Source organism: Amphiprion ocellaris, chromosome 5 (genome assembly GCF_022539595.1).
Source record: "Amphiprion ocellaris isolate individual 3 ecotype Okinawa chromosome 5, ASM2253959v1, whole genome shotgun sequence".
NCBI classification, from domain to species: Eukaryota; Metazoa; Chordata; class Actinopteri; family Pomacentridae; genus Amphiprion; species Amphiprion ocellaris.
In genome coordinates, this window is record NC_072770.1 from 11,971,341 (window position 1) to 12,032,288 (window position 60,948).

Sequence of the window (60,948 nt, forward strand, 5' to 3'; positions counted from 1 at the left end):
TGTAAATGACACTATTCTGTAGGCGTAACACCTGAATGTGCTTTGTTTTTTTATTTTCTTTCATACCTCCATTTTTTTTAGCAAATGGACACCTGATTTCTTGTAAAAAAAAAAAAAAAAACATTCCGTTTACTATTTAGTCATGTATTAAAAAACAGGATTTGCAAACTAGACCTCACAGTAGGCCTATTCTAAACCTTAATTTAGAATTCAGAGTCCTATTGTCTGTATTTGCTTTAAAATTTTCTTCTTTTTGACAGTCCAGTAGTTGTTATAATAGATAAAAGCTTATTCTTTTCCCTTTATAAAGTAGCAGATTTATGTCTGCTTTGAAAATGATGCTTTTATGTGGACCCATACTTTGTAATATCTATGTCCTGTCTGAATTTGATTTATGCATTTCTCATTTGTCTGCCATTCTCCTTCGAAGGCAGAATGGTTCATATTACTTAGTTAGTGGCCAATGGCTGTACATTACTTTTAATGGTGCTTTATGGGATACTTTGACTGCACTACATAGGGTGTAACAAGTGTAACTTTACCTTCAGACAGCACTACAGAATGGCGAACACTATGCAGCGCACTATAGTGTGTAATGACTGATTTCGATTTCAAACTTTAAAGGCCTTAATACAATTTAGGCTTAAAGGTAAGCATAAGTAAGGACACTTAATACCCCCACCCCTCTTACAGTGGTCATGAACAAGGCAATTAGCTTTAGAAACCAACAAAGGTTTATGTGCCAGGCTATAAACATGTTATTTCTGCTGTAAGGTTTGACACTTCAACATGGAGATGGACTTGCTCTTGGAGGCAGCCTCAAGTAGAAATGAAGGAAATGCTTTTTTTTTTTTTTTTTTTTTTTTGCACTACCACATTTGTTTCATTTTTTCCCCCAGGAGTTACTGCTTGCTAGACAAAGTCCAAATCAATGACAATAAAATGTCAGGATGAAAACCAACTCAGAATGTAGGTTTCGCTGTTAATTAGGTGACAAAAATGATTTTTACTTGATTGAATTCCAACATTTTCACGCTAGAAAAAGCTGCAACTGTATCCAGCTTCCAGAGCATTTGCTCATGTTTCACTGTTCACCTTCTGTTTTGCCTTACTTGTGATTCATTGCTTCCTGTGGGCAGATGAGAGACCTGAAATTTGAATTGGACAACCAGGGTGAATTTATAGCATCTCATTCTGTTGTGATGGGATGCTCTTCTCTGCTGGAGCACCTCTTTGGGATGCAGGCGGATATTTTTACATAAGAATCTAGTCATGCCCAGCATTAGTGGAGACTGTTGCTACAGTGGATGTTAAATTGGACGATGTGCTGAAACAATGAGGTGAAGACTATAGATTAACGCTGTCAGATGTGAGGAAACAGGAGGCCAGTACACAACAAAGAGATGCTGACCAATCAACAACACTACATCAAGCTGTGAGACTACTTAGGAATGGCTTCAGGGCTGATTAGGATGTGTGATGAGGCATCTTGGTTATTTCACAGTGACCCTGATTCTTTTTCCGTGCTGTGAACATGCACTTGATGGGCTGCTTCTGATTGACACTGGTGTACACACCCACTGAGATCAAAGTTACACGTGACCAGTTGCAGGGATAATATCCTCCAGCTAGGCAACAGAAAAAAACGAGGCTTTCTCTTTAGCAGTGGACACTGATGCACCGTGAAGATCATCTGTAATTGTAAACTGATTTTAATGGAGGCAAGTACACAGCAAAGAACTGAGAGGCAGTGCTGCATGTAACGCAGTTCTTTTCCATGTAAAAAGATTCTTCCCTGAACTTTTGTGTTTCAACAATCTGCAAATACTTTAGGATTCAACAAAAGTACAAATCAAAACCTAACTAAGGTCATCAATTGAAGTGCTCCAACCCAGCCAAGCTGCAAACTTCACTTCACCAAAACTAAATGGATTGTTTGAGCAGCAAGATCAGATGATGTAGAAGATATGGCCCTGATGTAATCAAGCTCTTAAAGTCACATTATATGTATTGCAAGCCACCAATTTTAAAAAAGGCTATAGTTTATTATGTATGCTGCCATGAAAGATCTGTAGATGTTTCAGCTTTAAGTCGTACCGTCTAAACATTAGGCATCTTAAGAGCCACTGCATTTTATTTGCGCATCGTGTACTAAAATGGTTGAATTTTCCTTTATCTACTCCATCCTACAGAAGTCAGAGCCCATGTAAGTTTCTTCTACTCTATTAAAGCTATTTTTGTTTAAGCTGTTTTCACTCCACACATTGTTAAATTTGATGAATAATTTAACTTGATGTCGAGTATAATGCATTTTATTCTGTCAAATGCTAAGGCTATCATTGCTGTAATGTCTGGGGTTAGTTTGAAAGCATTAACTATCACCTGACAGTACACTGTCAGTTATTGTTAAACAGTTACAATTATAATGTTCATTCAGAGACAGTAGTGCTTATGTTACTTTTCTGGATGTTTTGATGTCAAAGACTATTAAAACTATTTATTTGTGCAGCAAACAACCTTCTGGAATCATCCTCCAAGCTTGAAAAATGAAGCCGACACCTAAGAACAAAAAACTGCAGTTCCTTTAACTTGAGGGAGGCTGCAAAAGTGAGTCAATCCCTTTAGAGCATCATGTTGAAATGGCCAACTTTGAAGAAGAAATATAAATCTTTACAGCCTGTCACAAAAAAAAAGTTTTGGTCTCCACAGCTAATTTCCTTGTTTGTGACAACGGTACAGGAGGTGAATTTTTATGTAACTCACCCATTTGAATTGAATTTAGGTTTAAAGTTATGCATGTTCAAGTAAATGGACATTTTGAGTGACAACTGGGTACCATCACAGGACAGTCCATGACCCAGAGATATTTGCATGGCCCACTGCAACTCCATTGAAAGCTTTACCTCTGCCTATTTTTGGATTAGCCAGGAGTTGGGAATAGTCAGAGCCTGCCAAGATGACAACACCTGGAACCAACACATTAAGTTTCAATGTCACTGTTTAGGAAACCTCTGAGTGACATCATGGAAATATCATCCATCTTTATGTACAGTACTGTTAATGTCTCCTTTTTACTAAGTAAAGACGCTGGACATCATTTGGTGACTCTGTGCTCTCTGATCGGAGCTCTAAAGCAATCAATTATTATCCAGCAAATCTTGTCGGGTGGAAACTCAACAAGCATCAAAGCAGCAGAGATACAAATGACAACTTATGACCAGAACCTTCATGATAAAATCAAAGCGGAAACCCGATGCTGAGATTTGTAAATTGGTCTTTCAGCCTTAAGTGGAATAGACAGGCTTCTTATTCAGGCAACCGCATGCACAACTAATCATGTGGTCATGAGTTCAGCTAAATCTGTGGCAAGAATTGTGATTCAGAACGTTGCTTCCACTGATTCTTCTCCCAAAGATCATCGTACGAGGCTAAAGACACCATATAAATACAGCACATTACTGAAAAATCTAATATTCTAATTTTCTAATCTAGTATTCTATGACAATTATTATGGCTTCACAGTGCTTTGTAACAGCAGCCTAAACCCCTATATCTGGAATAAGCGTAGACATGAAGGCAGCTAATGGAGGACATCAGATCCCAGCATGCTGTGGATGTCGGTCCTCACAGGGAGAAGCAAAGTCTCAGCTGTCATATTAATTCCTCTAGTCAGAGTGGTACAAAGCTGCTCAAACTTGAAGGTCATAACTAAGGAATTTATGCATTGTTTGATCTCTGCCTGGGCCAGGACAATTAATCCTGTATATTCTAATCTCGCCGTGCATCCAAACTATCCAGACTAACTAACTATCCCTCTGTTCCCTCTCTGTAGGCTATGTGACAAACTTCAAAGTGTCTCTTTGAACCCCCCCCCAGCCCAGCCACCACAACACTCCACCCAGCCACCACTACCACCACCACCACCACCGCCCCCTAGATCCATAACAAATTACCATACAAAAGTCTCCCAGCACTCGATGCTACACTACACAGAACCTCTTCAGACGGAGCTCCGCTGGATGATTGAAGTCAAGCTCTCCTGAATTTCCTCAGCTCGCTTCTGTGATCAAAGTGGATGAAGGCAGGCGGTTTGCAAGGCAGCCCCCAGAAGTGAAGCTCTGCCTGAGGCTCACTCTGGTCGTTGCATGGAAAAAGACTTTACTGCCTCGTAACCTCTAAACTCTGCAGAACATGTACAGTATTGTCTAGAGCTCACGCCAGCTATAGCTTCCTCCTCTTACAAGTGCAGTTGAAATTTTATTAGCATTCTATTGCTATAGAGAGTCTGTTTCTGTGAAGATGATAAATGTCTGAAGTGAATGCATTATTAGAAGTGTTTACAATGCAGAAAGTGGTAGTAAGATGATCACTCCTGTCTCATGATATGAATTAAATGTGTGTTGAATTCTTCTATCTACAAAGCATGGTTCTAGCTTCTTGTGGATAGTGATGTATGACTTTTACATACTTCCACAAGTTACAGTACTTGGTTACACTTCAATATCACACCCACAGTTAAGCCCACAAGTATTCATACCCATGCAAAATTTAGATTTAGAGTGATTTTTTATTTAACCTATGGGTTTCTTCTGGGAAAACTGACAAAAGACAGCGTAAAAAACAAACCAAAAAAAACCCTTGTCTTATTGTATTTCACCACTTAGGTATTGGTCAAATAAAAAATTCCCAATAAAGCAAAATTAGGCTATGGATATTTTAACTGTACATGTGATTGTATTGCATCACATTCCAACACTATTGGCTATAATCTGCTGCTGTAACAGGCTTCACGTCAGATTTTGGCTGCAGGGATTTCCTTCTGTTTAAACAAAAGCATTAGTGAAAGCAGAGTGAGTGTCTAAAATTCAGGTACACCCAGCAACAACCGAAATGTTGCCATTTGTTTAAACTACATACAATCAGAAACGTAAAACTGGCTTGTTTCGGTTTAAAGAAGTTTTTGGGTTACTAATGGAACTATTTCTTCCTAGTCTTGTTGCAGGATGAGGCTGACAGGTGAGACTCCAGGAAGAGTTTCTAAAGAAGAAAAAAGTAAAAAAAATATGACCTGGCCAAGCATGTCTCCTGACTTGAATCCAATTAAGCACCTTGGGTGATTCTAAAAAGAGAAAGGTAGAGCAACACAACCCCTCCAGCAAAGAGCAGCTAAAAAAATGTCTGAGGAGTGACATAATATCTCTCCAGAAATGTGTGGTATTTTCCATGCTGAGGGAGACTGAGTCTTTCAATCTAACTGCTGATCTACTGGGATTTTCACACACAACCATCTCTAGGGTTTACAGAGAATGGTCCGAAAAAGAGAAAAAACAGTGAGCAGCAGTTCTCTGGGTGAAAATGCCTCCTTGATGGCTTCTAATGTCTACTTCCAGCAGGATAATGCTCCATGTCACAAAGCTCAAATCATCTCAAACTACTTTCTTGAACGTAATGAGTCCACTGTATTCCAATGGCCTCCACAATCACCAGATCTCGATGCAGTAGAGAACCTTTAGGATGTTGTGGAACAGGAGATTTGCATCATGGATGTGCAACTGACACATCTGCAGCAACTGTGTGAAGTTATCGTCACAATATGGACCAAAATCTCTGAGGAATGTTTTTAGCCCCTTGTTGAATCTATGTCACAAAGAAATAAGGTAGTTCTGAAGGAAAAAGGGGATCCAACCCAGTACTAGTGACATGTACCTAGTAAAGTGGACGGTGAATATATGTGACATATGCTACATTTTCTCTTCCCATTTGTAACTGCAATCAACTAGTGAATCATTCAAACACTGCAGTTGTATCATGGACATAGGTTTGGCCTGCTAAGGATGGAAATGGAAGCTCTGCTGTGAACAGTCAGTCAGTACAAGGTTTGCTACTGATCTGTCAGCAACACATGAATCGATTTGTTGCTTGAGTTCTCATTTTTTAGCAGGTAAGTTGATGTGTGAGTGAGAGTTTTCTTACATGAGTGAGGTTTAACAGTTGTTTTGCACCATCTGGGAGGGAAAAAAACAACAACTTGCACCTCCAATTACTGCTGCTGTTGACCTGGTATGAGATGAACCCTGCAGCTACAGTTCCTGGTAAACCTCATACATGTGCCAAGTACAACAAGCTGCAAGTTTTGCCAAGTAAAAACTGCTTGCTGCAGACAGTTTGAGTCTCAGTTGAATTATAGATGCAGCAGCGGATTCCTATCCCCAAGACCAGTGTTCTGCTCCAATGGAAACATCAGTGATAGGGAGTGACATGTCGACAAGCCAATTATGTGACTGGCCAGCTGTCATCGGCAACAATATCTCCACAGTCATCTCTGTCTCACTCGGAGGCTTCAGAGAGCCTAAAAAATGCAGTGACAGGGGACCACACGAATCCAAGGCGCTTTGAAAATAATCTTGCAGTCGAAAAGGCATATTCAATGAGCTGCAAAGCACACATGTGCATCTAGAGAGCAGTGCCACAACTGTGTGTGTGTGTGTGTGTGTGTGTGTGTGTGTGTGTGTGTGTGTGTGTGTGTGTGTGTGTGTGTGTGTGTGTGTGTGTGTGTCCAAAGCTGAAAGAAAGAAAATGATGGTGCTGTAATCAGGCTAGGTCCCTGGAGGGTGGACAGCAGTGCTGACGGTGAATTGGTAGCCATCCTCAGCGCTGGATTTCTGGGCCACAGTCATTCTGTCTGGCTTTTAAAAAATAGCAGGGGGGCAGAGGATGTGGAGGCACAGATGGGAGGAAGGAAAAAACAAGGCAGAAAAAATAAGGCAGACTTGATTTTCTAGAGACCCTGACAGTAACACAAAGGCTGGACTGTCTGTCTCAGTAGATCACACAGTTTAAGTGACACCATGTAGATGCTGGACTGATGAATGGTGGCCATTACTGCTGAGAGAGCAGGAACTACAAAAACACAGAGAAAAACAAGGGTTGGAAGTATAACATATATGGACTATAAAACCTTAACTTTAAGCCTTTAACAATAGTTTTAATGCTTTGGCCATTTTTCTGATACTATTAGATCTGGATATTTATATAAGGCAGAATATATTCAAATCTTATTTCTTGCAACATTTACAGTATATTGTATTCCCAAAACATATGCGTATAGGTATGAAATATTTCATTTTTTATGTTGCACACAGCATGCTGTATGTCATAGACTAACAGAGTGACATCGACCAAAACCACAATCAGCTCAGTAATCACAAACCACAGATGCTCATGTAAGTCCTTTGAGTGTAGATTGACAGATTAGGCATCTCCACTGTTTTGACATTTTTTAAAAAACATTATTTTAAAGTAAGACATTTTAAAGACTTTTCGTGCATCTACACTGTTGGCATGTCTATACCTCTATAGGATTCTTGAACTGGACGTGCTTACTGCCCATAGATTGGATAACTGAATGAAATTCTGTACATATGTATTATATTACCAATTCATGGTATAAAGTGTTTTCTTTGTTATTCTACCTGTGGCCATTATTTTATTAGTTAGATTACATGTTATGTTCGATACATAGTTCTGAGAAATGCATACAATAATGCAGGCTTTGAATTTTGTGCAGAAAAATGGAAAAAATAATAAACTTGACCATAAAAATGTCAGATTAGTACTAACAGTAGACCTAAAATAGCTTGAAAACAGCCTTGATGGAGCTCAGGACTCAACCTGCCGCTGTGTAACAAATGATTTAACTGCAGCTGATAAACTGTGACTTTGTGTGACAGCTCACCTGTCTGAGGTGTAAGCACAGATTGTGATTTACAATTAGGTCGTGATCGATCTTGTCTCTGTGTATCCAAGGGTGCAAAAAAAGAGACGGTTAAAAGAAGAGCTACGGCATTCAAGAAAAAAAACTAGCTTCACTTTGTGCATGTGCTATTCTATCGCAACACTTTCTGAAGTTATAGCCATCTGTCTACTGCGAGGGAAAGACTGGTCCAGCAGTATGAGAATGTGTCAAGATAGCATCAGGCAAGCACACAGTGCAATGTTTTCTTTTGTCAAATGCCTTAGCTGTCCCTTCAACCATCTCAACTTAAAATCTCTAATGCCAAGGGGGTGCACACCGTTCATATATCATTCAGCTCTAGAATTATTTTGAAGAAGCAGTCCTTATTTCTGCTGTCCGTCTGTTGCCCTTGACCTCACATCCCATATTAGCCCTGCAGCATCTGAAGACAGAATGTCTCATCATCAATCCGTATGAAAATCCTTTACTGATCCCACAGCAGGGACAGTGCAAAAATGTAGGAAACATCAGTAAAAAATATATAACAAAGAAGAAATACAGAAGTATTGTTAATATTGTGCAATGTTTTGCTTGTAGAACATCTGAGTATTGCTTAGATTCCTCTGAATGTGGAAAATAATAATATTGCATAGCTTTTTTGGTTGTTCTATAAGTAGAAAAACAATATAGTGCAGATTCTTACATGAGTAGAAAACAATGATATTGCAGGTGATGTGAAGTACCTCAAGGCGAAATTCCTCCACTGCTTTATTCGCAGCAGTGAAGCACAGTGATGAGTGAAACTTTCATTACTGTTGGTCCATAAACAGTCAGAATATGTTCTACATACCCTATATAATCAGTTGGAGCCTATGGTGGACCACTGCATGCTGATCGACGTGCAAAGATAATCAGCAGGAATCAGCAGACTTGTCAAACTCATTCATCTGTCATTCCTGACATAATGAGATTTAGATAAGACAAAATTATTATTTTTGTCTGTAATTGATCTTATCTTGACCTTTAAATGGGAGTCTTTGTGCGAGTGAATTTGAACATCCAAATTTAACTTTGTGTATTCAAAAACAATAACCAAGTAGATTATGCCACCTTATATCCAAAACCTGCTGAGGTGACTGGCCTTTACACAGCACAATCACGCCTTTCATATACATATAAATATACATATAAATATACATACACATTACAAAATGGTGATCAATTGTCCACCCCACATGTGTATATATATATATATATATATATATATATATATATAGAGAGAGAGAGAGAGAGAGAGAGAGAGAGAGATAGATATAGATATATATATATATGTGTGTGTGTGTGAGTGTGTCAGTTTACACCAGTAACATATGCAAAACAACAGAGAACATATAAAAAACTATATGTATCACCACTATAACCAAATTTCTCATGGCCCAGGAATACATATTCCTGAATGTGATCAAAATCATTGTATTCCTGAAGATGTTGTGGCATTTTAAGATTGAACAAATGATAAAATCAGAGAAACAGGATGTGTGAAACAAATTTAAGAGCAAACAATTATAAGATTGGGAGATCTAACGTATCAACTGAAGTTATGAGTACACTAAATAATCCCGTGGAAACCCAACGGAAGCCTGTGGAGCCCATATATAAGACAGGAAGTGCATACCCTCTCTTCATCTGCACTCATAAGTTGAAACCTACGTCATGCTGAACTAAGCAGAAATGATACCAACCTAGCAGAAATAAATAGAGAGGAGGTAGTCTAATTTTTGATAAGATTACATCACATATATCCTGATTGGGTCTTAATACGATGGGTTGTGGCTGTCCAGATCAGAAGCAGAGTGTTTAGAAGAAGTTTGTATGAGTATCAAAGACAATGCAACGCTTTGTGTAGTCAGTTAAAATCTCAAGATTCTGCTCATGTTTGTTCTTACAGCCTCTGTATTGAATAAACATTATTCGCCTCAGACTCTGGAGACTTCTTGAAGACTCTTTCTTGAGAACTTTTGGAGGATTCCAAATTTTGATCCAGAACTGATTTTTGACTATATGTTTGACAAAGCTACTTGATCATCACTTGCCCTTAGCAAGCAGACTGAGTCACAACCAAGACAATTACACTAGTGTGCACTAAGATGCGCTAATTTCAAGATACAACAGATATGAATATCCCATTAAAAAAAACAAAACATCCCCCAATTTTGTGGCGTACAGTGTCATGTTGCCAGATTAATGTCAGTTAAATAGGTTTTTAGAGTTAAATGATGTTACATTTAAGTACTATTTTAACTCTGGGGAGTAGAAAAGTTATTGTATCAGGGCAATTTGATTGCTCTGAAAATCACATTTTATCCCACGGTTTCTATTCACAAATGCTGTATTTAAATTAGCAGAGTGGAGCTGTGCAGGAAGGTGACAGAGGTTGTGAATGTGACAAAGAATGTTGTTCAGGGCTTCTGATGGCTGTCTGGTTAAGATGCAACCACATTATCGCAACATCTTCAATTTCAGCTGGGGTGACCTTGCATGTCGTTACCACCTTTGTCTGTCCCTGCAATTCCTGTCTGCGTCTATACTGTCACTGTCAAATAAGGCAGAATGCCAACAAATAAACTCAAAAAAAAGAAAAGGGAGCCGTCTTCAAGGGGCCGCCGGGTGATTGAGCACCAAAGAGGAAGATGGGATGCTGCTTTTGGAGGTGAGTTTTGAGGCATCCTTCCAACTTACACACATTTTTAACATGGATGTACATTTTGAAAATCCACAGCTCATGCTAGACTTCACATGATCGAGGTCCGGCCCTCATTGACATACAAATGGAACTTCTAATGAACCTGGGTTTTGATTTCTGGTTTATTTTTTTTGCTATTCACTCCTGTGTGTTTTCTTTTTCTGTGTTTCCTGTGATTTTGTTTTTATGTCCCTTTTCAGTTCATTCCTGTTTTATTTTAAAATTGCCTTTCCTTGTGGGTTTTTACTTTACTTTTTTTTTTTTTTTTTTTGCGTCTGTTTATGCCATGCTTTTGTTACCTTCTTGGATTTTTTGTTAATTTTTGACCGCCCTCCTGTTTTTGATTTATCTGGACTGAGGTTTGGTTTTTTTTGTATCGCCTTTTTGATTAAAGTTTGCTTTTTGTTTCTTTATTACCTGTTGTTGGCATCTACATTTGGGTCCAACAACAGAAACCGTTGGCAAGACAGCTATTTCTTTAATCCTTCAGTTCATTTGATCACAAAAATCATACAAGGATACGAGTAACCAGGTTTGTTTAAAGGTAAAGAGACACAAAGAAAGAAAGGATAAATCTTAACAGGGACATAACTGTGCATGAAAAAGTAGAAAGATACATTTGTCATTCTAGACATTCAGACTCATCACAGCAGGAAACAGATTTAGCACCACAAGAAGCCATTCCAGAGAGCCAACATATACGATACTATAGATATACGTGTTGATACTCCATTGGCTGGTGAGTCATGGTTGTCATATTGTTCCAGTAAAACAGCTCTAAATGCATCAGGACATGAAGTATACTCATAAAAAGATGATAAGAATTTGCTGGAGGCACAAGGAGAACATGCAAACCTCACAAAGAAAGGTTCTTTTAGCTGTAAGATGACAGTGCTGGCCCAGAAGCACCATCCACAGGGTTTACTTATTTTCAAGTTTTTTGTTTTTTTTTCAGAGATGAAAATATAATCTTATGACATAAAAAAAAAACAACTGGTTGCTTGGTTCTGGTATTTCCTTCATTAGAGCCTAAGAAAGCAGCACAATGTCTGGACTTTTCTACTGATATGGAGCTGCCATGTGGTATCTATGGACTACTGGCTCACCTTAATGAACTCCAGCCATCATTAATGATACTAATCACATCCATCTCCTGCTCTGACACATCTAAATGTCTGCAGTAAGAAAAAGGTCTTTGGACAGCTAAGGTGTGTCGACAGAACTGAGAAGAAAATTCTCACAGTAGTCATAAAAATTCTACAATAAATAGATAGGCAGATGAAAAATAAGGAAATGTGCAAAATAGCAGCCAATTTATAGTCTTATTTTATTCTAAAATATCTATCTATCTATCTATCTATCTATCTATCTATCTATCTATCTATCTATCTATCTATCTATCTATCTATCTATCTATCTATCTATCTATCTATCTATCTATCTATCTATCTATCTATCTATCTATCTATCTACAACAACAATAATAACAATACTAATAATAAGAAGAGGAAGAAGAAGAACAAGTAGAATAAGAAGAAGCATATAAAAGGGGCTCTTATGTTAAACAGTAGATGTCAGAAGTTGTTCAGAGCCATTTGATTTATCTAAAATGTTTATGATGTAACCTCAAATCAGCAGATCTCCAAAAGAACAATATTAAAAGCTCTCAATATAGTTTAACAACAATAATGAGAAAAAATAAACACATGAAAGGGGTGATTGTGGTGAACAGTAGATGTCAGAAGTTGATCAGCGCATTTGAATTCACCTATGAAATATTTATGATGCAACCTCAGATCAGCAGATCTTCATAAAAAAGAGTATAAAAAGTCTAAATACAGTTTAACAATAAAAATAACTAACAATAAACATATAGAAGGGATGTTTGTGTTGAACAGTCGATGTCAGAAGGTGATCAGTGCCTTTGGAAATAATTACAATGCAGCCTCAGATCAGCAGGTCTAAAGGTCTGAGTACATTACAAAAACAACAACAATAATAAAAATAAATATATAGGAGCAGAGCTTGTATTAATATTGTTTAACAGTAGATGTCAGAGGGTGACCAGTGTTTTGGATTTATCTATGAAATTAGCACTTCTTCATCAAAAACAGCATTAAAAAGTCTAAATACAGTACCATAATATAAATAATAATAATAAGAAGCATATAGAGGGGATGCTTGTGTTGAACAGTAGATGTCAGAAGGTTATCAGTGCGTTGGGATTGATCTATGAAATATGCATAATGTAACCTCAAATCAGCAGAATTTTTTTTATGAGTTTAAAAAGGCTTATTGCATTACAACAACAAAAAACAACAATAATAAGAGAATAGAAATTGTGCTTGTATTAATATTGTAGATGTCAGAAGTTGATCAATACCTTTGGATTTATTTGTGAAATATTCATAATGTGACCTCAAATCAGCAGAATTTAATTTTTAAAAAAATAATATAAAAAGGCTTAATGCATTATAGCAACAAAAAATGACAATAATAAGAGTACAGGAGGGTACTCAAAATAATATTGTTCAGTGTATTGAACAGTACATGTCAGAAGCCTTTGGATTCATCTATAAAATATTAATGATGTAGCCTCAGATCAGCAAACCCTCATAAAAAAAACATTAAAAAGTCAAAGTATAGTATCACAATAAATACATTATTTTAAAAAGCTGATAAGGGCTGCTTGTATTGAATATGTAGATGTCAGAAGTTTATCAGTGCCTTTGTATTTACGATTAAATATGTATAAAGTAACTTAAAATCAGCAGATCTTCACCAAAAAAATTATTTAAAAGTCTAAATACAATGTAACAATTAAAAAATAGTAATAATAAGCATATAGAAGGAGTTTTTGTATTATTATTGTTTAGTATATTCAGTAGTAGATGTCAGAAGGTGATCAGTGCCTATGAATTTATCTAAAATATTTATCATGAAGCCTCAGATCAGCAGATCTTTATCAAAAAACCAACACATTAAAAAGTTCAAATATAGTATAACAGTTTTTTAAAAAGCTTACAAGGGTTGCTTGTGTTGAACAGTAGATGTCAGAAGTTGATCAGTGCCTTTGGATTTACTATGAAATATGTATAATGTACCCTCTAATCAGCAGATCTTCACAAAAAAAAAGATTATTAAAAAAGTCTAAATACAATATAACAATAAATAATCATAATAATAAGCATACAGGAGTGTTTGTATTATTATTGCTTACTATATTGAACAGTAGGTGTCAGGAGCCTTATTTATGATATAACCTCAGATCATGTTAAACACTAGTAAACACTTAAATTCAGTGTACAACATCTGTTCCAGCAGACACCTGAAACAGTGTCAGTGGGCTCCTCTGTACCAAATATAGGTTACCACAACACCACACTGTCTCCCTCTCTCTGCGGATCGCACCATCACACGGAGCCAACGTGAACTTGTGCGATCAAAGCTAACAGATGAATACTTCATCCCTGACCCACATATTGGCGATATATGAGGCTCGCTGAGCGGAGCTCCGCCGTAGCTTCCAGCCCGATCTCCTCCTGCCACGGAGAGCCTCGTCTCCCGGTCCTCCTCCTCCTCCTCCTGCCGGATCACCTCCTCTTCCCGCTCCCTCGTCTCGCTTCCAGAAGGAGGGAGAAGCAGGAGCGACACGAGCCGAGGGAAGAGGCAACAGAGACGGGGAAAGTAAGTAGCTCGACTCGGGGTGGGGGGAAATAACTGGGGGATGTCATGGATGAAAACAATGAGTCCCGTTGTGAAGTAACGTTAGCAGTATTTCGTTACTCGTTACAGTGTTTAGAGTACACGTTAGAAACCGAGAAAGTTAACTGTCATTTATGCTAAACTTCGGCTGGTTCACGAGACGAACAAACAGTTAAGCTAATGTGGCTAATTTGAAAACTATTTTGGAGAAGGTGACAATAGGTTTTTGCTTTGTTTTTAGCTGTTTTTAAAAACCATTTGTAGTGAACATTATGCAGTTTGTAGGTTATGTAGCCACCAAACAGCCTCCATTACAAGCTAAACAACATCTTGCACAAACTTGTTTATCCAAAACACATACTTGAGAGGTGGCTATATGTTGTTAGTATCATATCAATGTGACACACATCGTCAAGTACTAAATTATGTAAGAGGTAATGTAGTAAAAAACATTTGTTGAAAAGTCTATATACAGTACAACATTATTATTATTATTATTATTATTATTATTATTATTATTATTATTATTACAGTAGTAACAATTATAAGCACATAGAAGAGGTGCTGTATTAATATTGTTTGTGTATTGTTTTTTATATTGAACTGTTTATTTTTGCTTTGTTTTAACAATTTTTCTAATACTGTAACACCATTTCCAGGAGATATTATACAATTTAAGGGTACATAGCAGCCTCCATTACAAGCTACACAACATCTTGCACAAACTTGTTTATCCAAAACTCATACTTTAGAGTTAGCTAAATGTTATTAGCATCATATCAAAGTGACACACATCAAGTACCACACTATATAAGGAATAATGTAGTAAAAACTTTTTTTAAAGTCTGAATACAACACAACAACAACAACAACAACAATAACAATAATAATAATAATAATAATAATAATAATAATAATAACAATAATAAACATATAGAAGGGGTGCTAGGATTAATATTGTTTAGTGTATTGAATAGTTTATTTGTGTTTTTTTTATACTGTAACACCACTTCTAAGAGATATGTAATTTTAAGGTACTGAACAGCCTGCATGACAAGCCAAACAACAGCTCGCACTAGTCTCAAACTTGTTTATTTAAAACACATACTTAAGAGTTAGCTAAATGTTGTTAGCATCATATCAAAATGACACACATCAGGTACCATATTATGTAAGTAGTATAGTAGTAAAAACATTTTTAAAATGTCTAAATACAGTATAGTCATAAAAACAATAATAGTAATAATAAAACTACTAATAATAAGTATATAGAAGGGGTTGTATTAATATTGTTTAGTGTATTAAACTGTTTATTTTTGCTTTATTTATTGCATTTTCTTCAACTGTCACACCTTTTCTAAGATATACAGTGTAAAGATTGTGAATAATACGAAACTACCTCACCAACAGCTTGTCATAAACTTGTTTATTCAAAGCACATATTCGAGAGATGGCTAAATGTTATTCGTATTATATCAAAGAATACCACATGTGATCAAGTACCATATTATGTAAGCAGTATTGTAGAGAAAACATATGGGGAGAAATGGGGGGAAAAAAAGGTCACATTCATAATTCAATAAACACTTGGTTGTCAAGTTTATTGGCTGCACTGGGCTAAAACTAATGCAGTCTAACACAGCGTCTGTGTGAAAAACAGTGCCTTCATGAAGGTTACGAAGGTTTACTGAGGTGTTTCCAGTTTGGTTCTGCTGGAGGCTTCCCCAAGTGCTTGCTCAAAGGGGATCCAAAATAAACTTTGGATTTGTTGGGTTTCTCTGTCTAACTTTGTACATTTTGCACCTTATTATGTGAAACTCTGTTGAATCGAACCTCTCAGTATAACAGCATAGTAGTACCAGAAATGTCAAAAATATAATTTAGTCTCATCTTCAAACTAGTACATTACGATGGCCATGAAGTGGATTTTATTTTTACAAAAAAGACTGCATTAATTTTTAAGTCCTCATAGAGCAGCAACTGAGTTTCTAAAGTCTTTGAATACTTTTGGATTGTTTACATCATTTGTCATAGTTGACTAGTTTTTTGAAACTCCTTCTCCAGCCCATGAAATGATGATGGATGATGATGGATCTATTCTTACAGTCTGCATGACAGCGATGACAGTGAATATAAAGACCTTCCAGGCCTTGTCTGAAAGGTCACTTACTCTATATTCACCACGCTTGTCTGTCTTCAGTCTGTCTAGGTTCAGGCTCAGCACAGATGTAAAAGAAGAAGAATGACATTTCTTCCTCCTCCCTTCTCCCTCAGGGAGATCGTGTCTCTCTTCTGCTTTCACACTTTGCTCTAAAGTCGAAAATTCTCAACTCAACTAAGGGCTCCAGACTAACTTTTTACATCAGTTGCACTGGTGTGCTTAACTTCTGGTGCTGAATAATACATTTTAAGTTTCACCTTTTGGTAATTTCAAATTACAAATTGTTAAAATTTTAAACAGGACTGAAGGTGCAGATAGATGTTTTCACCCGTTCTTTCTAATGAAGATGACCTGGGTCTTAAAGTTAGTAAAGGTACCGTAGTTCTTTGGCTATAGTATGAGCAGTGGTGAATTTTATTGCAATTTCTGACTCATCACTGCTTTGGTTCATTGTTGTCTGGTCCTGAAACACTGCAGCATGCTGTACACCTGTCACAGCACTCAACAAGCTTTTGAATATTAATATGACATCGATGCTCCGACAACAAACGCTGTGTTCCCAGCCATGCTTTGGCCACACTCTGTGCAATAAATGCAGTGTATAATAATGGCTGTTTTATCATATCTCAGTGATTCCCACAGGTTGAAAATGCACTTGTGATGGGAGGTGGTGTGGTGTGACTGATGTGCATGCAGAGACTAGAGGGGGATAGAGTAACTAAGGTTATTTTCTCAAGCTATAATTTACAAGTATCCCTCGCATGCAGACTACACCACAATTTACTGACATTACCAGAAAATCTGAGATGCACTGAAAAGCGCTACAATTCACAAAGGTTCCCTAAATACCTCGATGTTACAATTTTCTTATGTTCCATAAATGCCTCACATGTACTGCTACGAGACAGCTGTGCACAGAGAAGCATCGATTCTCCCTATTCGCTTCCTGCAGTGCAGCAGCTCAGACAGGTCTACGACCAAAAATTACTTGCAAAATAAGGCATTTTTATGTCAAATTTACTTAATTGGAAAACACATTTGTCTACCTAGATGTACTGGAAAGAAAATACAGGGGGTCTCGACTTACATTGAAATTCCGTTCCTACAGCGTGGCGTAACATGATTTTCGCCGTAAGTTGGAACTCACATACATATTACATAAGTGCCTATGTCACTCAGCTACACTAACACAGTGGTAAAATCATAACCTGACAAGACAAAAGTCTGACTTACACTTGGGAGCCATACCGAAGGGCAAAAAGTTTCCAGCAAAACAACACAAACGAAAGAAAGCAAATGTAGCACAATCCAATGTGGCGTACAACCGGCCATGTAAACAAAGCCATCGTCCTAAGTGGCTATTACATCAATGATAATGAGAATGCAACCTAAGTATGTAGAATAGAATTTAAGAGACCAAGTGCAGTTTCATATAGACACAAAACTAGTTTTTATTTCTTTATCGCTGCCATGTTAGCAAATAATTGCATGCTTACACATGCAGTAGAGAAGCAGCAACATTCACTTGAAGTCACATTTCTGGTCAGCTGGGTAATAGAAGTCCAATCGTCACTCTGCTTTGATCTCCACCAACTCCTCAGAAAATATTTCCCCCTTTTCCCTCTGTTTGTTAATAAAGGGAGGACCTACCAAACGCATACCGTTGTTCGAGTCAGTGTTAGTGTTCAAATAATGCACCTATGAAAAAATAGGTATAAATGAAGTGTAAGGCTTCTAAACCCATAAAAGATAATGTGGTGCCAAGTTTATAGTGCCATCTTCTTCACTTCACAGGTAAGGCTGAGGAATTCTCCATGGTTTCCTGCGTGATTTCCATTTGAAGGTACAGTATTGTCATTATTTTTCTTCTGGTTGAAGAGTCTCATATCCGACATCTCCACTTTCCTCTTCACTCTGCCCCGTTCACTTCTACTTCATGCTCCCATCCTTTCTTGTTTCAGCATGCATTGTTTACCTCCTTCCACACACACTCCCTAATATAATTTCAGTCTGTTTCTGTACATAGTGTGCAGTGTTATGTTGTGTAAAATGAGTGCAAACCTCACTGCAACATTTGCCTGATCATTTTTATGTAAGACAAACCGAGAATGGACCTTCTTCCTCTCAAAGATAGGGGAAAATTTTAAATTAATGCACTGTGTTTGTGCCAATTAGTAATACTGGGATGATGAGTCATGGCTTGCTATCTAAGGTTAGTGACATTTAAAATTTTCAAGCTGGTAGCAATGCTCTGTTTTTTTGTTCGACAGCTGGTGGCACATGCTTTGGATCATTTCATCTTATCACAAAACAGAAAATGACATTTCTTGGATACTAACTAAATTCCACTCTTTGCAGTGTTTATTCTTTTTATAGCAGTGGCAGGCTCTGGTCCAACAGGCCCTTCAACACACATCTAAGGCACCCTGATGAAAGCTCAGGCTCTCGCTTTCATAATCTACATGAAAACTTAAGCGCAAGTTTCCAAAGTGTGTTGTTGTCAACAATATAAATACAAAACTTAAGTAAGCCCAGATAAATGTTACTGTTTGAAATAATACTCTCCATGTTATAAAGATTGGCAGAAGATTGGATAAGTGTTCACCATTGGCTGGAATGAAACCTAATAGACTTAAGAGATGAACAGAATGAAGAAAAAGAATGTAATGTATGGTGAGACAATATCACTTAATATTGCCATCACAATTAATTGTCAGATTTTTATCTGTAATTGACTTAATGAATACACTGGTATACAAAATCTATATTCAAAGTAATCCTTTTTTGTTAATTTGCACTGCACAGTTCAAATCCTGTTCATTTTTCTTTGAATTAGAAGATGAAACTACAGAATTGTTTCACATTTCTTCAAGAAATCAAAACATAAATAGCTTAAGCACTGTAGGCCTTTGCACTTTCTAACAAAATTCAATAATCTTAGCCTATGGAGCAGCGTTCACGAACACTTCTAGTACGTGCACATTGCTGTGTAAAATAATGAAACAAAAATTGTCTGTGCCTGCCTTGGGAGTGTCAGTGGTTTTCTTGCAGCATTTGTATGTAACCTCATTCTGTGTGTTGTTTACTGAAATGAAGTTGTGCCAACATGACAGACATGAGGCTCCTTTTTTCTGTGCCAGCTCCTTCTTGTTTGACTGCTTCTGTTTCTCCAACGTTGAGCTGATCGTTGCTGTCTTCATAGTTGTGTTACATTGGTAAAACATGCCAGCTAGGACTGCATCTGTGCAGAGTTGGGAGGCTGGGATGTTAGAAAGTCTTCGTGTTAATTAATCAGTTTTTCCAATTAGCTGACCAAGCCTAATTAAACATGTAAACAGCACCCGGTACTTTCAGACAGTGTAGTTTCCCTGCTTTATAAATGAAGCAGGCCGCTGTTTAGTGGGTAGTCAGACCAAAATAGGTTCTGTGTTGAAACAACACTAGTGCAGTGCTCAGTCAGAGGACAACAATATAATGCCAAGAGTGATATCATCGCATGACATTATACATTTGCTTTTGACAATGTTGCCTAGCAACAGGGGCAACTTGGGCTCTGCCCACAGGCAGCTGAAGGCCCGCTGATGCCCGTTTATTTGATGTACGTCAAACTCAGTGATAATCCCACCAAGTTTGAAGACGATCAGACATATAGTTGTCGAGATGTCAGATGAGCATCTAGACACAGACAGACATATTCCTTCATTGGCTAGCTAGGTAAAGGACTGTGTTGTTGGGAATATGTTGCTTCTGGTACTGATGAGAATGAAATTTAATCCAGAAAGGCCACTTTAAGTAACAGATACATCAATTTGCCACTGCCTCAATTAGAGTAAATTATCTTTTAATTGCAGAAATCGCAAGGTAAACAGAAGAAATATGACGTTCTAAAGCATCTGGGAATGTACGCTTGCCAACCCCAATACCTCTGAGTTCTCAAGAAAGGCAAGCGTCTGGAATAACTTCTCAACATTTGTTAACAGTACAACAGTGCAAATGTAAGCAACTTTATGTCATCAGGTCAGTTGGCTTATTTTTAATCATAAAAATGGCCTGCTTGTACTCAACACACTGCAAGCTAAATTATTCGGTGGCAGCACAGGAGCTAGTGATCCACCGGGACACATTATGTTAGTTTTTATCTTCTGCTACCTAACAGTGTGAATGTTTTTATACCGGACTGCAGGCGAGCAGCCTGGTCACTGTGTATTTGTAGGACAGGTAGATGAAAGGCAGCCTGTTTGCTGTGTTAAAGGCCCAGAATACACTGTCTAGGTATCCTGCTGTTTTGCAATCCACTCACACAGAGAAGAGGGAAACACAAATTTTGTGTATTCTAAAGATTATTGTGCCTATAAACATACCTCCCGAACCTAAACTAACTCTCTCTGTAGTAGTGTATATTTCCTCAATGCACACAAATGCTGCCACTCTAAAAGTCAACCACCGAACTGTTAAAAGGCTAGAAGTGCAATAAACACACACGCACAAACACACAAGCATGGTGCAGTGAAGAAACCGTTAGGGAGTTAATTCCAATTCTGCTGACAGTAGATAGGTTTTCCCATTCACTCTCTCTATCACATAGTAATTACTTATAAGGCCAGAGGGATTATGATGTCCCCAACTCCCCTCTGTAATAGAGCTACTGTTCCATATAACCCTTTAGCTTTGCTACCCCAGCCTCTGTCAGTCCTCCTAATTAAGCTGTCCCTCCCTCTCATTATCCCTCAATGTAATATCCTCCATCCATTAACTTAGCCTACTTCTCTCACCTCTCACTATTACTACCCTACCCTTTTTACCTCTCCTTCATTTTTTCTCTTTGCATTTCTTCCTCTTCTGTTTTTTTCTTCACTCAAGCCTTCTCAGCACTGCTTCACTTGCTAATTTGACTGCTGCACAGCAGTCAGAGAAGGCAAGCAGAAATACTATGGCCTGAATATAGGAGTGTTTGAGCTGGGGATGGGGGAAGTGCTTCAGGGACACAATACAGTGCAGTGGTAATTGAATATACATTGACCTTATGTACCCAAGCATGTTCTTTGGTGCAGTCACGATATGTCCAAGCATACATCAAGCTTCATTTTCTCAGCTCTGCTAATGTTTGCTGTTTCCTGAGCGCCAGCATCTATTTCCGTCTCGTCTCCATGGCTTCTGGTGCAGCAACGTTAAAAATGTTGCCACATCCTCTGATTAGCCTCCACAGCTTCAACTGCATCCAACTCTCAGATCCAAACTCATTAAGATGTCTGTGCATCTGAGCTTCAAAGAGCAAGTTTGTGGATTGCATAAAATTTTCTGTAGGTATCTGCGATATGGTTAATTACTTGTTTTTCAAACGGTGGCTAAAATCATCATGAGGCCCTCAGTAATAAAATAGAAAACCAGCTCCATTTATGAGAAAGTGATTTATCCTATTTCCTCTTATCCTTGTCAACGTAAGATGTACTTTACATGTTTCTTTAATGTCTTTTGACTTCCTTATATTTGTTTAAGTTGTGGGCTGGTGGTGGTGGGGTCAACTCATGTTGGAAATGGTGATTGCAATACAAGTAGATGTAAATATTTCAGTAGCCACTTACTGAACAAGCCCAGATGTTGTCTATTATCCGACTGGATTACATTGGTTTCATGTGTAACGCAAATACATAATAGGTAATCCTAACCTATAATCAATGTGATTGTGCCATTCAAAGCTTATGGTGTATCAGAAGAGATAGTGTGGAAAGTGTTGTGAATGGTTCTCGTAGTCCCCAGAGTCTTCTCAGGTTGTAAAGTCCTTTAAAAATGCATGTCTCTTTCAACCTTAAAATAGCTTGTTTGTTACCAATGAAACCTAGAAAGTCTCAGTCTGTGTTTCTGAGACTGTAGCTGGTACAGTTTTAAGTTGGAAATGCTCAGCCATGGCGTTGATTGCTTATTTTGTTAATGTCCTCTAGCACATCAAATACATGTATACATATTAAGGGTAAGGAAGTTGGGGTTTTTAAGTGTGGGGAGAGGCGGATTTTTATCATTCCCCCCTCATAACCCCTTGCTGCCCCTTATTTGGCTGCCAGTGTGCGACTTGTTTGTACTTACATTGGCTGGGAGACCTTGATAAATAGAGTGTAAGTGACGTGAAGTGGCTCATATCTTTAACAACTGATTAACAATGGATGATAACTTCAGAAAAAGAAGAGGTAACAGTCTTTGCTAGGTACAAGATCACAGGATAGATCAGGTACTATTCTAAATCATACTATTCCATTAACTCTGTAAGTTGGCCACACTTGAATCTTATCATTTTATATTTGTAAGCATGAGGCTTCTTGTTTTGAGCTGCACAATGGGAACAAATTAAGTACGACTAATTGACAGAATTTTATCACTGAGCTGGTTATTGTACCAAAGAGTCCCAAGACAACTTAATGCAGTGTTATTTGTTTCATTTATTCATGATTTTACAATAGGGCTGGGCTGGAAAAATGTACATTTAATACATTTAAGTAAAGTATTTAAGAATAAAATTCAATGAAATAATTTTCTTATCTATATTGATAAGGTGTCCATTGCCGATACATATCACTATTGTTTTATTGCCCAGACTTATTTTACAGTCAGGGAATGAACTGCTACAGTCCACTTAATCATCATCCCAGATGGAGAAATAGTAAATGCTGACACAGTACATCTATGACCTTACTAAGGCAGAAGATGTAATTTTAACACATCATGGAGCCAGTAAACTGTCCTGTTCCTCATCCATTTATTTAAAGATATTTTCTCTGTTGAATACATGTTATCAGGCGTAAGCCAAACAATGTCAAAATGTAACTATTTCGCTATATTTTTTTCCACAAAAGCATGTACAGTGATTCTAAAATGCCAAACGATGGCATTTCTGATTAGCCGAGCTTATTCTGAAAGCATTGATGTATGGTGTAGCCTAGCTAGAGACAAGACTGCATCAAAAGCTAGAAATGAAGACAGCAAAAACAAAACCAGCTGTGGATTTAAAGCTTCTGTAGGATGTCATCCTTTCATATAGCATGTGTGAAAAGCTTCCAGTAATGCAGCTTTGAACGACAATGCATAAGGTTTATGTCAGCTTTTACAGTAAGGCTTTTAATCTTCACATCAAATTGGCAGGACTTTGATAAGCTGCCAATTTTCTCTATCACAGTAGGACTTTTTTTTTTACAGGCTGATGGATGGTCAGCGTGTTCGGCTCTAATGAACTGACAGTTATGGGAAAACCAGAGCAGGAAAAAAATAAGTGCTTTATTCTTTTCTTCCTTAATGTGAAGGCACACTTGAGTTGCTACGGCGACAGTGTTATCACTGTTACAGCATCTGCCAGTTGAACACACAGACACACACCCATAAACACTCAAATAAAGGACACACAAAAATGCATAAGGACAGCCAGAGGGAGGGGAACAGAGTGAGCTGTTTGCCTTTTAAAGGCAGATAAGAGAAACACCAACTGCTCCACAACAGTGTCGGCCAAAAATCAGCCACAACTGATTTAGTCTCAGCTCTCTCATTATAGGACCTGGACCTCATGCTGCCAGATTTAGTCTGCTAATTCACTTCATCTGTACCAATACAGACACAGGAACAGCTGGGCCAGAGCACTTTGCCATTTCAATCTTGGGTAAAATATGTAAATGACAACATTGCCAGCGAGGTGGCCAGCAGTTAAAAGAAGCTCTGTTGACAGCATCAGGTAATATTGCTTCTCCTGTGGCAACATTATTACGCTTCATTGTTATTTCTCACCATCCAGTCTCTTTGTGTGCTGAGGGTGTTTTATTAATGATTGCACACTGCGTGATTATTTGTGCACAGTAATGGTAGAAGCTCCTTTTTAACCAGAGCTAGGTTCCACAGAGCACTTTACAATGTGTTTCTCATTTACCTATTTATCCACACGCTCACAGAGCTGCAATGCAAGATGCTCGCCTACTATTGGGAGCAATGTGGAGCAACCTGGGGTTCGGTTCGAACCGCCAACCTTACGATTAATGGACAACCTGCTCCACCACCTGGCCGCCCACAGTGAAGATTAGATTAGCAGAGAGAGCAGCCATGTGCTCTCCGGAGGCTGAGGGTTGCCCTCGCTCTTCCTGGCCCACTGAGGCAAAGGTCAGGTCAGCTCAGACTCAGGGGAGAGTCTTGGTTGAGCAACTCTGCAGTCGAAAAACGGTCAGACTTAAGCTTTCAGCCCCACTTTGTGAATGCAGCACATTCACCTAATCCTGTCTGGACCATTAGATCAGCTGGGCCTGGGCAGGTAACCCAGAGCTTCATTTAATCTTTAAGCTGACCGGCGGCAGGATGTCTGCAGCTGCAGTTGGCAACAAGGTGGTGAAAGGAGCTGAGCTTAGAATCTGTCAGCCATGTGCTCATGGTGAAGCAGAGCTGTTACCCCTCGAGCTATTACAGCCAGTAGGCCTTGCACATGTCATGTACAGCAAACTGTGTTGGGCTGAAGCAAGACAAAAGGGCCTGCTGTCCTTAATATTCTATCTAAAAGCAATTCACAAGTTCCATTTTTTATTTCGTCATTTATTGCTCCCAATGTTTTCACCTGTCAATGAAACAGTGTGGGTTTTACTTCTTTTCCTTTTCTTTCGGTGAAGTCTGAGCTTTCTTAGGTTTCCTCACTTTGTCTGTTCAGCTGTAGTAGCTCTGACTGACAGTTTTTCTTCTGCTCATTTCCAGAAACATAAAACGCATCATAAGATAATGAAACCACATCCTTGAAATAATACTTTAAGTGCAGAACTGTTTAGAAACTGGCTGTTGAAATGCTGCAGCTGAATGGTATAGGGTATAACATAGCTGCCTTTGTGAAGCAAAGTGAAAACTAGATGACTCTTAATGTATGTAAATGTTCTTTAAGGTTTCATGAAGTCGTGACAGGACACTTAAAGAAATACACAGTGCTTTCACAGTATTTTGCACATTTTGTGTGTGAGAGAGAGAGAGAGAGCAGAGAACAGGTTCCTGTGCTATATGGAAAAGTATGGAATTTAATGTTAGTCCTTTCTACGTCTGGAAGAGTATGAAAAAGAGAAGAACACATGAGAAAGTATTTGTTTCTAGGCTATTGCCCCTACTCTGATTTCTATGATATAAGATTCTGAATTGCTAAAAAATAAATTTGGGTGTTTTTCATGTCAGCGAAAGAGAAAGCAAGCGTAACCCCCTCGTAAGAGAGGCCAAAAAGAACCTGCACCAAATCAACGACCAAATTAGAAACGAAATGTGGCAGTATCTTTGAATTGCATATACATACTGCATCACAAATAACCGAATATTAAGCTGGTCCACACATTTATGGGCTATGCAGTGATGTAGTTATCAGAAAAGTAAATGGAGCTTATCATGAAATTTAAATTATTGTGTTCCTTTTTCCCTTTAGTTTGCTTCTTATTTAAAAAAATAGTCTAAATACTGGGCGAGCAATGGTTATTCAGTGCGTTAAAGGAAAATAGTTCGAGTGTAGGTTGCAGTGGTCCGCTTTGGGTTTGCCGTTCATTTATTTTTTAGAAGCTATAATACCGAGAGCTACAATCCTCTGGCAGTTGCTTGGTAACATAATGTCATACACAGGCAGAATTTAACATACATGTTCACATTTGGATTTAAACACTATTTATAGACATAATACAGCCATGCCATTCCACCAGAACAGCTTCTTGGCTTTGATACTCCAAGTATGTGGAGGGATTGAACACGTTGCTTCCTTATGTCTTCAATTGGATTCAGATCTTGTGAAGTTCAATTAGCATATGATTTACATCATTTTCATACGCATCACACCGTTCATTTACCACCCTCACAACTTTCACTCCCATCGGGATAGAAATATTTTCATCTTAGGATGAAGGATAAAGTTGATAAATCATAACAATGTCAGCATCAATCAGAGCAACAGCATAACAAAGACACCAGATCTCCTCACTGCAGAGGTCATGGGTTCAGGTTTTTTCTTCAATTTGTCATCTGTCATTTCTACTCATATGCCAAATATGATCTGAAAGTGTGTCTGGAATAGTTTTTGTTTGAAAAATGTGCAGGAACACACACAGAGAGAGAGAGAGGTGTTGAGTGTTTTCTGTTCTGTCATGGGCTGCATCAGAAGTCGATATTAAAAATTATTTTGCTGTTGCGGTTTCACAGTGAACGCCCCCTAGTAATATATAAATTTCTCATGAATTTTTGCTAGTATGTCTTGAATTCCACCACTCGCTTTATAAAGTGAGACAGTGCCACAGTACAGAATATCAAGATGCTGAGTTGGAATTCTTTTTTTAACCACAATTTTATATGTAAAGCATTTAGCTTTTGGCTTTCCCATGCAACTGAGTTGGTTAAAAATTAAAAAGATGAGGAGGAAAGCTGTGCATAATCACAAGATTATAATTTTATACAGGTCTTTAAAAAAAATTTTTTTTAACCAAGTAAGAAAGAAATGAGCTCTTTTTTAGACTAAGCTGATATTTTCTGCCAAGATAAAGCTCTTAGTGTGCTGAAAACGGTGCGTTTAAGCTCTCTCTGTGCCTGCTTTACTGTGTGCTGCTGCAGCCTTTATTTTAGTCTTGTGCTGTGTTCAAAGTTCATTCGACGGTTTGGTTGGCTGCCGAAGTGACTTTTACACACAGACATAGACATGTACTGCTGAAAGCTGCTTCAGTGCATTAATACTGACTGTATTAATACTGACTGCTGGTGAAGGTGGTTACGCATGAGATAGTCTCGTCAAAGGGATTTTTTACCATGCCAGATATACTGTACTTCCCTTTCATTCCTTTTTATTTACATCAAAGAGATTTGAAAGGTTTTGGCTCCATCAAAGCATCAGGAAAATGCCACTGCCATTCTATCCAAAGTGAGCGTGTCCACATGGTCTGACCTGCAGCTCTGCTCTTTTTACATAATAAGTCAGTTTTTGTTGGCGCACCTTGCATATAATGGATCAAAAGAATACATATTTTATGGGCCCTTGACTTAAAATTAATAAATTAATGAGCACTTCTCTTGTCTTTGTACATGCACAGCAGAATTATTGAGCAACAAAAGGCTGTCATATTCAGCAAAAACCACTGGTAAAAGGCAGCATAGTTTAAATATGAAGTAATTCAATGAGGACTGCAATTCAGTATTAACTAAACAGAATCACTCTAGGTTTATTTTCTCTATTTGTGCAAAGATGCCTTTTTCACAACAAACATTTTAATATGTTGCAGGAAAAGCACCAGTAGAATTATTGACACCATAGATGGGCCAGGCACATTAAAGTTTCTATATACAAAATTTTGAACATTAATATAACATTATTATACAACCATTAGTGCCAGTTAAATCATTTGATTGGACAAGAGTCATCTGAGTCTAACATCACGTGGACATTCAACTCTGCATATATAACTCCGCTTTATGGATATTCAAATAACCCTTAAATTTCCGCCGAGTAGCCTGTCTATCTAAGATTGTAACAAACGTTGCACTTCAAATATGGATTTATGTTGCAAGTTAGATTCAAGTGAAATATTGAATTACTGTCAGATAAGGTCGAAGAAAAGAAAAGAAGGTTGGATATTTAAATGCAAACCTCCATATAGGAGAAGAGTAAAATAAAGCTGACCCTGTAAGGTAAACAAAATAGGCTTTGTATTGCTTCCAGACTGGGCTAAGTGTCAAAAATATAAATGTTGCATTTTATTATGTTAAGAAGACTGAGCTGAATGCAGTCTTGAAGCAGTTTTATGGATCCATCCGGACAACTAAACTCTACAGCGTCAGCAGCTACCTAGACTTCAGATTGTTCAGTTGTTATATGAACGAGCCTCCAGTTAGCCATTCATGGAATTTAATGCAGGTCCCCAAATTCACATTACTTAATAATGTTTTGAAAGGTGTTACAAAAGAGATTAGAAGGGCAGGGAAAGACATGGGCTGACTCACCGACTCTACACTTTCAGCATAATGACATTTACATGAGTGAGCATTTTACACAGCTTTCTGCTATCTATGGGTTTTCAAAACCCCCTCCCTTAGTATATAGCTATGATAGTAAACAACAACAAGCTCCGAGCAGCAACCTGTATGCTGAGAATAACAGGTTTTTGCAGAGGATTTAAGGCGGGTTTGCTTGGTTTCTTAAGTGAATTAGCCATGTTCTACCAAAACAATACCCCTGTAAGTATTTTGCAGGGGCACCATCGCTACATCCTGGGCTCCCCACTGCCCCAGACAATTGAGAGCTATTTAAAGAAATGCAGACAAGCCAGCACTGTAAAGATATGCAAGACTAAGACAGACAAAACAACACAGCATCCCCTGAATTCACCTGAAGACCAGCAACATCTTTTTTAAGTTCACTGAAAGTCTTGATGAAAATGAAGCAAAGTATTTCACCAAGACATTCAGCAAAGAAACAAAAAAGAAAGACCTACTGAACAGAGACACAAAAAAATCGGAGGGGTGCAATGTTTGAGGAGCGAGGAAATCCCCTATGCCTCAGAGCATCTTCCAAAAAGTAGCTGAGCAAAATTCCATCTGGTGAAATGTTCCTCTATCTGCAACCCAGGAGGGTGTTCACTGCGACAGACCGCTTCTGGTATATTGCCATTCCCCTGACAATAAACCAGCTGTTACCAAAGATGTGCAAAGTGGCCGGGATGCATATGTCTTACACAAACCATAGTCTGAGAGTCACTGCCTCAAAGACAAATTGAATGCATTATATAATCATAAAGAGACAAGAATGTGTTGTGAAAAAATCTAAATAAAAAATTGTGTGTCTTGCAGCTCTGAAAGCTCACAAAAAAGTAACAGGTGACCTTTCATGGAGAGCAGGGCACTGTTGGCAACATACTGTCTGATTCAGCTGGTAACTCATTGGGATCACACATTCTGCCACAGCGACTGTCAGCGGACTCTGGTTGCACAACAAATAAAAAGTTATACAGGAATGTACATAATGCAAAGTAGCTGACCTGCAGTAACATGTAGACCTACACAAAGTAAGCAGCAGGCTAGTGTACAGGACGGTGTTAGCTTGTCAACAATCCAGTCCTTTAATAAGCAAACAAATCATAAACTATTGCTGCGTATTACTTTTAACTAATAGATGTTGCTTGTAGAAGTGTTTCATAAAAGCAATATCACATTCGAGGTTGTGTCTTTGAACTGAATATCTGGACGGCTGTGATCTTCGGCACAAGGTCGTGTTGATATTCAGTACTGCAGCGCTTCCTCTCGTGATATTGCTGAAATATAGACGCAAGCAACTATTAGCCATGGAAAAATATAGTTGAGTAATGATGCTCTCAGCAGAGACTGACGTCGCTCTGTGTGTATTGTAATCGGTGTTTCTCTGTTCTAAGTTTTGGCAGCTAATCCTGCCGTGTGTGCATGATAGTGCAGTACAATTCATGCAAATTCCTTCCTTTGAAACTACATTTCCTGCAAAGCAAAGAGACTGACAGCAGACAACAAGAGTGACCTCCTACAACGTATTGTAACAGCCAGATGGCGGTGCAGATGGGATTGCATTTCAGAGCATTCAGCAGAGTATTTTATAGTTTACTCATGTGTACTATGTGCACTTGTGTAATTTCAGCTCACTGTGAGGCTTTCAGTTGCTCTCTGTTTAATCATCTGTGTGTCTCTGTTTCACCGTGTTTGTTTCTCTTCTGCGGTGTGTCATGAAACAGGCAAACATAGCCCAGAGTACAGCAGATGGAGCTGCAGGGGAAATGTATACCCAAATAGATTTATGAATGCTTATGAGGAATTATTACGTAATCTAACAGATATTTGACCAGCGAAATACTTTAATTAGATTACTGTAACAGTGCTGCATTTGAAGCACTTCTTGCTGCGCAGTCAAGAAGAGCTTCAGGAATGATCGAGGAAATGGTTAAAGAGGAAAGTTAATTCTGAAAAGCTAGGTAGCTGGAATCTATACAATTTAGAGACCCAAGTGTAAACAACAAAACAGTCGAGGTGGCTGGACTTTATTTTCACTTTCTCTTAAAGTCAGTTATGGCTGGTTGATCCTACAAAGCGAAGATGAGAAGAGACACATAGAGTGAAGACAGCAATTCTCAAATTGACAACAACTCCTTACAGCCATTCATTGTACTGGATATTTTCTCATCAACTCTTTTTTTATTTTAATTAACACCGGAAGGAGAGTGGAGGTAGGGCCTACATCACCTGTTTGTTTTGGCCTTTGTTGTCGGTGTTCTAGTGCAACATCGAATGCTTCTAAATGTCGTATATGGCACCTTAAGTGTCCCAGTGATTTGCGAGTTTGTCGCTATGATCAAAAACAGGACCTCCTCAAAGCAGAATGCAGCCATTCATTCATGTTGTTGCAAAAACAACATACTTTTCCTGCAACAAAGTGTCAAAATGTCTGCTTTGTGGGTCTTTCTTTGCACTGAAGTTGAGCACAGGTTGTGTACCAGAGCATGTTTGTGGCTCTGTAGAGGACAGGTTAGCTCACTGCAGCACGTCAACATGACTAAACCTCAGTTGCATCAGTGAACAATGGAAAGTAATAAAACATATTTATTTATTTATATGAAAACTTCCCAGATTTACTCACAAGCCTGCAGTGATAAACAGGAGCTGCTGTGCCTTAACTTTCCAATGTATTCTGAATTATTATTAGTTTTTTGCTCCTGGAGTTAAACAGATCTGTATCAATGGCAGTTTGTCGCCATAAAGTAGCCGGCCTGTGCTGTAGTTTACCAGATAACACTTGTTTGAGCCAAACAGTACTGATTGTGTCAGACTATGGGTGGGGGGAACTGCTGGTGGACCAATTCAGCATTGTTAAAAGCAGGCCAGTGTGAAAAGCTGTTAGTGTGATAAAGCTTCTGCAACATCTAAATTTACTTCCACTCACACACAGTGCATGTAAGTGCACACACATGCATGCAGGCACTTACAGATTTTGACAAGTTCCACCGTGTACTGAGGTCAGCTACAAACTACAGCACAGATGCACTGTTTCAACAGTGCAGACTAATTAAATACAAGTCAATAAATGATCCTTTGCTGAACAGCCTGTACCCACAGAAACAGAGACAGAGCACACAAAGGGTCAGCTGTAGACCAAAATAAAGCACACCAGACATTTTATCTGAACTCTAAATAATGAACAATGGAAAATAGGTTACTTTGCTAAAAACAGTAGGAGGCTATTGAAGCTTTTTTCCAAATCACAGCCCAACCTGTAAAAAAAAAAAAAAAAAGACTTGAAAGGAGGATTAAGGGAGAGACTCAGAGATAGCGGTTTTCAAAACATTCAGATCATAGCGTATTGAAGATTGCTGCTGCATTTCAAGCTGTGATGTGGTTCTGCAGTAGCCAAGATTGTGGTCCTTTTCATTCCTAATTTCAAACCTCAGTGTGTCCCTGAGCATCATGATTTCCATGGATACAGTTTTTGTCCATTTGCAGGATTTCCCCTGCAGATTATCCTGTACAAACACGCTGAAATAAACATGTTAATGCAGATTGGGCACATGAGCAATGCAATGTTGGCACTTGTTCTGGCATCAAAGTGGGTTTCCACATACTCTGAACACCTTATCACAAACCAAAGTGCAAACAGCAATTTTGGGAGGATTTTACTGGCAGGTATACTCACAGATCAGTACCAAAATTTCACAGCCTTTTGTATGCTGTGGTGACTTTTTCCTCTTTCTCTTGGACTGGCATTTAGTGTGGAAGCAGTCCATGTTTAATAAGGTTTAAAAAGTACAGCACTCAAAGTCAGGCACCTAAATACCTAGTCAATGCAAAACCATCTGAAAAATGTGATTGTACCATTTTTTCAAAGGTACAGTAGATGCAGGAGACACTAGACAACAACAACTACATGTACAATGATGGCAGCAAGTACAGTTATAGCAACAGTTCTGCTGCAGTTTCTGGAAACAACACAGCAAGAGTCGTGGAGATATTCTGCATTTAAGTCAGATGATCGGGGACTAGTTATAAACAACCAGAAATTGGTATTCGTTCCCACGTTGCAGTTAGAGTATCGACAGTCGGACACTATCTGGGGCATGAATTTTTATATAACTTTTAAGTTAGGAGGAGTCACGCACTGCCAGATGATGACAGCAACCTGCCACTACACCGAGCTTCAAACTGCTCTTTAGGAAACCTATGGGTGACGTCACAGAGGGTTCATCGGTATTTTTATATAGTCAATACTGCACACTTCTTGCTTTTTTGAAGGTTTAAAGTAGGGGGTGGATGATCTTACCAAAAGAACACACAACAATCTTTGGGGGTAGAATCATGAATCATGACCTGAATTGCAGTTCTGTCCACGGATTTAGTTAAACTGGTGAGCACATGATTAGTTGTGCATATGCGTGAATAATTTCAAGGCAACCGTACGCACAGTAGCCAAGATTATGGCAGTAGCCATACTGCAGGACCATATACCAGCTTGAAAAGCAGCAATCTTTAACATGCTGTGATGTAAATATTTGGAAAACCACAATCTCTGAGTCTCTCCCTTAATCCTCCTTTCAAGTCTTTTTTACAGGTTGGGTTGTGATTTGGGAAAATGCTTCAATAGCCTCCTACACCAGGTTATTTTTAGTCATGTAGCCTATTTTTCATCTTTATTATTTACAGGTCAGGTAAAATGCTTGGTGTGCTTTATTATGCACTACAACTGTACCTTTGTGTACTCTGTCTCTGTTTCTGTGAGTAATTTCTTCATTTCAACTCTAGGCAGAATGTTCAACTCACTCTGTTTTTATTCTGAAAGTTCTGAACACCATACTGCCTTCTATCTATAAAATAAGTTCCATCTGTAAATGGTAAGTCAAGTGATTGTTGACCTAATTGTGTCACAACCAAATACACTTCCATGGACAGTGTTATTATTTATTAAGTTAAAAGCAATATATTTAAGTATTTATTTAGAAAGTTAGATCGCAGCTGTCCCCTCTCGTGTTGCTACCTGTGGGCTGGCCACGTCATTTGGTGATTGACTACAGTTCCACTGTCTTGGTCTGCATATGTGAATGGTAGTCTTTATTCCTCTGTAAGCTGGATGTCCGCTCCAACCAGAATGTGCAGCAGGTGAAGGATTTATTTATTTATTATGTGCCATTGTGGCAGGCTCACTGAGGCTGTAGAACAGAAAAAAGACACCATAAAGTGATGAGACAGCTGAATGCCTAGTAACTATGATTTCCACCATCACTAATGGGCAAGACAGCGGTTCAGAGCCCTTTAAACTGCCAGCCTTGCGTCGTTAAGATGCAACAGCAGTAGTACAGTTATAAGGGGCAATGGAAACTGACAGAACAGGGTAAATGAATATGATGTAGGGAGTGTAAATTTACCTCAAGCTCTAAGCCTGCTCAGCACAGAAAATTATGTATATGATGATAACTCGATGTAATTTCAGGACATTTGTCAGACTTCACACAGTTCACTCTGGAGGCACAAAAGGCTTAATACAACTTTTGTCACATAGTGCAGTAGCAACACCTGGAAACAGATAATGTGTAATTTTCCTCTGCATCACAAAATCAGACTTGGTTCTGATTGGCTGCCACTGCTTAACAATAACTCAGACCCATTCAGTCAAGGACCTTGTTACATTTAAAGTGGAAAACCCACCGGCAAGTTTACATTCAAACACTTTAAATTGAACTAATTAAATTTCACATTTTGAGAAAGAATGTTTGTGTGGAAAATGTCTTTTACAATATATCTGAAAACAACAATGTGACAAGTGAATAATGCGAGTCTATAAATGTGCAAGTAAATTCAATCTGATTCCCTTATGTGTGCCTGAGGAAGAGTAATGCAGGATTTTATCCCTTGCAGGTTTGATTAATAAGGGATTAACTCACATGGCTGTGCAGTTGGATCCAGTTTAGTCATCTCAAATATTCCAATTTGCTGTATCCAATGTTATTACTTGCTGGATCTGTGCCTTGGCTTCAGGTTAGCTTTTGCAATCTTACTATTTGCATATTCATGTATCTGTGCTTTATGAGCACAACAACCAACAGAGTTCAGATGTTCAGCCTCCAATACGACTTGTTTATTGTAAATGATGTTTATTGTCATTCAAACTTAGATGGAAGGTTGATAAGACACTAATCAATGACAAGACATGATATGGCATTAACATAGACTTCATTACTCTTCATTTACCGAATTAAGCTTTCATTGGCTTTACATTTAAAGACATTCGCTGCACAGAGGGAGCAGAGGGAGGGTAGCTACGCAACCATAATTAAAAGTTTCAAGTTGGAGGCATGCTGATTGTAAATGACTTCAGATGATGCTGGTGGGCTTACTGTTGATCTCAAGCTGTTCAAGCAGTTAATTAAAAAAAAAAAAACGATGTGGCGAACTAAATTGGTTACAGATTGCAATTAATGCACTCTCTGAGCCGGGCCGGGGCGACAGCTACCCTGCCTCGTTAGCAAGTGTTCGCCTGCTGGGGTCAGCCTATAGGAAAGCACCCGCTCTTATTTGTTTTTCATCCTTTTTCATAACCCATTATTAACAGCAAACCAAGCGATAAGAAATCGTGAGCAAAAGATTTTTACCAAAAAAAACAAAAGCTGTGCCTCTTGAGAAAAGCCTAACTGTTGCTATAGCAACCTGTCTTCACACACTAAAATGGGGGAGATGTTTTTTTTGTTTTGTTTTGTTTGAAGGACGGTCCTATTTATCTTCACCCTCCATCCTTTATCCCTCCGCCTGTGAGATGATCAAAGGTGTGACAGGTGGATAGAGCGTGACAGTAAAATGGACAGAGGTGGGCTGAGAGGAGACAAAGGAGTAGGGGGGGAGGTGTCCAAGGGCAGGGAGAATGCATTTAGAAAGCGATGTGAAGCTTTAAAGGCTAAACTGCAGAGAGACTGTGTTAAATCACAGCTGGATCATTTAAAACCAGTCACATTTTCACTTAAATCCCCTTCATCTGATTTCAAAACACACCTGACTGCAGCAGTAATGACGAGTCTCATTCCCCTCGGTGTGACACAGAAGCTAGCGATAAAGGGTGCATTCAAGGTGATGTAGTGTGTGATGTAGTCAGAATTAGTCTTGCACTGCATCGTGGGCTTATTCTGGATGCTTCTTCCCACATCAATAACAGACTTCCACCCCCAGTCCTCTCTTGAAACCATACGTAGGCAGAAGAAGTAGGTTACACGCAGGAAACAGAAAGCTCCTGAGGGATGACACAGGAAAAAACAGTGATGCCCGACATCAGAACAACGAGGAAGGAGACTTAAATATGAGAAACATTGCTTCAATTCAGTTCTGCCAGACTCCAACTGCTGCTAATCTGAGAAAAGCTTGCAAGAGGAGCCTATTTAGATTCAGTAACACACAAGCACAGGGATGTGGGAAAGGTGGATAACTTGTAGTCAGTGATCACCAGGCTATAAAAGGCTTTCATAAGAAGCAGAGCACTTTGTGTCACGGATTTGTATTTTATGTGACAAGGCAATCCACTATGTGCACAAAGCAATTTGCATTATTGTGAGAAGATAACAATGGATGGATGGTTTATTATAATGAGACACATGTAAACCTGCCAGACCTTGTTTAAACAAATGTAATCAAACAAATGAATTTTCGTTAACATAAGAAAGTAGTTATTGCTTGTTATTAGGTTGAGCTTCAACACAGGAATGCCAGTTATTCATATTGATAAAACAGTGGACATTGCATCAGATTGATATTTACTATGATTTAAACTCTTAATTTGTTTTATTAAAGGAGTATTGCTGAACTCGTAGGCGGCATCTGTTCCGCAAATCACTATAAGTGTGTTTACATTCTTTCGTTTTCCAGTTCATGCTATTATTATATGTTCAGGTCAATTACCACAATGGTGTCATAGGAGCTGAGCACTTGTGACAGTGATACTTTTTGTTTAGTTAACAGTTACAAATGCTTATTAGTAAATTTAAAGTCAAAGAGAAAAATAGTTTAGAAGTTTCAGATTCTTCAATGCAGGGTGACAAGTCCTATTCCACAAATCACAAATTAAGAAACTCATACACAGTGAATGTAGTGCAAAGCATATTTACATACTTATATCATTTGAAATCATAGATTCTTTGTACATCCAAAAATCAGCATTATAAATCATGCAATGAGAGTTTCACACCTGTAAAATAGTCTACGATGAATACTTATTTTAAAACACAAGTCAATCACTCCCACAGCTTGATTGTACGGCAATGAGTTTTAAATATCTTTTTTTTTTTGTTCACAAATGACAAGCTCGACATCCTCTCATGTTTGCAACACATATCTTTGTGAAATGTGGAGCAAAAGTGACTCGTGCATCTGTAGAGCTGGGATGGGCACTGTTCACAGTTCAGAGAACATTTGGTCAGTCACAAAAGTTCATTTGGGTGCCAGAACCTTAGTGCCTGGATGAAACAACAACAACAACAACAACAAGGAACTCCAGTCTCATCTTCCCGTTATTTTGTATTTCAGAATTTTTTTGTTAGTCTACTGCTGTCCATCAAGTAAGAGCTAAATCCAAAAAAAGAACAACTAGATGTAAATTTAATAACAGACAATAATGTATAAGTAAAGGGCAGTGTTATGAGGAAAGTGTACTAGATTTCTGAGGGATCTTCAAAATATTTTACGGGTTGAGTTGAAACTAGGGGTGGGAATGTGGTTAAAAAAATCCAATAAAATGTGAATGATAGTACGAGGTTATAACTTGATTGTACATGTAACTAAAAACTAAACAAAGAAGCAATAAAATGAGGTCTTCAAACTTAATTCTTAGTTGGATGGTGAACAGAGCACGAAACAGGCCACATAAAACTATATATGTAGCCTACATTGGCCACCGGACCACATATGACAAAACAGACAAAAAAAATTAATTAAAAAAGGCATCGAATAGCACATGAAAATGACTAGCTGTCTAAATCTACTTACCAGCTGGTCGTCCCTACAACTAGTCAAATGTGTGAACACATAGCAAGCAGTGGAAGACGGGAATAAACCTATACGCAATCTCAAAATCATGTATCAAAAGAGTTCCCTAAGTAAAACGTCATAATACGTCCCATTAAGTGCCTTTCCTAAAAAGCTACCAATCCCACAACAAACAAGCAAAACAAGAATTTCTCTTTCACCACAAAATGAAGTGTCAAGTTGTTTATGAAATGACAAATGTGGCCGTCCCACGCCTTGTTGAAATGGCCTTTATGCACAAACCAGTCATGAATGATCTGATGATTGTATTTGAGCTCTATGGTAATTGCACTGGTTGTGGTTTGTACATATTTTCTTGTTGAATTATGCTTATTTGTCTATGGACACGTATTACAGATTATTTCAGGCTATGAATATCCTAGAATGGGGCATCGGTCCATCCAATGAGTGTCCTCTTAATAAGATAAACCTGCAATATTACCATGGATTGGCCTTAGTCCAGCACATCTCACAAATGCTTGATCATATTGAGATCTGGGGTGTTTGGAGGTTCTGTCAAGGTTTTGAGCTCTTTCTCATGTTCCCTTTGAATATTGTGGCTCATAGGTGTATATTCATTGTGTCACATAAAAGCTGTACTTTTTTTTCCAGAAATGTAGTAAAAACTTAAGTAGAACGTAGCATATAATGGAAATACTTAACGCACAAGCACCTGAAAACTGAACTTAGACAGTATAGTACTTAGATATAAGGAGCTGATGAGATATTTCCAGTATTTCCTTTCTGAAGCATCCTAATCTTTGCTTTATTGTGACTGTGACTGACTGGTAACAGCGCGTAAGTTGCTGTATTACAAGCACTACATGCTGCATTTGATTTACATTTTCATGCTCTGCAATGCTACATCTGTTCTCGTCTCATCTTTCTTTCTTTCTTTCATTTTTTTTCCAGGGACCCTTTTGAGGAGAGGCGACTTCAGCCGGCTAATTAACTGACGTGACACTCTGCTGCTTACGTCCATTTCACAATACAGAACCTCTGACTCAGGCTGGGTCCCCGACTCTCGTCTCCCAGCTTTCCACACCTCCATCTTTTCATCTTCCACCTCTGAACTTTCCCTGGCTCTTGGCCTCAGCCTCCCTGTTCCCCTCCCCAGCCTTGGCGAGTCTACCCTGTGGTGCTGAGGCCATGGCAGTGCCTGGTGCCCACGAGTTTCACTGGCAGAGCCTCGCCCGACTGCCCAGCGGCCGCGTCTACCACACTCTCTGTGAGGTGGGGGGCCAGATGTACATGCTGGGGGGCTGCGATGCTGCTGGGAGGCCCTGTCAGGCCCTGGAGCTCTATTCCCCTGAGGTGTGACACAAATTGATTCACCAGTACTAAATATGTTACTTGTGAATTTAGTAAAATCTCACTGTAAAATGTCAGCAACGTAGTGAATACACTGAAAGATAAAAATCATGCTAGAACTTTCACTTGATTTATTTAGACATAAATAAGATTTAAGCCCCTTCTAGACACTGTCACAAATCAGCTTATTGGAGCTTAAATTGGAGATAAACCAGCTGTGTGTATATAAAGCAAAGCCTAGCACTGAGGAGCTGCACCAAATATGGAAAGTAAAATGTTTAGCCTCAAAGAGACATTTGCTCTGTCCTGTATGCTATGAAGGGGCTGCACAGTGGTGTAGTGGTTAGCACTTTCGCCTTGCAGCAAGAAGATCCCTGGTTCGTGTCCCGGCTTTGTGCATGGAGTTTGCATGTTCTCCCTGTGCATGCGTGGGTTTTCTCCGGGTACTCCGGCTTCCTCCCACAGTCCAAAAATATGCTGAGGTTAATTGATTATTCTAAATTGCCCGTAGGTGTGAATGTGAGAGTGCTTGTTTGTCTTTGTATGTGGCCCTGCGACAGACTGGCGACCTGTCTAGGGTGTCCCCTGCCTTCGCCCGAGTCAGCTGGGATAGACTCCAGCACCCCCCGCGACCCTAGTGAGGATTAAGCGGTGTATAGATAATGGATGGATGGATGTATGCTATGAAGTGTGTTTCACAGATGAGCTGTCGACGATGACCTGTTAAAATATTTTGAACACAGATTTAAATTAGTTTAATCATGCAATATAGCCAGACATTCTGACAGGTGACTTGTCCTTCTCTTCCACGTTTGCAGGGGGACCGGTGGCTAAGCTTGCCCCCCATGCCCACCGCTCGGGCCGGTGCAGCTGTGGCAGTGCTCGGAAAGCAGATACTGGTTGTGGGTGGAGTGGGAGAAGACCAGAGTCCTCTGAAGGTGGTGGAGATGTACAACACAGAGGAAGGGCGGTGGAGGAAGAGGAGTGCTCTTCGGGAGGCGCTGATGGGCGTATCCATCACTGTGAAAGGTATGGATTATGACATATTGACTATTACCATGTTTTAGTGCTGCTCAAAAGCACCCCAGGATTATAAATTGTCTCCTACTGTAACACACAGACCTCTAGGTCCATTACTATGAGGCATTAATGACACTGAAAAGATAATTAAAACCTTATTAGCGTTGTGGGTTAAAACTCTGTTTAACTGAATTTATGTGTCAGATTACAATTGTCCATTAAAACAGTCCAGAAAAACTGTTTATTTACAGCTTGTGACAGAAACAGCCCCTTAGTCATCTTAAAATAAGGAAATAAGTCCACTACCCTTTCATAGTGTTTCATTAAGTAGCTTCTTTAATCGAGTCCAATTTCATGTGCTTAGAAATATCAAGCCTAAACAAGAAATTCGTTATGGATTATGGCAAATATATTTCATAGGCAGCAGGATACGCATGGTATTATTCATCAGGACTGAATGAAAATAGAAAGTAGCATGTGGGAGAAGAAAGCTATCAACAAGTACCAACACATAAAGGTTCTGGAGCATTAGCCCACAGTTATGATTCTAAGCTTTTTATGATTTCACTATAACATCTCTGTGGGGACTAACACACAGAGCAAGCCAACATTTGATCCTCTGAAATGCTGCCTACAGATAAAGGCGATATATTCAAATAAATGACACATGCAACTGACATTTTGCAGTAATTTTTGTACTTTTAAATGGGCCATACATTGCAAAAAACATTTTGCAGCAGAAGGAATATGGTGTATGTGTAGTAGAGCTGAACAATTACTGCATTTTAAGTTGAAATCACAGTTTGAAACAATGCAATTAGTAAATCTGCAATTTAGGATAAGGGTTTGTTTATGTTGAATATTGAACAAATGTATCGTACGTGGTTCAGGCCTGCAGCTATGATTCGACTGATGTAAGCTCAGTTTCAATATTTAATAAGCACATCTTGTACATTTTGCAGCAACCCAGAGTTAAAACTCTTGTGTAAGTGGTTTCACAAATCATGCCTTAATCCTGGTGTGACAGTCACACTTCTGATGGTGTCTCATGGGGTAATGCTCTGTTGCATCTATTTAAATCTATTGCACAAACTTGATAATGATATCGCATATCAAATCATGTCTGTCAGAAAAATCAGATATTTTACCCAAATTGTTTATCCCTAATAGTAGTGTTATTCTAAATACAACAGAGGAGCTGAAAACATGTTAGATTTCATGTTAATAAAAAAGTGCAGCATCAATTTTGCTGTTAAAAAAAATAAAGAAACTCATGTACAATCACAAAAAAATTAAACTTGTGTAAAGTGTAGAGAAGATAGTCAGAGTAACTGCACTGTGAACTTCAGACCGTCCCTTAAGTACACTTTCATTTCAACCTAGAAGCCTTCGGTAAGTTTGCCTGTCTCATATCAATGGAGCAATTTATGGGTTCTGATTTATTCTCACATTTTGCAGTCAGTATCAGAGAGCTTCTCTCCAACCGTGGATGAGTTTGTGTTCAGCAGTGCATCTGTCAGTGTCTGCTGGAACATAGATAGATGCTGTATACACAGACTTATTGGTCATATATGGGCTCCATCGTACTGCTCACTCAATCTCCCTGACCAGTATTCGATCCACGGCCCTTTGCTTGTAGTTTCATCCCTAAACTCATACCCAGTAGCTGAAAAAGAGACAAATAGTATGACAAAATTATCAATAGAGCCAGATTAAAACAAATATGGTATTTCTGAAAAGATAGTCAGTCACTGAATTGACTAAATGATGCCATTTTTATTGACATTTTTAGGATCATTATTTTCCAGGTATTAGATAATGAACTTCAGGTAATGAGCCGTTCTTTCCACCAAAATGAATATGAAGTATTTTGGCAACACTGTTATTGGTTATTTATGCTGGCAATGTAGATGCTTTGAGGTTAGAATTTGAAGAAAGTGGCTTTATATAGAAACACTTGAAAGCAATATGAAGTAAAAACACAATAAAAATGCAGATTGTTTCTCTGCAGCTCTGTTCCTCTTCACTCTGATGATTAACGCTGCATTTTCTCTTGTCTAAACACTCTCCTCCACTTCCATTCTTGTGCTGGAGGTGTCATGCCAAAGTGCCAGACATGGACTGTTGAATTTTTATTCTGCTGCTGTACTCCCTGTTCCTACCATGTCTGTCACAGTCTCTTGCCTTGTCACAAGCCAACTTCTCATCCAAATCTGTGTGCTGCCCTGCAGATTTTCAGCACTTCATAAACTGAAATGCCAGTGAGGTGTTTCCATTAACTGGGATCAGCTGGAAAGAGGAAAAATGTGGCCTCTCTTTGTGAGCCACATGTGATAATGTACCTGAAAACTCTCTGTGTGCAGATGGCCGGGCTCTGGTGGTAGGGGGAATGGGTGCTGACCTGCTCCCTCGTAGCATCTTGCAGCAGTATGACCTTCGAAAAGATGTATGGGCGCTACTCCCTCCAATGCCGACCCCGCGCTATGATGCCAACACACATCTGCTGGGCAACAAGCTGTATGTTGCAGGTACTAACAGACCCAGGTGACTGTGCTCACTGCACTTCATATTTTTAACTATTAAGCATAATAAAGAGTGATATTTTTACTTGTAGGCGGCCGTCAGTGTAAGCGACCGGTGAAGGCTTTTGAGGTTTATGACACAGAGACACGTTCTTGGACTACGCTACCCATGATGCCGTGTAAACGCTCATATGGGGGTGTGATATGGGACTCAGCTGGGAGGCTTTGTCTGCTAGGAGGACTGCGTCAGGGTGGAGGACACCAAAGCTCCAAGTTCACCAAAAACGTCAATATCTTTGACACCAACCAAGGTACGGAAACACATGCAACTTTATCTGTTCTTTTTATATAAATTTCACTAATTTCCTTAGTAAAATAAGTAAGGTTTATTTGCATTCACAAGTGCTTGACAAAGAAAATCAACAAAAGCCCATAAAAACAACAAAAGAAAGAGAGTAAAATAGAAACCAATGCAGCACTGGATTCAAGGTAGATAATTAACTGTATTAAAAGTAATTGTTGGTTGTACCAGGTGGAGCAAAGGCCAGTTTAAATAAGTCTTAAGCTACTTTTTAAAATCATCAACTGAGACCACGAAGATAACAAAGATCTAAAGGTAGGGCATTGTAGAGGTCACTTTAAAGGCATGATCACCTTTTGTTTTTAGTTTAGCGTGAGGTGCTAGTAGTAGGATCTTATCAGAGGATCTAAGTGTCCTAAGTGGTATATAAGGTGGGAGCAGCTCAGAAATGTAAGCAGGTATCTGACTGTACAGTTCTGTATGTAAAAACGAGAATCTTAGAATGAATCCTGAATGTAACTGGGAGTCAATGTAGAGAGTATAAATGGGGTGTTATGTGTGACATCCTGCTTTACCTCGTTAGCAGCCTTGCAGCAGGATTCCAGGCTAATTGTAGATGGTTCAAAGACAAATTGTTGAGGCAGGTGAAAAGGGAATTACAGCAGTCTAAAGGAGATGACACAAAAGCATGAATTATCATTTCTATCATGGGCTGTGATGCAATGGACCTGAATCTGGCACTGTTTCTCAAGTGAAAGAAGCATGCACATGGTGTTGAACGGATATGATTTTCAAAGTGCATGGACTGGTCAAATCGCACAGAAATCTACTAAGCCACTTTCGAGGCTATGCTGTCTGAACCAACAAAGAGAACCTCAGTTTTGTTCAGATTAAGCTTCAGGTAAGTGTTTACCATCCAGTTTTTAATAGCTAGCAGACAATTGTTCAACATTAGCAGTTTATTTGTTTCTTCCAGTTTGGATGAGACATGCACCTGATTGTTCTCAGCATAGTAGTAGGAGATACCTTCAAATCTGCTCATAACACAACTTAATGAAAAAGATATAAAGCAAACAAGGAGCTAGAATAGGGACAAAATGTCAAGGGAAGTTGAGGATTTTAAAGGCATCTACGGTATACATAATTTGTCACAGCTCTGACTTGGAAAAACTCAAACCAACCAAGAAGCAAATGCTCTGATGTCGCTCAGTATGGCAGCATCCACAGAAGTGAGCAATGGCTACAAGGCTATGGTAATATTCTGACTAAACTGACGTAAAAAAACAAAAAATGCAACACAGCCTTTAATAGCTGTTGTTTATCCCCCTTCATTTTGCTGATATATCCAGCTGAGCTCAGACATGCTCAGACATGAGATTGATCTTGTCTTGTCCACGTCCCTCTCCTGAATAATGACTGGCACACTTTCCAGAAGTTTCACATTATTGCATTCCTAAAAAGAACAGTCTCTGAAGTCACTAATACAACACTTTTTTCTTATCTTTCACTGACACAATTCACTTTCATTTTGACTCTGTTGTCATAAAAAGCAGACTATAACTTCAGCTTTACGGTGAAGACAAAGGGTTGTTCTACACAAACAGGCTCATTCCATCTTTATTCTGTGCACACTCTGTGTCCCACGACTGAACGAGATGACTTTCCCCTCTATCTGGCAAAGACACCCCAGAGTAACAGGTGAGCAAATTGCAAAGGGACCGGAAGGGAAAAAAAGGGAGAGCAAAAAATCAATAAGTCATTTTAGACAACTGGATATGTGGTCACACTTCAGGATTGGTCGAATGAAATCCAAATAAAGCAGAACATGGGAGCAATAATGTTAATGTATGATAATGGGGAGAAAGTTTGTTTTGTGTGTGTGTGTGAGAGAGAGATAGAGGACGATAGATGAAAGGAAAACGCCTTGCAACACACACAAACACAATCCAACATGTGCACAAATGGATGCACACACACACACACACACACACACACTCTCTTGGACGGGGTAGGCAGCCGTACCCCATTTCTCCAATCTAATTTTGGCGGAGATGAGATGGGAGATGAGCTGCTGAGGGAGGGTTGGGGACGAGGAGCACTTTAAATTACAAGATCCAGAAACAGATTGCTTTATTATCTATCTGCAGCAATATCGCTACACACGTACACACAGTCATGCAATCTGCTGTCACACAGTGATATTCTATTACTGTTCCATTCCATATCTCCAGTATTAAGACGCACGGCTGTTAGCGAATGTTGCATTGTAGGCAAGCTGCAACAGGTAACGCTGAAAACACAAAAAACAGAGCTGTGACCAGAGAATAACACAATTTGACGTCAGAAAATAATTTAAAAAGTTCAGTTCACCCATATTACTAAAGAAATATCTTCTCTGTGTCGGCCGGTAATATCTTGCCATTGAGGTGGTTTATAGGTTTTACTTTAGTCCAGGTTTGGATTTTATCAGCTTTTGCCTTCAATAGTGTGAAGAAAATTCCATTCACCTCACTACTGTAGCGGCAGAAATCCCGGACAAATAGCTCAAAACTTGAACAAATAAAACCATAACTGTGTGCAGAGTTTGCCCATGTCCACCACAGCAGCTCTAATTCAGGGATTTTGCTTGGATATTGACGTGAAGAATCATTGTACCACTGTTTTCTGGGCCCCTTAAAAAGTAGAGATAGTATTTTTCAATGACCCTGGAACTAGTTGTTGGAGTTAATGACTAAACACAAGCCTGTTTGTTATAATGTGTTAATGTCTTTGACAGAGACCTCATACTTGCTGATAAATACGGTTATATTTCCAACTACTGCCAAGACATTTGTACTTTACTGTATTTTCTATGATTGATGCTTAATGTATAATGCACAGCAAGCTTCATGCATTTTCATAACAAAGACAGCCTATTCCCAGTACAGGGGGTTCATTTAAATGTGCACTTCTGAAAATATTAAGAAAATAAAACAGATAAAATTATTTTTCTTTGCATGCCAAAAACATACACAGGTAGTATCTGCACGTCTTCTTGTCAGACTGCATATGTGGACCACTGGCAGAGCAGATGTGCTGCAGAATGTATTTTTACTAGCTACACCTGCAGGGCAGGTACGCCTACGATTGTGGCAAAACGAGACAGCCACCTTTTGTTTTGGTATTTTTGTGTCTTTAGTTTTTGGATCACTGTGAATCATTTTATATATTTATATATATTTATATATAAATAGCAACTACAAACTACTGCAGACTCTGTAAGGTATAAAGTTACCAAACAGCTGTCAACTGGTAGCTACTGGCAAATATATGCTGACAAGGTGATAAACACCCCAGAATGGAAGCCCTGTTTGATTCATAGTCATTCATTTCCTGCATGCTGATGTGTCACCATGGTTCTACAACTTCCACTATCCTCCTATGTTGCCTCAGTGGCAAAAAACCGCTAAAAAGCATTTATGAGGTGACAAAAAATGGGATTTTTAAAAGTAGAAATTAAACTTTCATGTAAAAAAAAAAAAACACAAATAGAAATTGTTAAATATTTTCCTCATTTCAGACATCAGTCGCACAGCAGTAAATACAAAGAGCAAAGATATGACTTTTGTTAATGTTGCATATCAAACTTAACACAGCCCACCATCCAAATATACACAACTCTACAATTAGTTGTCTAAGAAATCATATCAGACGGTGTGATTCTATCCCTCAAAATGTCTTCCAACTTCACAGAGGCCTTTAGGAAGAGTGGGACAACATTACACAAACATCAGCAACCTAATTAACTCTGTGTGTCAAAGATGCGTGATGCAAACGGTGGACACACTTGTAAGTGACTTGTGATTTCTGCTGTATGACATCAGTCTCTGTCTGCCTAATATTATTTGTACTTGGTTGTTTCATGACGTCCACTGTGATGTAGAAATGCTGTGTGGTCCAACAACAAATACTTATTCTGCTAAGTATAAAAGAACAGGTAGAATTTGTTAAAATATTACATGCTACATTTGTATATTTGCTAGATCTTATCACATCACTTCAGATGCAGTTGAAATGTAAACGGAATTGCATGAAAGGGACTTTTCATTATTGAGTAGGTGTCTGAGTTTAGTTCTTGTGGCTTCTTTGCAGGAGTGTAACATAAAGCTTTCTGTAAATTTCTACATTCAAAAATCAGATGTATTCAGATTTATACCAAATGTGGGCATGGCCTACTCTGGAAGGTGTTTGAAACCATCTGGATTGCTTCCGTTCTGTGTTTAATTGATTTTTGCTGACATTTATACTCCTCATAGCTACCAAAAAATATAAAAATAATATCGTTTACAGGCTACCTTAATTAATGAAATAACAGTATAGGATTTTTGCTTTCGTCCTAACTACAAAAACAGATAAAGAGTAAGTCTGAACAATCCCTAAAGAACAACTATGAGGCCCAGATGAACGCAAGTTAGCGTCAATGTGTCAATTTAACATGTTTAATTTAGTCGCTTTACTGTAATAAATTCTCATCTAAAACAATTAATTCTGCTGTTTTCACTGCATCTAACAAAGCCACACTTTCATCAGTCCCACTGAAGCACATTCAGTACAATTCAGCAATAACAATAACCACAAATGATGTAGTGCCCCCGAGGCCACATTGTAATGGTGTATATTTGATTTATTTCTGTCTTGAGATGGTAAAAAATAGGTCTCGAGGACAACAAAGCAAATAGAATGAGGCAGAAATGAGAACAGAGGAAAAGTGGTCTGCCTTCTTGAGCTAATGCATAATCAATAAAAATGCCACAACATCATAGTGAGATGCTTTCTGTCCAAAAGGATCATCTCTGCGGTCAGCAGCATCTAAGATTTCACGTGACAGACACAATCCATCAAAGACCAAGAACCAATCACCATCCTTTTCTAGTTTAAATCACGAGGGACAATTACAGAGGAGAGCTGTGGACGAAATCACCACCACAAAGACTACAAAGCCCCATCTTCAGAGAATTGCCTCATCTACTTCATTCTTTTGTCCTTCTCTCTGTCTGTACTCCCGCTCTCTGTAATTTCTCTGCTTCTGCTCCTTTATTCTCGTCTGCCGTCTACCACCAGAGTAGAATAATGCATTCTGGTGTTTTCCCTGCTTTCTACAAAGAAAATCTCGGTGCAAAGACTTGTGTAATCCCTTCAAAGAAGTGAGCAATCAGGCCTGCAGTTTCGACTCAGTCTCAGGGGAGCAGATACCATAAGTCAGTGGCGTCACGTGTCGACACAACTGTAATTTAAAGACAAAAATTAGCCTGTGACACTATAAACACTGTTTGAATCATGGCTGTCACTGCTTGCATTCTTTGCAGATTGTGGTATGATTTCAGTATCTAGAACAAAGTCAAATATAGGAAATAATTGGAGACTTGGGTTTATAGATCAGTCATAGAACTACCATTTTGTCCACCAATCATTAAAAGATGATCTATTATAGTGACTTAAGATATGCTTTGTTTGTGATATCCTTACTTAAGGATTCCATTTTTGTTTTTAACACTTTTTTTCTTGGCTTGAATGCAGAAGTAAGAACCTACCACCATGCTATCCTTTAGAGTCACCGCTTCAAGCTAAAAACTAATAACAACATGCTAACGTGCTTGCAATGGCAATGCAACTATCTTTCCGTTACCTTCCAGTTCCAGCCTTTATTTGCCTATTTTAGTTAACGCGATGTGTTGTGTTTGTGTTATTTTTCTAGTTGATGAAATATGATGAAATATCACCACATTTGTTATAGTTCACTCTGATGGAAACTTGAACGTCTGCACCCAATTTCATGGCATTTCAAGAGTTGTTGAGATATTTTAGTCTGGATCAAAGTGGTGGACTGATCAACTGACCGAGCAGGTTACACCAGATGGCCATAACTTTAAATTTAGCTGAAGAGTTTTTTTTTATCCGGAGGTTTACAGATCCGTACATTAAATTGGTTTGCCCCACTAGCTTCTACATAGAGATGTGTTGTTTCCAAACGTCTACACCAACTATCATGACCTAGAGTGAAGAGAAAAGAAAACACGTCAAGTGGACTATCGAAAAATCAATACAGAGCAATAACAAACTAAACACTCTGTGCTAGCTTTTGGTACATCGGATTTCAACATTGCTGATACATTTCGATAGTATGGCCTCATTCTTGACTGCTGGGATTTATTGAATGATGATACACAGGAGTAAATTACACAAAGAGGAGTGGATTTTCACCTAGGAGAAAACAGAGCAGAGTGAACGGCCAGCTGTGATCTGTATTCTGTTCTTTCAGTGTAACTAAAGTGAAACACAGCTCTTCATTACACACACTGCTGCAACAGACAGGTAGACTCACCATCTGGCTGCTTATCTCTCTTTCATTCTCTCTACCTCGTCTGTTTGCTTCTCTCAACTTTGTTTTCTTTACCTCTTGTTTTAAGAAAAATATTGAAGATAAATTAGAAAGAAATAGACAAATAGCAAAGAGAAAAAGGGAGACAAAAACAACACTGAGAATTGGGGGAAGATAAGTATGAAAAAAGATAAGAGCAAGAGAGAGATCCAGAAGAAAGAAGAGATAGACAAAGACAGAGTAAGATTGTTTTTTTCCTTGTTCGGTCTCTATCTTTCTTATTCTCTCTCACTCTCCCTCGCTCCCTAATGAAGTTATCTTTCTTCTTCTGTCACTTTTTTCCTGTCTGGGTTTTCCTTCAGATAAACAACACTTGGCAGCAACAAAGTCTGAAAGTAGAAAGAAAACTTTTTGCTGAATCTGCCGGGGGAAGAGAAACATTATTTTGATGGCTATGTTTTCATGTCCTTCACTATCAAGTACGGATTTTTATCACCTGGAGTACTTTAGCTGTCAGCTTTATTACGATGCCATCCAAGAGGTTTGCAGACAACACTGTCAGTCTTAAGTACCAGGTAATGAAGGAGATTAAATCAAAATTGTAAGGTCTTACTAACCTGAGGATCAACTGGCTCATTTTTAAGTTGTGTTTTCAGCATTTTAGGATTAAAGCGGACAATAGATGTTCTGATTAGCTCTTGCTCATCAGTGAGCCTCCTTGATGTGAAATCATGGCTTGTGGATGTTTTTTGCACAGCAAGCACACTACATGCACGTCTGCTAGAAAAGTAAACTGGATGCTTGTTTCATGGTTCATATGTGCACCATTATTATTTTACTGAATTTCGCATCCTGGATCTTGTTGAGTACTTGCACTAGGGACAGTAATCATTAATCACATCTTTAAAGCACTTTGGAACCTAAGGTGTGGAAAGCACTGTAGTAGTAGTGTTGACCATTTACCATTTTATACATTATTTAATCAAATAAAAATGCATTAACCAATAAGGCAGAAGACAAAGAACAAGCATAATATGTATAGTAGATTAGCTGTGGTTCCTGGTGCCACAATATAGAGCCTTTTATTATTTAATGAGATGGAAGACTGCAGCTCATTTGTTGTGTTTAATACTATAGCAATCTAAGAATGAGGTCACTCAAACTACAGTCACTTTCAGCAGAAAGCATTGTGGGGGTTTAGCTAGCAACGGGCCACCATGACAGAGACTTCGGTGGCTGTTTATGGCATTTACACTCTGTTTTCTCTGACTTTTTCATGTTGTTCAACCAAATACAACAGACAAAGCAGCTCTTGTTCTTGCAGGGAGAAGGTGTGACAGTAACTTTACATCGTAATGCTAAAAGCTCCCTGTTGTCTTGTGTAAAAATATACCTGCTCACTCAAAGTGTACTTAAGAAAACCTCATTATGTTGCCTCAATCCAGAGGCAGCATCTACACCTGTTTAAAACTGAGACATATCTCATGAAACAGTTTGTAGTCTTCCTCACCTGATATGTTTTATACAGTCTCAGTCGTCAAGTAGTTAAAGCTAACCAGAGCGTTTCTATGACCACAGCAGTGAACAGTGTGTATTGCTGTGTTTGCTGCACTGAAGAAAGGAAATAGTAGATGCAGTATGCAACCTTTGAATGACTCATAGAGCAAAGACAGAGAGCCCTATCTAACAGAAATTTTGTTTGAATTTTGTGGAACTGGTCAGCATGATTGAGTTGTTGGGTTTGTTGTATTAAGAATTTTGGTGACACCCTCTAGAGCAATACATGAAAACAACAAGAAACAACAATACATGAAACTGCACAGACCATGTTCAGGGCCATAGACTCTAATCAGAATCAGTCTACTCCACCTTTTAAAGCTACATTAAAATAAATTCTGTCCCATACTGGCACATAAACAGGAATCTGGTTTTATGATGAACTCGTCATCCAGTTGCAGTTATTACTTTCAGTGTTGGTCTTCTATTATTCATTGATTCAAATATTTCATTGAATTTTGATGTGCCAACAGGTTGACAACATTAGTATCTCCACATTCTTTCTTTCCCAGTAGTAGTTTGACCTTCCCTTCGCCTCGGTTTCTCACTGTCTGCAGTCTGTATTTTTATAACCTTTGTGCGCCCTTGCCAGGTGTGTGTGTCTGTGTGTGTCTGCTGGACATGTCCTGGCTACAGCTGCCTTGTGGGTGACCTGTTTGTGCAGGTCACACACTGAAAACTCAGCAGCATCCTGTCTGGATGAAGGTGGACTTTAGTGCCCCCTGGAATTCACCTCAGCTGCTTTATAAACTTCTGCACACACGTACACTCAGTTGCTCACTCCAGCTGTCATTTGTTATCCCTCTTCTTCCTCAGGCGCTTGGTTGAAGTCAGAGGAGACGGTGGCCATGAAAACAAAGAGAGCTGACTTTGCTGCTGCCTTTCTGCGTGGCAGGATGGTGGTCGCAGGAGGACTTGGTAAGAGAGGCTAATTTTGACAGAATTCTGCTGATCAAATTGAATCTTCACACTTTGTTTTCTGTACACCTTCCGTGTATTCAGGCAGGGTTTTTCAAACGTGGCACAGTCTAATTAATGTTTCACAGTTAAATTCAACATCTGCAATGAGAAGAAATCCAGCGAGAACATCCAACAGCGATGTATTTGTCCAGTGTATGATAAAATGTTCTGGAAATTTGTTTTTTTAAGACTGATTGCTGGTTTTATCATGACTTTATTTAAGCAAAGTAGTTAATGATTAGGCAACAACATTATCAATTAACAATTACTCAAATGATGGCATGAATTAAATACAGGGGATATCATATATGCATATATAGCTATTTTTAATTACAGACACATGACATTTACTGTCCAAGAAGTCTGATTGCATTAGCCAATCCATACACTGTTTAGGTAAACTCTGGTTCATCTCAAATATGTTAGCTCTGATTGGGACCCATTAATCGCCCCAGAGGTCTTTGTCACGGTGCCCCTTGCTAGCTAAACCTCCACGATGCTTTCTGCTGGCCACGTATTAAACACAAGCACCAGTCTTCCATCTCTTAAACTGCAAGAGGTACTACAGCTAATATACAAATACTTTCTGACATCCATGTCCTTCATCTTCAGCCTTATCAGTCAATATATTATTTTAATCAGTTAAATTATGATGGCAATTAATCGAGTAATAGTTAATCATTATACTAATTGTAATTCTTCTGCCTTTGCGTTACATTAAAAATCTCCTGCACACCAGTAAGTATAGTAAGACTATAGTCCAAAGGCTTTGATAAATGTGTGTCTTTACATGTCCTACATTCTTTAGGTCATGAGCCCTCAGCTCTTGACACAGTGGAGGCCTTTCATCCTCAGAGGAAGAAGTGGGAGAGGATGGCTCCCATGACCTTCCCCAGATGTTCCACCTCTTCCATCGTCATCAGAGATCGCCTCCTGGTGGTAGGAGGAGTCAACCAGGTACACCAGGGTTCAATTAAACTGTAAAGGGTACACACAGTCTTTAACTCTGCAGCCAAACAAATCTATTAGTATCCGTTGTGACAGATGCTCACTGTTTTACGTGGCCCATAGCTCACCTGTTTTTTAAGCCCTCATCCTTAAAGGTGCAGCTGTAATTTTATGGAGACAGACACTCATGGATGTGTTTTCTGGCTACTTGCTCACTGTATGGCTGTCATATCAGGGTCAGGACTATGTGAATCTAAGCCTGTTTTACACATGAAAACTGACACTAATAACATCTCTACTGATTAATACATCAGCAACTTTATCTGACTCACAATGGATAGTTTAAGAAAGGACCAAAATAAACACAGCAGAAGCAGAGATACACTACATCCCATTCATTTGTCTTTCATACCAAAAACTAGCACATTTACTACCCACAATGAAAGATGACCAGCAACACTTCTGTCACAGTCTGGCGTGTTAGTAGTAGCTTCCCTCTGCTTAAGCCTCAAGAAGTGCAAACTTGGAAAGTGAGTGTAGAGGGCTCCAAACGTCTGTGAGAGAGCCCTCATGCATTTGACAATTTGACAGTGGGACAACCCGAAGCCCTCTCAAACCTAGCGGGAGCGTACCTCAAAGTCTACGAGTCCTGCGTACTACAATGCAGTAGTACTCCCTAGTACCTTTAAACAGATTTTGATGTGTAAAATCTGTGGAGTTCCTCTGAAAGTGCAGACATAAAAAAGCATTGTGTAAGAAAATGTGACACTTTTGTTGCATGTAGTTGTAAAACTGCACTTAAATCTACAGACAGCAGCAGTGGTAACTCATCTGTCAAGCATAAAAGCAAGATATGGTTTTTGTTATCAAGGCTAATTAACATCAGATCCAATATGGTCTAAAAATTTGACCCTAGGTATACACATGTGGTTGTCATCATAATTAACCCTGATAATCCACAAGGAAATGATTCAAACATGAGGACTATACTCGTAATTATTGATAATAATAATTATCTATTATCTTTATCTTATCTATCTTACTGATTGGAACGTGCATTTAAATGCAGTTTTAGTTGAGTAGTAATGTTTCACATCGCATCTAGTCCCAGCTGTAACTGTTTTTCCACTGTGAAGAATTTATTTCTTTCATTTCTAGTCTCTGAGATTATATATCGACTCTCCGAACTCTAAATTAGTCACAGTTAAGGCTTAGCTGCCACATACTGCCTGATATGTATCAGAAAACAGTATTTGCTGAAATCTAAGCAAATGTACACCGTTTATCACTGTGGATTGGATCGAAAAGGGAAAGTAATAGATTGCTTTTTAGAGTTTTAACCAGTTTATTGACTTTTGTATGAAGGAAATAGGATCTGGTCAATAATCATTTGCATTCAGTTGCACTGGCTACTGCAGCTGATACACAAGAAGCTGCATTGTGAAGAGTGCATAAAGGATATTGTTACGACATAGCGTCTCAACATAAGAAACGAGGGTGCCATTTTAAAAAAAGCACCTAAAACAGGCCCAACACAGTGGAGCCACAATATCAGCAGTTTTAGACCTGCTGTTCTTGTCCCAACTGCACCACCTGTCAGTAAGAAAAGCATCAACAGCAGCCATGCATATCAAGAAATTTAGATTTACCTCATAAACAGGCAAAAGACTGGAGAAACTGGGATCAGAAAATTAAAATGCATAAGGAAGTTGCATAGTTGCCAAGAAACTGCAGATATTCAAAAAATCAACGGTGCACAGAAACACAAATCAATCTGCTGGTGGCGACTGCACAACACCACTGAAAGCTCCAAAATAAGTTTGTGTGAAGATCTGTCACATTTTACTACATTAAATCTCCAACAGTACGCTCTACCATTCCTGTAGAACACTAGTATTTATCTGATGACGAAGTGACTGAAAAAGTATAATGTTAAGCACAGTTTGTACCCAACAGTCAGTCGATTAGACTTCATTTGTATTGCATTTTCATACAAATAGAATGTAGCACAAAGTGCTTCACAGAGCACAGAAAGGAAAAGGAGAACCTAACGCCCCCAGCTCAGTCGCCTCCAAATCCCTCTATAAAGAATTGTAAGGACTCAATTAAAACTGTGGCTGAGGAACTACAGAAACGCCATCACCAATAAATACAGCGAGGAAACACCAGAACCAGGTTTAGTCCGCAATTCAGCATAGCAAATTAACACAATAATAGAAAAGTGAAGTGTTGAAAGATAAAATAAGCTAAAATGTAGAGATGAACAGACAAATAAATGAAATCGGCTCAAAGTCAGACTAAAACGTAGGTTTTGAATTTGCTTTTAAAAATATCTCTCGGGTTTTTGGAAGGCTTTTCCACAGACCGGTGCCATAACAACACAAGGCTGCCTCACTGTCCATGTTTGTTCTGACATTTTGTTTAATATAAAGGCCAATACTAGAAGACCTGCGGGTCCTGGAATATTTGTAGCAGAGAAGCAAATCCAATAAATTAGGTAGGACCAGGACCATTAAGAGTTTTATATACCAATAAACACGTTATTCAACCTTTTGGTCTCAGTCAGCAGTCTTATTTTAGATGTATTACTCTTGTGGAAACAAGCTTGTAGTGGTGTTTCTGTATTGGTTTTAGAGAAAAATGGTCACATTCCAGAAATATTCTTAAATGAAAAATGCCTTCTTATGTTTCTGATGTGAGTCACAAAACTGAGGTCTGACTCAAAGATGACTGACATTTCTTACCTGATGACATGGGTTTGATGCCAGTGGATGCAGAGTTACCCTCTCCGACTTTCCATACCAGTGACCAAGACTTCAGTTTTGTCCTGAATGAACTGTAGAAAATAATAAATAAACAAATAAATAAAATATGATTGACCCTGGGTCTTCAGTCAGTGTAAAACTGCACATCATCAGCGTAGCCATGAAAACTAATTATGTAGATCCTGATAAAGTGCCGACATTTAAAGGTTAAAAAGAGTAGGAAGGACTTAAAATTGAAGAAACACCCAGTTCAATTTATAGCTTTTAGATAAACATTCATTCTTGCAAAAACATCTCTAATGGTAAGATGAGATTTTAACCTTTTACAAACAGTTCCAGAAATGTAGACGTTGAAGTTTGTCTAAAGGAATAGAGTTGTCAACAGTGTCAAAGGCTGCGTTTGAGTCAAGTAACACTGAGACAGAAGTTTTATAATATTCTTCTTTAACAGCTTTAACAAGTTTTTGACTAGTGCTGTCCTAGCACTATAATTGGATAGAAAACCTAATTGGTATTTTCCAAAAACATGGTGACAATTCATAAAAATGAACTGAATAAAAGCTTCTCTAAAAGTTTACTTAAAAGTTGTGGGTTGGCCTGTCGCTGTCAAGTGTTGAGGGATCTAAATTATCTCTCTTCAAAAGCAGTTGAGAGTCTGAAGAGAATAATTTACAACGGTAAGTAGTTCTTCATTAAAAACTTATCAAAGTAATTTTACAAAGGCAGTGGAAATAGAATTTTAAAAACCAGGTTGCTGATTTTAATTGAGAAATAACTTTATCTCACCATCAACCAGAACAGTGTTCCTTCATGCAGAAACAGTTACAGCATTATACTGTATTAAAGAGAGAAACAAATCCAGTGATGCTCTTTGAACAAGCACTTGGCAACGGTGGGAAAAAAAACTCCTCTTAACCAGGAAGAAACCTGCTGAACCCAAAGTGGGATCTGGTTCCACAGCAGAGGGGCCTGATAGCTGTAGGTTTTGTTTCCTGTTCTGCTTTTGGAAAGTTTAGGATCCCCAAGTTAGCCTGCTGTCTAAGCGCAAAGTGCTCTGTTGGGATAACATGGTCCACTAAGGTCTTGCAGATTAGATGGAGCATGGTCATTAATGGTTGTGATTTTGCAGGGAGTCAATAAAGACTAATGGTCTCACTTACTGATTCTTCTCAGATCTCTAGCTGCAGAAAAACTTGAGGTTCCATATGCTGACACTGAAATAAATTCAATCCAATACTGGCTGTTTCACCTTTTTTTAAGCACAATGTGATGTTATCTCTATAATATTATCTCTCTGTTGTGGAGGCTGACATTCACTCACTGAATATGCTTTTAAACCTCCTTCCTGTTTATCAAGATTTTGTCTAGAAACAAAAACCACAGCAATTCCGCAACTCAGGATTTACAGTTTTTTGCAACCTAGATTAAAACTGATTATACATGTTGTTTGATGGATATTTTTAGTTTGATTGATGTATGTTTTGTTGGCGTGTTTATGGTGTAAGGAGGATACAAACCTCAAGTTTTGTAGTTTGACGGAATTGAACATTTTCGAAATCAGGAAGCTTCAGATAACATTACCTTTCTTATATTAAGGCCACTATGAATGGGAAAAAATAAGTGTGAATTCTCTATTTTTAGTGAATACCTTGCTTAGATTAGCTATGCATAGTACTGTTCCTATGGTGATTACCTGCTAGAGTTAAAATATAATACCCATGTAAAACAGGGACTATGTGTATGGTTTCATATATTTAAGGTATCAGATCTATTGTCTGCAAAATATTTTCATTCACTGACTGCCAGTCTTCTTCATTTGTGCTTCTTTCAGGTTCCCAGCTGGGCCCACGAGATACTTTATGTCAAAGAAGAAGAATATCTGTAGCCTGTAGAGACCGACACCAGAAGAACGTGGCTAAACAGTGATTCCACTTCCTCTATTCTGAACGATACTCCTGAATCAGATTGAAGTGCGATATTTAGGAAGCGGTGAAACAGATGGGTGAGAGTCTGAATGTCTCATGTAAAAGATAACACTGCCCCCTGCTGGGCTTAGCTGACAGTGAGACCCACATGCTAGCACTCATACATTATGCACAATGGAGGGGCTGGCTCTTTCTTTACTTACCTTGAGACTTATGTGACACTTCTGCATTGTACTTTGTAGTGCATACTTTAAGAAGGAACTATTTTGTAGCTATTATGTCTAATATTGTAGACAAAATACACAGAAGACCAATTTTACTGCATATATGCATTTCATGTTTACTTTTGTCTTTATGTGTTTATGTGACGCTCGTTCACAACTAAGCAGTTGTACACAGAGTGAATTGCACACTTTTAATCAAGATTTTTAATTAGTTCAATGACATGACTGCAATATTGTTGTGTTATTTAGCTTGATTAATAAACTGTACTGTAACAAAATTTGCACTAAAGCGATTAACACTGCATGGGGGTTTTACCGCTGATAATTTCTAGTGTAATGTGTTGTAGTAATTACACTTTAAATGCTGTAATGTCAGATATGATGTAATACATTGCATAAATGAAAGGAAACAGTGTATTAAATAACAGTATGTGTGATGTTTACATAATTACTAGATTGCTGTTGTAGGCAAAGGGGCAGTTCCAGTTTGACTTAGAGACTGATTTTTACACATTTTATTTCAACAGCAATACAGTTTTTGGTTTCATTTTGTGCAACATGTGCTGTGCAGTAATAGCCATCCCTTAATGTTTCACTCAGGTTGTGATGGAACACATCGGTTTTTGTGAGTGGTGTTCTTTGTTTGCTGTTCTTGTAGCCAGCAACAAACCCTTTGGCTGGGGCTGTTATGTAACAGATCACTTATTTCAGATTTCTATATCCTCTTCTGTAAAATTTTATTTGATTCTAAAACATGATCATGATAAACTCTTGTTCTGTCCTACAGGCAACCATGTCATGTAATATTGAGGACATGAGTGGTCTTATTCAATGAAATAAATTGAACCTCTTGTTTGTGTTGCACCTGTTTTCCAGGAGATGGCAGTGATGACACATCAGTAAACACATGATCCTGTGAGGCACTCGCTGACTCATTGCATCAACTCAGGTTCTCTAGAGTGAAGTTACAGTCATGAACATAAGTTTACATACACTTGTAAAGACAGTGTATATCATTACAGTCTGAAGTTTCCAATGACTTGAATTTTCTACGATGAAATCGTTCCGTCTTTGTCACAAGAAAACAACCATTCCTGCATTTTGGTTCTTTAATGTATTTTTTATAGGTCCTCTGGATATATGACAAAATCTGCTGGGTTTAAAATATACATAGAGCCACTTGAATGATCAGTTTTGATTATGTAGAAAGTTGTTACATTTTCTTAGTGCCATGGTCTCTTAACTTCTCATGAGTGATTCCAAATTGACTACAGCTGGTGTGTCCTCTAAGCCAATTTAAATAGCACCCATTTTATCCACTGATTAGACTCAGCCACAAACGCTACCATGGAAAAATCTGAGGAGCTCAGCAAAGATCTGAAAATGCAAATCACTGGTGGTCCGTGTCCACCTGATCCATCAATTTCCCATTCATTGCAGATCCCAAAATCATCTGTCAAACAAGTACTTGGAAGTACAATGTGCATAGAACACTTGTTGCTGAGAGACAACTGGTCAGGATGGTCAAGAGTCAACCAAGAATTACCAAAAAATCAGGGCTGCAATGAACTAGAAGCTGCTGGAACACGGCTGTGTCTTTTACACTACAATGGACTGAGAGGCTGCTGTGCAAGAAGGAAGCTCTTCCTTTAGAAGTGCCACATTAAAGCTTGACGTAAGTTTACTGCTGGAGGAAAGTTCTGTGGTCAGGTGAAACAAAAGGTAAGTTATTTGACCACCATGACCAGAAACATGTTTCAGGAGACAAGCGGAGGCCTTAAACTCTAAAACAAAACTTACCATCAAGCATGGTGGTGGTAGTATTGTGCTCTGGGCCTGTTTTGCTGGCAGTGAAACTTCTGTTTTTCATGAAGTAAATGGAATAAGGAAGAAGGAAGATTACCTCCACGTTCATCAGGAAAATCTAAAATCGTCAGCCAGAGGGTTGGGAGTGTTAACGAGACGATGACCAAACTCGCATCAAAAGATGTGAAGAAATGGTTAAATCAGGCTAGAATTGAGGTTTTAGACTGGTCTCATCAAAATCTTGATTGAACCCCATCAAGAACCTGTGGACTGTGCTGTAGAAAAAGGTCTGTGTCAGAAAGCCATCAAATTCAGATAGAACAGGAAGCTTGAGGACGGCTACCAAAACCGCATAGCTGAGGTGAAAATGGCCAAAGGACATTTAACCAAATATTAGCATTGCTTAGCAAAACCACTTTTCTGTGATGAAGAGCTGATTAAGTCAGGACAGAACTGTATAATATAAATGTGATTAGCTGTTGCCATGCAGAGTATTCTTGTAGACAGGATATATAAAATCCATTTATTTTTAAGAAGTAAAGAGAGTATATTAAACCGTTGGGGAATAATCAGTTCACCTCCTTCTCGCACATTACTAGCATGCTGTTCCTGCCACACTGCTGAGGTGTCTGCAGCCCGAATAACAGGATAAATGCAATGAAAAATACAATAGAGATTACAGCTTTTAAGAAGCTTAAAGCCAAAACAGACAACGAAAGACTGCTGTTCCAATAGATGCCCTGCAAACAAAAACCATAAAGTTTCACCAACCATCACGGTGTCATTTAATCTTTGCTCCCAGCCCAGCCTCTTGGCGTTTAACAAGCTAATAGTATTCATATGGAAAGTGCCGATAAGTCTCAGTTTGTCACCGGGCTCCGTGGGTGAACTGCTGCATGAAGGCTAATAAACCATGAGGACTGTATTTGCCACTTCACAGAACAACGCTCAGAAACCTACTGCTGACCTTTATGCACAGATGTACTGCACCTCTAAGGACATTCTATATTCCAGTGAGTCTGTAGGCCTGAGTGTGTGTGATTGTGCGTGTGTGTGTAATTTTTATATCTCTGACTATACACAGACACACTCACACATTTCTCAGTACACACATACACACCACACTCTGACATCCCTATCAACACCCCCAAAGCATTTTAGCTGCCAGCGTTTATTCCGTTGGCCTGCAGTGCTCCATCATACAGTCCATTTGCTCCATAGGTCAAATACGAAAAATATGGCACAATCTAAATCACAGAGATGGGAATATATCTGTATAAATGCTGACATTTGTTGTCCAAAATGCACTTATTATGAAATCTATTCATCCAAAAAGAGTCTAATAATATATTCCATTAATAGCATATTGCACATGAGAGCCGGATAAAACCATAGGTGTAAAAATGACAATTCACTGCCCGCTAAGCTGTCACTGCATGTCAAATAATACCACATTAAAGTAAGTTATGGATAGAAACAACACAAAAAAAGTTGTCTCAGTACTAGCAGGGATGAAAGCTATTACTTACCCACAGCAACTCAAAAAATAGAAAAATGACTAAAACAAAAAACAATTAAGAGAAAACCAAAAAAGACAGCAGGAAATAATGTCTAATGCACTGAGAAGCAACTGTAAACTGGATACACAAACAATAGAAACCAAATCAATCAATAAATGAATCATTAAACATTTCTAACGCAGAATAAAAACCATTTTTAATCATTTAAAACCACAATGAACTGAAAAATATATATTCCTGTATACCTGCAATGTCGACATCATTTTTCTTGTTCTTATAGCTCCTCTGGTGTCACAGCATCTCTTAGCTGCTTTTCACTATACAGCTCTTCCATGTTTGCTCCCATACAACCCAGCAACAAAACTG

The 60,948-nt window shown here is 38.6% G+C and overlaps 1 protein-coding gene across 1 annotated transcript; it reads left to right on the plus strand.

Moving 5' to 3' along the window:
* Positions 1 to 13,851: 13,851 nt before the first annotated feature.
* Positions 13,852 to 58,111, plus strand: klhdc8a (kelch domain containing 8A). The gene is made up of 9 exons (XM_023292052.3): positions 13,852 to 14,165; positions 18,139 to 18,187; positions 38,278 to 38,679; positions 39,495 to 39,705; positions 42,060 to 42,224; positions 42,311 to 42,529; positions 51,251 to 51,352; positions 52,203 to 52,351; positions 56,939 to 58,111. The coding sequence occupies exons 3-9, from the start codon at positions 38,515 to 38,517 to the stop codon at positions 56,990 to 56,992; spliced, it is 1,065 nt and encodes a 354-aa protein (XP_023147820.1). The 5' UTR covers positions 13,852 to 14,165; positions 18,139 to 18,187; positions 38,278 to 38,514; the 3' UTR covers positions 56,993 to 58,111.
* The last annotated feature ends 2,837 nt before the right edge of the window (positions 58,112 to 60,948 follow it).

What these genes read in the sequence shown, in the direction of transcription:
- klhdc8a (XM_023292052.3), top strand. Translation starts at nt 38,515, where the DNA reads ATGGCAGTGCCTGGTGCCCACGAGTTTCACTGGCAGAGCCTCGCCCGA. An exon ending in CGTATCCATCACTGTGAAAG is followed by an intron (nt 39,706 to 42,059) that starts GTATGGATTATG and finishes CTCTGTGTGCAG; the next exon opens with ATGGCCGGGCTCTGGTGGTA. An exon ending in TGGTAGGAGGAGTCAACCAG is followed by an intron (nt 52,352 to 56,938) that starts GTACACCAGGGT and finishes TGCTTCTTTCAG; the next exon opens with GTTCCCAGCTGGGCCCACGA.